The sequence below is a fragment of the Vitis vinifera genome, chromosome 2 (assembly GCF_030704535.1).
Source record: "Vitis vinifera cultivar Pinot Noir 40024 chromosome 2, ASM3070453v1".
In the NCBI taxonomy this organism is placed as follows: domain Eukaryota; kingdom Viridiplantae; phylum Streptophyta; class Magnoliopsida; order Vitales; family Vitaceae; genus Vitis; species Vitis vinifera.
The window spans coordinates 6,768,414-6,840,502 of record NC_081806.1 but is presented as its reverse complement, the minus strand read 5'-3'; the positions used below and the strand labels follow the sequence as shown (position 1 = coordinate 6,840,502).

General features: G+C 34.9%; 6 protein-coding genes across 9 annotated transcripts; all 6 read left to right on the top strand.

Annotated features, from left to right (window-relative positions):
• Positions 1 to 14,665: 14,665 nt before the first annotated feature.
• LOC104882174 (uncharacterized) lies at positions 14,666 to 19,925 on the top strand. 3 transcript variants are annotated; one of them, XM_002275181.5, is made up of 2 exons: positions 14,666 to 15,033; positions 15,168 to 15,369. In XM_002275181.5, the coding sequence occupies exons 1-2, from the start codon at positions 14,712 to 14,714 to the stop codon at positions 15,182 to 15,184; spliced, it is 339 nt and encodes a 112-aa protein (XP_002275217.1). In that variant the 5' UTR covers positions 14,666 to 14,711; the 3' UTR covers positions 15,185 to 15,369. The 3 variants fall into 3 exon arrangements, with proteins under 3 accessions (XP_002275217.1, XP_059590041.1, XP_010662612.1); XM_059734058.1 differs by lacking the exon at positions 15,168 to 15,369 and adding an exon at positions 19,670 to 19,925 and having other exon boundaries at positions 14,667 to 15,033; XM_010664310.3 differs by lacking the exons at positions 14,666 to 15,033; positions 15,168 to 15,369 and adding exons at positions 19,120 to 19,498; positions 19,670 to 19,925.
• An 8,340-nt stretch (positions 19,926 to 28,265) lies between these two features.
• LOC104882175 (uncharacterized) lies at positions 28,266 to 28,995 on the top strand. Its single transcript, XM_010664328.3, has 2 exons — positions 28,266 to 28,607; positions 28,775 to 28,995. Exons 1-2 carry the CDS (start codon positions 28,289 to 28,291, stop codon positions 28,789 to 28,791), a joined length of 336 nt encoding a protein of 111 aa, XP_010662630.1. The 5' UTR covers positions 28,266 to 28,288; the 3' UTR covers positions 28,792 to 28,995.
• A 7,717-nt stretch (positions 28,996 to 36,712) lies between these two features.
• On the top strand, positions 36,713 to 40,643 carry LOC100854739 (uncharacterized). Of its 2 annotated transcripts, XM_003635378.4 has the most exons (5): positions 36,713 to 37,324; positions 38,120 to 38,218; positions 38,909 to 38,953; positions 39,906 to 40,043; positions 40,128 to 40,643. In XM_003635378.4, the coding sequence occupies exons 1-5, from the start codon at positions 36,938 to 36,940 to the stop codon at positions 40,494 to 40,496; spliced, it is 1,038 nt and encodes a 345-aa protein (XP_003635426.2). In that variant the 5' UTR covers positions 36,713 to 36,937; the 3' UTR covers positions 40,497 to 40,643. The 2 variants fall into 2 exon arrangements, with proteins under 2 accessions (XP_003635426.2, XP_019074136.2); XM_019218591.2 differs by lacking the exon at positions 38,909 to 38,953 and having other exon boundaries at positions 36,754 to 37,324.
• Positions 40,644 to 40,940: 297 nt separating this feature from the next.
• LOC100247853 (DNA repair endonuclease UVH1) lies at positions 40,941 to 46,817 on the top strand. Its single transcript, XM_010648930.3, has 9 exons — positions 40,941 to 41,860; positions 42,385 to 42,599; positions 42,726 to 42,814; positions 43,090 to 43,254; positions 43,913 to 44,731; positions 45,296 to 45,406; positions 45,491 to 45,751; positions 45,838 to 46,061; positions 46,291 to 46,817. Exons 1-9 carry the CDS (start codon positions 40,995 to 40,997, stop codon positions 46,499 to 46,501), a joined length of 2,961 nt encoding a protein of 986 aa, XP_010647232.2. The 5' UTR covers positions 40,941 to 40,994; the 3' UTR covers positions 46,502 to 46,817.
• Positions 46,818 to 57,822: 11,005 nt separating this feature from the next.
• Positions 57,823 to 61,423, top strand: LOC100251487 (3-deoxy-D-arabino-heptulosonate-7-phosphate synthase 03). Its single transcript, NM_001281071.1, is given in 5 exon segments — positions 57,823 to 58,275; positions 59,133 to 59,410; positions 59,933 to 60,209; positions 60,805 to 61,050; positions 61,163 to 61,423. Coding segments are annotated over 5 exon segments (1,515 nt in total).
• Positions 61,424 to 61,701: 278 nt separating this feature from the next.
• LOC104878515 (uncharacterized) lies at positions 61,702 to 63,323 on the top strand. The gene has a single exon (XM_010649056.2). It carries the CDS (start codon positions 62,176 to 62,178, stop codon positions 63,133 to 63,135), a length of 960 nt encoding a protein of 319 aa, XP_010647358.2. The 5' UTR covers positions 61,702 to 62,175; the 3' UTR covers positions 63,136 to 63,323.
• The last annotated feature ends 8,766 nt before the right edge of the window (positions 63,324 to 72,089 follow it).

The window sequence follows — 72,089 nt, the reverse complement described above, 5'->3', positions numbered from 1 at the left end:
AGTTGGGTCTGAACTTCCCTCTAGGATCTCTGATCAATCCCCTGATGACTTTCAGAACTAAGTCACCTATCTGTAATGGTCTGGGCTTGACCCGCTTTTTGAAAGCGCGGGCCATCTTCCTCTGATACGCACAAACATGGTCTGCTGCTCTCAATCTCCTCTCATCTAGGAGATTGAGCTGATCAAATCGAGCCTGAGCCCAATCTGCCTCGGGAATCTGCTGCTCTAGTGCTACTCTCAACGAACCCATCTCAATCTCAACGGGTAACATCGCCTCCATGCCATATACCAAGGAGTAGGGTGTGGCGCCTGTAGAGGTGCGAAAAGAAGTCCGATAAGCCCATAATGCAAATGGGAGCTTCTCTGACCATTCCCGAGAAGTCTCGACCATCCTCCGTAATATCCTCTTGATATTCTTATTCGCAGCCTCTACTGCCCCGTTCGTCTGCGGCCTGTACGCAGACGATCTATGATGCCGGATGCCGTATCTCTGTACTAAGGTGTCAACCTCTGCTCTGAAATGTACCCCTCTATCCGAAATCAACTCATGGGGGACTCCATAGCGACAGATAATGTGTGATCTGATAAAACTAGCAACTCCAGCTGATGTCAATCTCGCATATGAGGCGGCCTCCACCCACTTGGTGAAGTAATCGATGGCGACCAGGATAAACTCATGACCACTGGAAGATTTCGGTGAAATCTTCCCGATGATATCAATACCCCAGACGGAAAATGGCCATGGTGAAGTCAGTGCGTGCAACTCGGAGGGCGGCACGTGAATGAGATCTCCGTGTATCTGACACTCGGGACACCTCTGAACAAACTGGCAGCAATCTGTCTCCATGGTCAACCAGAAGTATCCTGTCCTCATGATCTTACGGGCCAACATATGTCCTCCCATATGTGGTCCGCAGACTCCCGCATGAACATCTCTCATCACTCGATCGGCAGAGGTGCGGTCTAAACATAATAGTAGCATCCCATCAGGCGATCGTCTATACAATGTCTCGCCACAGATGACGAATCGGGTTGCCAACTGTCTCAATGCTCTCTTATCCTTGGCCGTGGCAGCCTCAGGATATACGCCAAGTCTCAAAAAGTGATATATGTCGTGATACCATGGCAAACCATCATCTGGCTCTACATCATCGATCAAGCAACAGTAAGCAGGAGCAGATCTCGACTCGATCAACAAAGGTCGAACGGTGGCGCCAACGGGAATATCGATCATGGAAGCTAGAGTAGCTAAAGCATCAGCAAACTGGTTCTGCGCTCTAGGCAGATGGGTATATCTCAAATCATCAAATCTCCCAACCAGTAGCTCCAAATATGCATGATAAGGCTTAAGCTTCACATCTCTAGTCTTCCACTCGCCCTGAATCTGTCTCAATACCAGATTGGAGTCACCAAACACCTCCATCTGTCTAATCCCGAGCTCGAGGGCTGTCTCTAATCCCAAGATACAAGCCTCATACTCAACAATGTTGTTCGTGGCAGGATGTCGATCCGAGAATGCCAACCGAACAGATCTGGGAATGTGATCACCATGAGGGGATATCAACAGGACGCCTATCCCGTATCCGGAATGGTTGGCCGCACCATCAAAGTACATGCGCCACCCCGACAGACTAGTCACAACAGCGACATCCTCGTCTGGAAAATCATCGTCAATAGCTCTGGCGTCAGAAACTGGTAATGAGGCTAGATGATCTGCTACAATGCTCCCTCTGATGGACTTCTGAGTGACATAATGGATGTCAAACTCAGTCAGAAGTACCAACCATCTCATGAGGCGACCGACTAGGGCGGGCCTATCAAACAAATATCTCAAAGGATCTAGATGGGATATCAAGTGCACGGAATACTCGGTCATGTAATGTCTCAATCGGCGAGTGGCCCAAACCAATGCCAAACAATGACGCTCAATCATGACATACCTCGTCTCGTAGTCTAACATCCTCTTACTCAAATAGTAAATGGCTCGATCCTTGCCCGAATCATCGAGCTGAGCTAACATGCAACCCAAAGCCACGTCTGATACGGACAAGTATAAGAGTAGAGGACGGCCTGGTGTAGGAGGCGCCAACACGGGAGGTGACAACAAGTACTCTCTGATCCTCTCGAAGGCACGCTGGCATTGGTCATCCCAAACAGTAGGTCGACTCTTCCTCAAGAGTCGAAATATGGGCTCGCAGATGTCTGTCAATCTGGCTATGAATCTACTGATGTACTGAAGTCTGCCCAGGAAGCCTCTGACCTCTCTCTCTGTCCTCGGCGCAGGCATGTCAAGAATGGCTCTAATCTTGTCCGGATCTACCTCTATGCCTCGCTCACTGACCATGTATCCCAAGAGTTTCCCAGAAGTCACTCCGAAAGTGCACTTCTTGGGATTCAGTCTCAATCTGAACTGTCTGATCCTCTCAAAGAACCTCTCAAGAGCTGCCAAATGATCTGATCTATCTCGGGATTTCACTATCATGTCGTCTACGTAAACCTCGACATCCCGATGCATCATGTCATGGAAGAGTGTGGTCGCTGCTCTCTGATATGTGGCTCCTGCGTTCTTCAATCCGAATGGCATGACTCTATAGCAATAAGTGCCCCACTCGGTAATGAAGGACGTCTTCTCCATGTCCTCTGGAGCCATCAAGATCTGACTGTACCCGGAAAATCCGTCCATAAAGGACAACATCGAGTGACCTGCTGTACTGTCAACTAGCATGTCTATATGCGGAAGAGGAAAATCATCCTTAGGACTGGCCTTGTTGAGATCTCGAAAATCAACACAGACTCTCACTTTGCCGTCCTTTTTGGGAACAGGGACAACATTGGCCAGCCACTCCGGGTACTCGACCACTGATAGAAACCCCACACTGAGTTGCTTTTGAATCTCCTCTTTCACCTGCAAGCTCCAACGAGGGTGCAATCGTCTCAACTTCTGCTTAACCGGTCTGGCATGGGGCAGAAGTGGCAAACGATGCTGGACGATAGATGGATCAAGGCCCGGCATGTCCTCATAGGACCATGCAAAGACGTCCAAATATGCTCTGAGCAACCGGATAAGGCTGTCCCTCTCATCTGTAGATAGATCTGACCCGATCCTCAACTCCCTAGGCTGATCTGCAGTGCCAAAATCAACAATCTCTGTGTCTCCTACGGCCGGTGAAACCCTCTGATCAATGGGATCCGAATCGGAAACAGAAGATGAGTCATCATCTGAGTCATGCTGTGCAATCTCATCATCAATATCAAAAATCTGTGATGTGGGTGAAGATGGTGCAGATAAATCAATATCACAGGAGACAGGCAGATACTCAAAAATGCTCAAATCCATAGATGAAACATCGGAAACAATGTCAGAACGGGAGACGAACCCCGACAGAACGTCAAATGAAAGAGGTGGGTCCACAAAGTCGGACGCTCCCTCAACAATGCCAACATGGCTATCAATCAAATCATCAAAAACTGTAGGGTCCTCAACAGACTCCAAGGCAGGGGCAGTCAGGCTCTCCTCGGCAAGCTCGATGGCGGATACCCCGAAAAGATCGAATGATGAAGCAAGCCCAGGATGAACAGTCTCCTCAATCTGGATCAGGCTCAGGGCGAGCATCTCGTCGATGTACTCGTCGTGTAGGGCGGCTCCGTCCACTATGTCCCCAACCTCAGCAAAGGTCCCATGCTCATCGGTCTCGTCCGGGAAGCAAAGCGTCATAAGGCTAGTGCGATCTGGAGAGGAAGGAGCAATCAACACAGAAGTCGAAGAGCCAGGGGCTCCATCTCTCAATCGTAACTGCTGGACAAGGCGCTGAAGCTCGACCTCCTGAGTGGTGCTAAGTCCTCCGACGATCCTGTCAGATGGGGCGTGCGGCTCCGATGCCCTCACAAAGTAATCTGCTAGGCTCCTGGTGTACGGACGCATAGGATAATAGAAAGGAGTATGAGTCAATCGAGCTCTCACCCTCTCCTTGCGCAATTGCGCCATATAGAGATGATCGGCCTCAGTGGGGATGAACCCGAGTCCGAACGGTACGTCGTGATCAGGGATGGCTATGAACTCGCTCAGTCCATGCTGACGTCGACCCAACCCCATGCCGGGTAGATAGGACATGCTCCGCATAATATCGAGCACCACTGTGCTCCCATGCTGATCAAAGGACATGGCCACAAAATCCCGACAGAAATCCTCTATCTCCACGGTCTGCACCTCATCGAAGGTGAATCCAGTCAGAAAAAGATCGTCATCAGTGTGACTAATCTCGAGCACAGGCTCGGCAGCAATGAACATGTCTCCCACAGACTGCACCACGACGACCTGACCATCGTGAATAAACTTCACCTTCTGATGAAGGGAAGAAGGAATGGCCCCGGCTCTATGGATCCACGGTCGGCCCAGAAGCAGGTTAAAGGATGTAGGAATCCTCAAAACCTGGAATACAGCGACAAAAGTGGCCGGACCGATCAGCAACTCGATCTCCAATGTACCCATGACCTCTCTACGGGTGCTGTCATAAGCTCGGACGGTCTGAGTGGAGGGACCAAAATCAGAAGGAGCGTATCCAAGGGCGATGGCAGTGGCAAGAGGACATACGTTCAGGGCCGAGCCATTGTCCAAAAGGACAGATGGGACTCGACGGCCTGAACAACCAACAGATATGTAGAGCGGACGAGTGTGGTCTGAGCCCTCCGGTGGCAAGTCATCATCGGAAAAGACAATACAAGTGGCTCTGCCAGCCGTCATCATATGAATGAGTCCCTCGGGAGTGGTCGTGGTATCAACTCTGATCTGGCTCAGAGCTCGAGTCAGTGCATCCCGATGAGTACTGGAGGACGCTAAAAGGCTCCAGATAGAAATACGAGCCTGAGTGCTCTGCAACTGCCTCAAAATCTCGTCATCCTCTGCTCTGACCTCCTCCTGGGAAGCAGATGTACCCTCAACTGGCCTAGCTGCCGCGGGAGGTGGCTGTCGCATCACTCTACCCCCTCGGAGGATATACTGGATGTCCGGAGTCTGAGAAATATCAACATGTGGAGCTCGAACCTCCTCAACATCTGGGATCAGAATGTACGGCGCCTGAACGCTATAGCGTGTGAATGTCAAAGGCTCGGAAGTGGTAGTCTGTACAGACGCTGCCTCATGAAATAATCGGAATGGAGCAGGCATCTGTGGCTCTAGAGTCACCCCACTCGTCTCATAAATCCCAGCTGGCATGATAGGCTCTGGGTCTGGATCATCCCAACTCAACATATGGACATGATCATCAGTCTCATCAAAGTCCAAGAAATGAATACCACCAGCTGGTGGAGGAACTGCATGTGTGGTGTGGGTCGGCAACGGGTTTGTGGTCACACTCGGCTGGCCCAAGTGTACCAAACCCTGGTCTATCAGATCCTGAATAGCGTGCCTCAGAGCGGTGCATCGATCGGTCTCATGTCCAGGCCCCTGATGATAAGCACAGTGTAAATCCATCCTGAACTGAGCTGGAATCGGCTGAGGTAGTGGCCGAGGGGTGAGAGCAGTCAATAAACCAGCCTCCGTAAGCTTCCGAAGAGCCTGGCTCAACGGCATGCCTATCTGCGAGAACTGCCTCTGCGTCCTCAAAGCAAACGGAGCAGAAGTCTGCTGGGCTCCAGGTCGGGGATAAGGCGCCGCAGGCCTCGCGGTGAACTGAGCAGCGTAGCATGGCTGCCCTGTGGCTGTGTAGGAGACCGCGGGTCTCTCAATGCCCTGAGTGGCATAAGGTAAAACCAATGTCTGCGACATGTGTGTCTGATCATAAACCGGACGAGGTGTCCGTGGCCTGTACTGATGAGATGCATAGGAAGAAGGAGGCTCAGAAAACTGTGGGATCGGCTGATGGCGTCTGAAAGGCCTCTGACTGGATGAACTGATAGCGCTAACCTCTGTCGGTCTCGGTCCTATGAATGGTTTCTTCCCCTTAACATCGCTAGGGGAAGAATCTGCCCATAAACCTCTCGTGATGCCGTCCTCGACATCATACAAAGCCATAACCAGAGACCCAAAATCTGTGAACGGGGCCCCAACCACATGTCTGGCGATCCTCGGCTGTAGGCTCCTCAAAACCATCTGAATCTGGTCTCTCTCTGATGGTCTATCCACTATCTCAGCTATCTTCCCGCGCCAGCGGGAAATGAAAGAAGAAACGGACTCCTCTGTCCTCTGCCTCAGAGCCTCGAGCTCTCTCCTCGATACGTCTACAACAGTGTTAAACGAAAACTGTCGTAGGAACTCCTGGGCCAAGTCATCCCATGTACGGCGTCTCGAGGACTCCAGAGACGCAAACCAGCGCTGAGCCGCCCCACTCAGAGATAGGGGGAAAAGGGTGATCATCTGAGGCTCGTCTAGTCCATGAGCCCTCATCACGGTGCTATAAAGTCTGAGGTGGAGGCGCGGACAACCAATACCAGTGTACCTCTCAATATCTGGCATCCTGAACTTAGCCGGTAAACTGGCTACCGGCATACCCCCAAAATCATCCCAAACGACGGATCCATCTGACACTCTCATCTGTCTCATACACTGCTCGATGCGGTCCATGCGCGCATGCGTGTCATCAGCGACAACGGCCTGGGCGACTGCGGGTGGAGCGATCTCAGAATGCCCGTGTAATACATATGGTGATGCCTGGTGCACTGAAGGAACGGGTGGGGGTGGTGGAGGTGGGTGTGAGTCATATGGCGTCTCATCCTGAACCGTCGGTGGTCTACCCTGCTGACCATTGATCTCCTGCCTGAGGCTAGCCAAAGCCTCCTGGATAGAAGCCATAGCGGCCGTGAACTGATCGACCGTGACGACCTGCTGATCCATATCTGGTGTATCTGAAACCCGAACTAATCTGCCCTCTACTCTGATCCACGAAACTATACCCAGACTGAGAGTAAAAATCCTGATCCTGAAAGCACTCCTCTTCTGCTCTGATCCACAAAGGTATATCAAGACAAGGAACAAAGGTCCGATCCTACAAAGCACGAAGAACGGAATAAGGATATGGCTCGGGGAATGTATAGAAGAAAAGATAATCTGAACAGGAACAAGCAAAGCATCCAAATGAAGATGAGCGGTCCGACCGTACTCAAACTCGTCCTGATCTCAGTGCACTCTCAACTGGAGACTAAACAGAGGGAAAATCGGATCCAAAACTGCGACTACAGAGGCACGGAAAGCCCTCAGATGCACCCACGTGTAGGGAGGGAATCCTAATCGAAGGATCTACGGCTCAACCTACAAGGTCAAGGTGGCTCTAAATGGATAAGGGTGGACTTTAAAATATCCCTAGCAGAAGCGATCATACCCTCCGGCGGTACGCAACCCTCTGCACGCCTCCGAAGAGACGGGGCGCTTCCATGCAAGGTGGTCATCACCTCCACACATGCACTACCTCGCATCCCAGGGGGTTTCCTATGGTGAAACCTCTCAAACTCTCAACACTCAATAGTCTACTAGCGTGCACAGTGATGGTGTGGGTGCATCCGAAACCCTAAGAAGCTAAAGCAAGATATGAAACACACTGGCCACACAAATATCCATGAAACCTAGCTCCGGGCTATATAGGTCTTCAATGATCGGACTCCAATCGACATCAAAGTGTCGCTCTCCTCCAGAATGCTCCCGTACATCGATATAGCCCGTCGCTAGACCCTACTCCTAATCTCTGGCTCGGTCAGAGTGCAAGCACACACAAGGCCTCACATTTGCAAAAGTGAGAACCGAAATGAAGGAAATGACCGAAACCAAAGGGTGGGAGGTAAGGGGATAAAAGTGAGACCCACATAGACAAGCGGCATGCAATCATGCAAAGGGAGGGCAGTCATGCATCATACAGTCAGGCAGAGCAGGATATATCACTCATGTACACACAAGATAAGCAAGAATGCGACAATCAAAGCTGAGTGATATACAATGGTGAGTGTATGCATGTGAAGTGATCAGAACAATCGTGCCAAAATCAGAATCAATACGCTAAGCAATGCAATAAGATCAATCATCAATAATCCAGCATGTCAAAATCTCAAATGAATACGACATCTAAGCATGCAGCAAGAAATCCTCAATGTACAATCAAAAGATGAGCATCCACTGATCGTCCAATCAAATGTCACGTTTGCTTCACTCTAAGTTCAAGCTTGACCCTCTAAAAAAAATCCCCAGTGGAGTCGCCATTTTGTGGACCCCGCATTTTGGCTCATGCGTTTCCCACTCGATGGTGAGCTCGATCTTTATTTGAAGATTTGATTTTTATTGATTAAGAAAAATGACTTGGAGTCGCCACTTATTTTTGTTTTATTTTTAAAGGGTAAACAAAATAAGAAAGAAAAACCCTAAGTGTAACTCCTTATTTTGGAAAAGGTGGTCTGTGAAAAACCGGATCGGGTCCGGGGGTCAGGTTACTTATCAGGAAGGTACGGTATGAACCGTAGCACCCCTCTAAGTCCCTAAATGGGTCTCTACTAATAAAATGAAGCAATCATGGCAATTAATTAAGAGATCAATGAATACCCGAAACTATCATGCACATATGAGAGTCAGTAAAATGCATATAGACTAACCAGATTGGGAATGAGTGCATACCTGGGCAACGAACCATCATGCGCTATCAAGAGATGAGGGTTAATACACAATTAAAGAATGATCTCATGCATGGCAATTAAATCAATCAATCAGTCAATCAATCATGAAATCTCATATGTGGGGCCCCCACCAAAGCCCATTATATTTTGCATGAATTAGTCTCACAGATTCCATTATTCTGGAATTATGAAAATAGCATTCATGCTTATATAAAATCAAGAGAAATCGAAGATTATTTGAAACCCGAAGAGAATTAAAACTGTTAGAGAGAAAATTGAATTTTTGAAATTTATTTGAAAATTGGAGTATTGAGAATTAATTTAAGAGTTGGAATTTTCGGATGTCAAACTTAAAAGAAATTAGAATTTTAGAAATCGGAAATTAAGTTTGGAAATTGGGATTCAAAAAAAAAAAATGTTTAAGAATGAAATTTTGAAATAAATAAATGGAATAATGATAATAAGGACGAAAATAATGATTAAATAAATGAATGGAAATGCTGGAATTTTTGAAATTAGAAATTAGATTTAGAAGTCAGAAATTTTAAAGAATTGTTTAAAATAGAATTTTAAGATAAATAAACAAACTATTAGTGATTAAATCAATGTGAATATGGGAATTTTCAGGATTAGGAATTTAATTTGTAAATCTGAAGTTTTAAAGAATTGATTTAAAATGGAGATAAAATACTAATGACTAAATAAATTAATGAGAATATAAGAATTTTCGGGATTCGGAATTTAATTCGGAAATCAGAAGTTTTAAAGAATTGGTTTAAATTGGAGTTTTAAAATAAATAAATAAAATACTAATGATTGAATAAATTAATGGGAATACGTGAATTTTCGAGATTAGGAATTTAGAAATTAAAATCGGAAGTCGGAAATTTTAATGAATTGTTTAAAATGGAATTTTAGAATAAATAAATAAGACAATAATAATTAAATAAATTAATGTGAATATTGGAATTTTTGGAATTTAGAATTGAATTTTAAAGATCGGAATTTTGAAATATTATTTGAAGGTTGAATATTTATAAATTAGGCTTTGAAATTGGAAGTTAGAAAGCTTGAATTAATAATAATGATATTAATAATAAGGTTTTGAAAGCTTGAATTAATAATAATAATATTAATAATAAGGTTTTGAAAGTTTTAATCAATGATAATAATAATAATAATAATAATAATAAGATTTTGAAAGTTGAAGTAATAATAACAATAATGATGGGGTTTTTGAAAGCTTGGATTAATGATGATAATAATAATAAATGGATTTTTGAAAGTTGAGTTAATAATAATGATAACAATAATTAATGATAATAATAATAATAATAACAACAATAATGATGATAATGATTAATAATGACAATAATAAATAAAATGATAACAATGATTAATAATAATAGTAACAATCATAATGACCATAATAATAATGATAATAATAATAATGATAGCAATGACAATAATAATTAATGATAATAATAATAATAATTATAATGATAACAATGATTAATAATAATAATAATAAATATAATGATAACAATGATTAATAATAATGGCAACAATTATAATGACAATAATAATAGTAATAATAATGATAGCAATGACAATAATAATTAATGATAATAATAATAATAATTATAATGATAATAATGATTAGTAAATATAATGATAACAATGATTAATAATAATGGCAACAATTATAATGACAATAATGATAGTAATAATAATGATAGCAATGACAATAATAATTAATGATAATAATAATAATAATTATAATGATAATAATGATTAGTAAATATAATGATAACAATGATTAATAATAATGGTAACAATTATAATGACAATAATAATTAAAAATAATAATAATAATAATTATGGTAATAATAGAAATGGGCCCAAGACAAAGGCCCCATCTTCAGCATAGGATTGGGCCTGAGCTCCAAGTTCAAACCCAAGCCCAAAAGCCTAAATCCCTAAGCCTAAGCCCATAAGCCCAAACCCATAAGCTTAAATCTACAAGCCTAGACCCAAGCCTCCAAAACCCATCAGCAAAACTCAAGCCCAAAAGAGCAAGCCCAAATCCATCAGCAAAACTCAAGCCCATACCTAGTCAAGCCCAAATCCAAACCTCCAAGTCCACCAGCAACTTTTAAGCCCAAATCCAAACCTCCAACTTTCAAGTCATCTTCTTCCTCACCTCCGGAGACGGCGACGGAGGAAATGAAGGCAAGGGAGGCAACGCCGGAGGGCCTCGAAATCCGTCCAGGATGCCCGGTTTCCGCGTCGCCACCTCGATTATCGCCATCCGTGCCGCATCCGCCGTCGCGTTCCGGCGTCGGCGTTCATGAGAGGAGCCCGCAGCTGCAGCTTGGTGTCCGCGCACGAGGAGGGAGCCAGCAGCCGCGGCCTTTGCAGGCGCGTGAGGGGCTCCTTCGGTCAAGCCTGGCCGTCTGGGGGAGAAGCTCGCCACGCGCGTCGCCGACAATGCTGCTGCCACCGACCTCCTGTAACGGGCGGGCTGGGTGGTGACTCTAATGGCGGTTTGGATAATGGTGCAGGTGGTGGGTTCGGTGTTGGAAAGAAATAGTGAGAAGTAAAGGTGGAGAGGGAGGTGGCCATGCACGTAAAGCTCCAGTTGCATGCAGGTGAGAAGTGAAGGTGATGGTCTAGAGAAGAAAAACTGGTGTTGGTGGTGGGTAGAAGTTGGAGATGATGATGAAGACGGAGGGGGGTTGCTGGAACGGCGCTGCCACGGAGGATGAGGGGGGTCCGCGGGGTAATACCCCATAGACTCATTCCCCTTTACGGCTTCATATTCGGAAAAAAACTAAGCAAGAAAGAAAACAGAGAGAATAACAGCAAAAACAGAGCAAGTGAAGCCAGCTTAGGCTCAACAAAGTCCAATCCTCAACAATAGACATCCAAGACCAGCAATGGCAAAGAAGGAATAATAAAAGTGAAAACAAAATGAAAATAAAAGAAATCAGGAAGCAAAAACATCCAATATGGCCATACCTGAGTTCCTCAGAGAAGCTCCGTCTCGCCTTCTCCCTCTCTGGCACGCCCCTCCCCAGCTGAAGGATGCCCTCTTTCTTCTTTTCTTTCCTTTTCTTCTGTTCGTCTCTTCCTCAGCAAGCTAGCCGTTGCTTCCTGCCATCCGCCGCACTCCTCTGCCCGAGCCCATCTCCCATCAGCCGCCTGAAAAAAAAAGAAAAAAGAAAAAAACAAAGAAACTCCCCCCTGCTTCGCAGCCTCAGGGGGGGTCTACAATAGGATAACTATCGACTTCTTAGTTAAGTCTTCCACTAGGGGCCTCTTACAAATCAAAAGTGGTTTGAGATAGGATTGAAGAGTGGTTTCATGAAAGACATTCATTATGAAAGAGGCAATATATCTCAAAAGAGGGAAGACTTATGTTAATTCATAATACTTTATCCGATTTGTCAATTTATTTCATATCTTTGTTCACCATATCGAGAATTGTGAGATTGAGGTTAGAGAAGATTCAAAAGAATTTTTTTAGGGAAGAAGAGCTATGTGAATCCTGTTTCATGAAGTGGTCAACTATCTATAAGGTAAGGGTGAAAAGAGGATTAGGTGTTCATTCTCTCTCTTTACTAAATAAAACTCTTTTTTGCAAATGGTATTGATGTTATTGGAGTGAAGGGGAAACACTTTAGGAAAAGGTTATAAGGAGGAAATATAAGGAGGACAAAATGGGGTGGCAATCATGTGAGGTAAAAAACTTTTTTGGATTTGGAATATGGAAAGCTATTAGTAAGAGTATGATTTCTTTAATACAAGAGTTTCTCACGCAATGGGTGATGGGAGTAGAGAAATTTTGGAAAGATAGATAGTGTGGTGATAAACTTTAAGTATGATATTCTTACCCTTGTTTGCCTTGATTGAATTGAAAGAAGCGGGAGTAGTAAATTTATGGGAGCAAAAGAATAAATGACTAGGAATTGGATATTGTATTAGAGAATTTCTTATTTAAATTCCTAAGATAGTCGGTGAATGAGAAGGAGGAGGATGAAGGATTTTAGAAAGACGATAGTAAAAGAAAGTTCTTTGTAAAAGCCCTTTACTTTCTTTTGGAATTAGATTGTGTCTTCTCTTTTACTTAATAAATTATTTGAAACTTCTAGATTCCTAATAAAGAGAGCTTTTTAACTTGCGAGGTTTGTTGGAGTAAGGTGTTGACTTTAAATCAACTCTAAAGATGAGATTGGTTGTTAGTCAACATGTGTGCCCTATACAAAAAGGAGACGAAATCCATTGATTACATTCTTCTTCATTGTGCTAAGGTTAGAATCTTATGACGATTAATGTTCTCTTTATTTGGTATTCCTAAGATTATTTTTGTCTCAATAAGGGACACTCTCTTAGGATGATATGGTTCTTTTGTAGGTAGAAGGTGAAAGAAGATTTAAAAAGTTCGTTCGTTCCCTTATGTATTTTTTGGACTATTACAAAAAAAAAAAAAATAGAAGAGAAAAGTGTTTAAAAATGTAGAGACATCATATTAAAGATTAAAAATTTCTTTCCTTAACAATTTATCTATGTGGATTCATGTGTGTGTGTATATATATATATATATATATATATATATATATATATATATAGAGAGAGAGAGAGAGAGTGTGTGTGTTTTTTTTTTTTTACCTCTTAACAGTCATTGTGTATGTCTTTTGTACCATAATGCATCAGTTGCACTTTTAATACATTCTCTTATATATATAAAAAAGATATTATCGAAGAATTTTGAACGGTGAAATATTCGCTATTGATAGTAGTTCGACGTTCGTGGCCCAGCAGATCACATTTCAGATGCCGTCTTAAAGAGATTTGTACAAAAGAGTGTGGGTTGGGTCCAACAAACTAACTAAACTTCCATCATTTCTTTCCACTTTACTGATGAGTGATTCGGAGAGAGAGTCCAAAGAGATTGTAGAAAGAAGTGTGGGCTGGGTCGAACCGTCCAACAAACTATCCATCACCATTGGTTCAACAAACTAATTAAACTTCCATCATTTCTTTCCACTTTGTTGATGAGTGATTCGGAGAGAGAGTCCAAAGAGATTGTAGAAAGAAGTGTGGGTTGGGTCAAACCGTCCAACAAACTATCCACCACCATTAGTTCAACAAACTAATTAAACTTCCATCATTTCTTTCCACTTTGCTAATGAGTGATTCGGAGAGAGAGTCCAAAGAGATTGTAGAAAGAAAGAAGTGTGGGCTGCGTCCAATCCTCCAACAAAATATCCACCACCATTGCTCTCCACCTATCTACAATGGTTTAATTTTTCCACCATTTATTTTGATTTTTGTCCCACCAAAGTCATTAGCAGAAATGGAACACACCAACTTTGACCCTAATGTACCAAAAAGAAAAGTTATATGATTTTACTTGGGATAAATTATAACATCCTTTTTCTATCTTCACAATTTAGCTCTTAATTTTTTTTATAGGTATATGAACTTTATCATATGAAATAAAACTCATCTCTATATCATATGTAATGTTGACGCGTTGTCACATGTATTTTTGTAACCAACAAATATAAATTTTGTATCTTTAGTACACCTCCTATGATCTTCAAAACCAAGCACCAGGATTCCAAGTCAAATGAGAAATCTATGGAAGGAGGCAGGGGACAAAATCCCCTAAAATGGATGTCCACTTACCTCCCACTTCAAAGTCATTGTGTTCAAATTCAAGCATCCAATCCATGAAATTTTCTTTGTGGAATCTCACAAACAAGACACCCAACCAAAATTCCCTCTTCCCTAAAGTCTCTCCCACTTGCCCTTTTCTTATGCAGCCCGGTCCCCATCAATCAATCAATTAAGCATATTACTATTAGATTAAAGATTCCAGACCATCCTCTAAACTAAGATATTTAAATCTTGTGTGGCTTTAGGGCTTGAAAAAGGGTCAAAATGCCAAAATGCTCACTAGTCACTAGTGAAAAAAAGAAAAGCAGGAAAGCATGTACTAGAACCATTGGACTAGGAGTGCCGTCCAAGCATTATATATATGGGGATAAGATGATGGTGGTGAAGTGCTCATTGTGGGTTGTAGGAAAGGGGAGAGATTATAGATAGCTGGTGAGATGAAGGGGGGGAAGTCATGTGGTGTGATGGTAGTGTTGGTGGTGGTGTTGGTGGTGGGTATGTGGGAGGTGAAGACGAGCAGTGCAGCACCGAGTGCAGCAGAGTGTAAGGAGGAGACGAGACTTGCGATTAAGGCATGCAAGCCAGTGGTGTATGGGATGGATCCCTCACCCGCTTGTTGCGAGAGGGCAAGGGTCACCCATGTTGAGTGTGTGTGCCCTCTGATTACTCCTAAGTTGGCTGCCCTTATAGACGTCAACAAGGCTGTACGCGTCATCGAAGGTTGTGGAAGGAAGGTCCCTCGTCACTACAAGTGCGGGAGTATGTCCACTCTCTCAATTATATTTATTGCATATATTCCCACCTCTTATGTAAAAATGCGACTCCATGGATGGCTTCTTGAAACAGAAATGCGTTAAGCTGCTAATTGACCATTGCTAATTTCTTAATTGCAGGCATCACCACTCCTTGAAAGATGAGCCTACTGGGTTTCTGCATTGCTCGGTACTAATGGAGAAAAGTAATGTTAGAAATTAAATAACTGGTATCCTTTATGGGTTTCCAAGGGCATGCATGGCAATCTGAGTGTGTTTAATAGCCCTTTATTGTGAAGCAGCAAGCGTCATAATCAAAGTGTCTGCTTTTTCACTTTTTTTATTGGCTGTTCATTCAATCAATTGAGGGATGTCAGACTCGCTACCAATTTATTAGATCAGCAATATGGTTCAGAAATGCAGCAGGATGGGCAAATAACAAGTCGTCCATGGGAGTCGGGACAATTAATCTTATCATACTCACACAACAAGTGTTGTCTTAAAAATCGGATGCTTAATAAAAGGAAATTCTTAAAAAGTGGCAAGCTAGAAATCCCATGCTTGGTTAATGAATTGTAAGGTAAATATCAAAGTTGATTACAGGCTCCCTATATTTTTTTTTCTTTCTTTTCGGCTTAGTTTGTTTTTTCCTCACTTGAACGACCTAATTTCTGAGCCTTGCTCCACCTTTTCCTTTTTTCTTTATTCTTTTTTAGCTCCCCACTCCCAGCCGCCCCGTTCCCATGTTCTCACCAAATTAAATTAAGTTTTTTTTTTAAATTATTATTACAATTAAATAAATTAAGTTATGTTTTGTTTTTTTTTAATATTTTGACTTTAATTAAATTTATAAAATAATTTTTATTTTTTCCCATTTTTAAAAATCTACTTAATTAAAAAGCAAACTTTATTTTTTAAAATTAAAATTCATTTATTCATTATTATTTTTTTCATTTTCTTTATTAAATTTTTATTTTAAAATCATGTGTAATTAATGCATTAAAATAAATTATTTTTTAATATAAAAATATAGCCACCTATAACAATTAATAATTTAATAAATAAATAAATACTAATATTTTAAATAATATTGATTTCATATATATATATATATATATATATATATATATATATATATATATATATAGATAATATTTTGTTTTGTTTCCTATTCATAATATTTATAATTTCTATATTATAGATCCCATTTTTTATATTTTTATTTAATTTTTTTATGGAATATTAAACCGAAATTTTTTAAAAACTAAAAATAAAAAAACACTATCCACATTTATTGAAACTATTTTTTTTTTGTCTTATTCAAAATAAAAATAGAAAAATAACATAAAAAAATATTAACTTATCTTTTATTTCATTTAACAAAAAATTGGTAATGATCATTCTTAACTTTAAAAGCAATATTTGAAGATAAGTAAAATTTAAAATTTAAAATATTTACGTTAAATTTTTTTAATATAAGTACACAATTCCCATCATAATATATTGATATTTTTTTTTTTAAAAAAAGAAAAAAATTAATGCTTTTTTATTAAATATGTAAAAAAAAAGAGTAAATTTTTGTTTAATTAAAAATTTAATCCATTAAATTTATTTTTATTTTTAATAAATAATGTTTTTAAAAAACACATTATGTATATTTTTTGGCATATTATTTAATAATCGCTATCAAACTTATAGTAATAACAATAAAAAAATTAAATATGCTAATACATTTTTCTATTTATAGTAATATTTTTAGTTACTAACATTGTTATTAGATCACATGTTGAATATAGTGGTTAAAGTGGTGATAAATGATAAATAGGTTAATAGATTGTTTTTTTACTTAATTCTAAATAGAGCCTTAATACTTATTAGTATTAAATATTAGGTTGTTTGCTTTTGTAGTATTTTATTTCTATTAAGTATTAAAAAATAAAAAAATATCATTGTGTTATTTTTTCTATTTAGAAAAAGCCACATATTTTGGCTTTTTCTATTTAGTAAAAAATTTATAATAAGTCATGAAAAAGTAAAAAAACAAACAACCTAAATTCTAAAATTAAATGGTTTTAAACAAAAAGCCAAAAAAACAAACACCACCTAACATTATTGCTTTTAGGTAAAAACCCTATTAATATTTCAATTGACATGTTTGATGTAAAAGTGATGATATGTGATATGATAGTTGTTTACGTGGGTCTAATTAAGTGTACGTATCAATTTGCCTTCTATAGGTGACAACCCACCTTCAACTGATCGGAGAGACGCCTCAAAAGATGCACAAAATTAACTATTTTAGCGTATAAAATAAGAATTATTTTTTTTATAACGTCCTCCACATGAAAGTGATTTTTTTTGGGTTATGAATTCATCTATGTACATTTTTACATAATTTCCCCAATTTAATTTTGTAGATGATTTTTCATTTGGTGTTGGCTGTTTCAGCTTCCAACAAACTAATTAAACCACCATTGTTGCTTTCCACTTTGCTGATGAGTGGTTCGGAAAAACACTCCACAGAGATTGTACAAAGAAATGTGGGTTGTGTCCACCAGGCTAACTACCACCATTGCTCCCCACTTTGCAGCCATGGTTAGATTTTTCTACTATTTATTTTGATTTTTTGATCTTGTCCCACAAAAGTCATAACGGAATTGGAAAACACCAAGTTTACAGGACCCTAATATTCCAAGAAGAAAAGTTATGTTAGTTTAATTAGGGTAAATTATAACATCATTCTTCTTCCTTCATGAATTTTATCATATAAAATGAAAAATCATGTCTATATCACATGTCATGTTGACATGTACTTGTCACATGAATTTTATCATTTATTTTTAATATATATATTTAGTAAATTAGATTGTTTGATATTTTAGTTCATCGATGGATTTAGTTAGTGCTCGAATGGGCACATGCCCTCTGAAAAATCCCATGATCTCAATTTCAAAAAGAAATAAATCAATCATCGAGCCAAATATTAATTTTTGGCTCACATTTGTTTTCCTTGAAACTAATCTCTTTTATATTACCCCTAAATCGTATTTCTAACTCTGTCCTGTTTTAGCTTAATTAAATATTTACATTCTTTAAAAAAAATGTTTAAGATCAAGAGTGATTAATTTATATAATTTATCCTTGTTATTAATTTAAATGTCATGCATTTTTATTTTTGTTATTTTTAAAACAAAAAATACCTATATATTTTTTTAACAATTATTCTTTCAATTTATATAAACATGATTAAAAAAAATGTCTGAATTTTATTTCTTGTTTTTCAAAACTAAAAAATAAAAATATTTTTAATAATTCTATGATTGATATACCTTTTCACCTCCTATGATCTTCAAAATCAAGCACCAGGCCGGATTCCAAGTTGAAGGGAAAAATCCATGGAAGGAGACGGCCGACAAAATCCCCTAGAGTCCTTACCCACCTACCTCCTACTCGAAAGTCATTGTATTCAAATGTAATGATCCAACCCATGAAATTTTATATATGGAATCTCACAAACAAGACAATAGACCAAAATTTCCGCCTCCTACCACTTCCAAGACGCGTCTCTCCCTCTTCCCTAAAGTCCCTCCCACTTGCCCTTTTTTTATGCAGTCTGGTTTCCATCAATCACTCAATAAAGCATAGTAATATTAGACCGGAATTCCAGGCCATGCATGCTCTAAACTAAGATTTTAAGTTTTGTTTACCTATAAACCAGTTACTAATCTTTGATCCTACCCATCATCTAAGGCAAACGATGTGTAGCTATTTTCGTATTTGGGATTGGTTGGATGGTTACACTTCTTGTGATTTTGGGCTCATATATTGGGGTCCACTTCAATGGCTAATGGACATTCTAGATATGTATGTACTACATAGATTAAGGACCCCAAGGACTGATACAGAAAGTCAAATACTATGACTGGAATGCAAACCCAAATCACACTCCAAATAAAAAAGAACGGGAGGCTACGTGATGCCAAAATGCTCACCAGTCACTAGTCAAAAAAGGGAGGAAAGCATGTACGGGAAGAATTGGACTAGGAGTGCCCTCCAAGCATTATGTCTCTATATATGTGGGGATAGGATGATGGTGGTGAAGTGCTCATTGTGGGGTTGTAGGAAAGGAGAGAGATCATAGATAGCTGGTAAGATGAAAGGGGGGAAGTCATGGGGTGTGATGGTGGTCTTGGTGGTGCTGCTGCTGGGTATGTGGGAGGTGAAGACGGGCAGTGCAGCACCGAGTGCAGCAGAGTGTAAGGAGGAGAGGAGGCTTGCGATTAATGCATGCAAGCCAGTGGTGTATGGGAAGGATCCCTCACCCGCTTGTTGCGAGAGGGCAAGGGTCACCCATATTGAGTGTGTGTGCCCTGTGATTACTCCTAAGTTGGCTGCCCTTATAGACGTCAACAGGGCTGTACGCCTCATCGAAGGTTGTGGAAGGAAGGTCCCTCGTCACTACAAGTGCGGGAGTATGTCCACATTTCTTTCCCCATCTCTCAATTATATATATTGCATATATCCCCATCTCCTATGTAAATTTAAATACAAAAATGCTTTATCATACGAAGCAACTCCATGGATGGCTTCTTGAAACAGAAATGCGTTAAGCTGCTAATTGACCATTGCTAATTTCTTTGCAGGCATCACCACTCCTTGAAAGATGAACCTGCTGGGGTTTCTGCCTTGCTCTGCAGAAGGAAAGAGAGATGGTGACTTTTTCTCTGGCGTAGTAAACAGTATTGGAGAAGTAATAGAAGATAATAAATGACTCTGAAAATCCAAGTTTGATCTTGGATCTCCTTTATGGTTTCCCTGCATCTGAGTGTGTTTTATAGCCCTTTATTGTGTGATATGGAGTTCTATAATAAAAAGTGTCCGCTTTTTAACTTTTTTTTATTGGCTGTTCATTCAACAAATTTAAGGATGTCAGACCCACTACCAATTTATCAAATCAGCAGTATGGTTCAGAAATGCAGCAGGATGGCGAGAAATAAACAAGTGGTCCATCGGGCTTTTAATTTTATCACGGTCACGAGTAGCAATTTTGACACAAACAATGTGTTTCGAAAATCATAATTTAATTTAACCTATTAATGGATCACATCGTGTCATCCATGTAATAAAAATAAGGCATCTTATCATACTATATAATCAGTCATATTTGAGCAGAGTAAATTTTTCGCCCAACATAAATACTTGAACAATAACCCTTAAAAGAGATATAGATATACCTTAAATTAAAGAGATTTCTGTTACTTGTATGAAAAGAATTAAAGGGAAGATGCTATCAATTAATATTATTGTTAGCAATATACTCTTTTTTTTTTTGAGACGATGATATAATAAAGAATATTAATGATGAAGATTTCAAATTATGAATTATGTAAGAATGATTAAATAGAAATAATTAATCAAAGTGGAACGAAGTTATTGAGATAAAACTAACTTGTCTATAGAAGTATTATGACCTCAAGTTTGATTAGATACAAATAGGGATAGTGATGACAATAGAGTGGATTTTTTTTGGATATCAGTCTCACCTTGTTTTTAACGGGATAAATTTGAAATTTAAATAAATGAGTTATGAATGAGTTAGAGATTTTTTTTCAAGGGGTTTGGGTATTGCTTTGTTCCACCCCCACCCTGTCTCAATTATATATAAAATTAATCTTTAAAACTAAATTAAATTAATTTTATTTTTAATATATAATAATAATAAATTTCAATAATTAAGTTATAAAAATTATAATATTTTAATTATTTATAAAATATATAATTAATTTTGTTTAAATAAAAAAAATTTAAATGAATCGAGGTGATCGAGTCGGGTATGAGAAATTCACATACCTATCCCACCTCGCCACACCTAGTTTAATTTTTTTAATAGAACGAGAATGAAAATTATTTTGAATAAATTGGTGAGGTGAGGGGATTGGGATGAAGACAATTCGTCCCAAACCCGCCCCATTACTATCCCCACTAATTTATATAAATGACTTGAAATTTGACACTTGAAGATGCAAAAACTGCTGGATTTAAATTTGTTATTATATGAAAGTATAATCGAGATAAAACAAACAATATAATCTCAAGTTTCCTGTAGATGATACCTTGTATCAATCCTTGTAATTGCTCAATTCTATAATTGATGATGTTGGATTCCTAGAAAAACGAATCCAATTATTTAGCTAGGGTATTATAAAGATAGAAAATATAATTCCTATTACCTTCCCAAGGACTTGAATGCTCCTTGAATGCATTTACTTACACATTCCTCAATTTAATTCATTAGAAAAAAATATTTATATAAAATTTTTAGGATAATGCTTGAGTTTTGATATATGCAAGATAATGTTTTGTTTATATAAGATTTATAAGATAATGTTTTGAGTCTAGATATAATATATTCATATTTCTTTTATATGTAGAATATTTATGTTTCTTTTATATTTTTGGATAAGATTTTGTTGCCTGATTTCTACTTTTTAGAAAATATAACTTTCATTTAAAAAAAATTAAAATATCAAATTGGTGTTTTTACTTTTCTTTTCTTTATTGGCTATGAGAAAATGAAAATGGAAACAATGCCCTCCAAATATATTTTTAAACCTAATTTATATTTTCTTTATATAAAAAAAAAGTCTAAATAAATAGAACTTAAGTTTTTCCTCCTTTAATGTGAATAATAATACATATATCAGATTATAAGAAAAAGAAGAAGAAGAAGAAGAAGAAAAATAAATCAATAAAGGGGGCTTATAAGACTCCTTGAACAATTCTATTATTGCACAAGATTTGTTTGAATATTTCTAAAATATATAAAAATAATTTCCTAAATGTCTATAAATGAAATTTTATTTATACTTATTTGGAATAACTTTTGAGAGTAAAAAACTTTTTTTTTTTTTTTAAAGGCAACATTTTAATAGTGCTGGAGAAGTTTAGATTATAATACTAATGGTTTTTAAAAGAGCTTAACATAAAAGCAAGGATAAGATAACTTCCTCCAAGTACATTTTTTGATTTATTGGGCACTATAAACTTCAATAAAAATTTTATAATATTAACAATTATGATTTAAAGCTAATTAAGATAGATAATAGATCTAATGTCCAAATATTTAGTATAATTAAGATAGATAATGGATCTAATGTCCAAATATTTAGTATAATTGATGCTAAGGGCATGAAATATAAAAGACAAAACCACATTTGAAGGAAATAAAAAAAAATGAATGTGGTTATAGGTGTCATCATTTTGATTATTTGATTTTTATATAATTTTTTTTCTTTTTTTTACTCTTTACTCTCCCCTTTAAATTTCCAAGTGTCATATTTATTTCACATTTTTAATTTCTTTTATAAAATATTTTGACATTTTTTTTATTTCTTCTTTTATTAAAAATTTTGAAAAAGGACAACACAATAGACATATTAATAAATTTTTAGTTATATCTTTTAAATTTTTCTAGTTTAATTTAATTTTTATATTTCATAATTGAATAAGTTAAATTTTAAGTAAAAACAAATATTTTTTATAATTTAAATTTTTTTTTTAGTTTTATTTTCCTATTTTATTATATTATTAATAATACAATATTTTAGTAAAGTTGTTAAAAGTAATTAATAAAACTTTCATTAAAAATTAATATTAATAATGATATTTTTAAAACATAATTTTCGTATATTTAAAAGAGAGCAATAATTATTTTTTATAGATTTTTTTATGTATATTTTAGAATTTTTATTAAAAAAATTAATATTTTCAGATAACATATTTTAGTTGTTTTCAATTGTTTTCTAAGAATTGTTCTAAGAAATAATTATATAAACATATAAAATAATTAAAAATAAAACTCTACATATAAAATTTTTTTAAAACATATTTAAAATATTCAAAATAGGTTAAAACTATTTTAGGTTTTCAAATAGACTTTTATTTTACAAAAATCAGAGAACAATTTTAAAAAACTGTTCTAAAAAGTTATTTTTTAGAATTGTTTTAAAAAATAGTTACCATAGAAGCTTATAATCAAATAAACTAAATTTAACCAAAGCATGCATATGACCAAAAGAGATCCGATTAATGCTAGTTAAGAAGATATGAGTGAAAATGAATATGATCATCAATCACACACACATATATATATATATATATATATATTATATATATATATATTATATACACGTGATTCCATTTTTTCTAGGATCAAATTAAGCATGTATTTCATCTGGTATACATCATATGCATACATCATATTAAGACAAAAGTGCTGGGAGCTCCCATCTTTAGGAGTCTAATTAAGCAAGAAAAATCTGTTGGCTTCGAAAGAAAATGAATTGAGGGCCCCAAAAGTCCAGGCTTACCTAGCGTGCCATATGTGCAAGTCAGAGTCAACGCATACTACCAAATGCTTTTTTAACAAGGATGTCCACAAAGAATAGGGCAGGCCGAAAGTTCCTGCCTCCTACCTCACTCGAGACATTTGTCTTACTCCTCTTATGCAGCTAAATTAAGTGAAAATTCAACGTCTATTATGTATGAAATTCGTCTTTGTCAATAAATTAAGCAGGTATAGACTCTAGACTACGCATGCTGGAAATAAAATTTTCTTTGTAGGCTTGCTTTGATGCGGTGAACTTTCTAAATTATATGAGACTTTTAATGAGCTAGGCAACTTTGTTGACTTGTGTAAGATTTGTAGCTAAGGTCCTGGTTAGATTAATCACTGAAAATGTGAGAGAAGATGAGAAAAAGGAAGGAGAAGATTTGAAAGTCTATTAATTGTAAGTAATTTTGATCAGTTGACGTTTCTTTCATGTGATTGCTAATGAATGGAACATTTAGAACAGTAAATGTTTGCGTACTGATTGAGCAAAACTACGAGTGAGAAAAGCTTTCGTCACTTGAAAATAAAGATCAACAAAGAGGCAATAGTGGAAGAAAAATGATGGGAATTGACTGAGTCAAAGAAATCTGCTACCAGCACTTGAGAGGATTCGAAAAAGGAGTAGCCTCCGAGGCTCATCTCTGCATATATGTATATGGGTAGGTGCTTGATTGGTGGGAGAGGAGAGATGGCAGGTGTGATGAAGGGAAAAGCATGGGGCCTGGGGATATTGATGGTGGTACCGTGGTAGTGTTGGGTGTGTGGGAGGGGAGGATGGCAAGTGCAACAGTGAGTGTTGCACAGTGTAAGGAGGAGAGGAGACTTGGGATTAATGTTGTTTTAAGGGTATAAGGAAAATAGTGGAATTACCTAGTCCAAAAACGCAATCAAAGAACAGAAAGAAGAAATAGAAACTTATGGTTGGCTGAGGCGTGACGCAATGCATTGTCCTTAAAGTAGATCCACCCTTCTCCAGAAGGAGCTCAATACATTAGTAAATTAGTGGTCTACCTTTAAGATTTAGATCTCACCTTAGAAGCACCCTACAGACGAGAATTGTACAACTCGAACTTTGAATTAAACCTCCAAATAGGTGTAGGATCGCAACAACCATAATGAATAACACGGTTGCTGTAGTGGTGATTGAAGCAGGTGCTGGGGGGGGACCCATTGCGCAGGATGGATCCTGGCCTGAACAGCCCGTAACCTTTCCACAAGCCCATTAGGAAGGCTCCCCTACACCTCTCCATAAGCCCATTAGGATAAAGAAAGTGGGTTAGCTAATATACCCACTAAAAGTGTTCCTCTTTCCTACTTGGGACAAACAAAAAAAACACTCAATACGCTCTCTTTACTATACACTGTTCCTACAATTAATGCATGCAAAGAAGTTGTTTAGGGCAAGAGTCCGACGCCGGCGTGTTGCCAGAGTGTGAGGGTCACACATCTGGAGTGCGTGTGCCCGGTGATTACACCTAAGTTGGCTGCCCTTGTGGATGTCAACCGAATGATAAAGCTTGTTGATGGTTGTGGAAGGAGGCTCCCTCGGCACGACAAGTGTGGGACTATGCTCTTTTTTTATCTCTCTCTTTCTCTCACAGACTCACACACTCTCTACAGCTAGGGAAAGGGATAGGGATGGTTTATTTATTTATTTATTTTAACAGAATTTTCTTCAATTATTTGCAGGTATCACCATTAATCCATAACAATGAATCAACTTATTTGAATTTTCCACAACGAGGAGATTGACTTGATATTTGGACTTATGAGTATTATGAAGTCTACTAATCGAAGGCATTGTTCCAGCAAAGTGAGTCACTGCCCTTTCAGGGTTACTGATCATACTAAATCCTATTATGCAACAAAAAATGATTAATCTTGTAATCATGACTCATATATGGAAATTCTGCTTCCTCACTGTTACCCCTCCAAATCATTCTATCTCTTGTTGTCATACACTAGGTCCATCCCGTCAATCACCCACCAATAGGAAGAGTCTAATCCATCTTTTGTAGTCATACACCAATTTGAACCTGAGCCTACTACATGCATCTAGTGCATTTGCTATAGCTATACATCTACTTCATCCAAAGCTTGCTGCATTCTACTACATCTGTTCATTTTGAGTCTGTTGCCTTATTTCCTTTTCTGGACAACTTCAAATTCTCGAGTTGTAATATACCTTGTCAACCGAGTTCACCTGAGGTAAGGTTCTTAGTTGTTGGATCTCGGAGGTAGGGCATCAGTTCCTTCTACACTGAGGTTGATCTTTAAGGAGGGTGGATCTACTTTAACGACAATGCACTGTCACACCTCAGCCAAATAATTGGATAAGTGCCCTATTTCTATTTAGCTTTGTTTTCTGTTTATTTGCTTTTGGACTTAATTTTGATTAAGGTTAAATTCAGATCTTTTGACAAACATTTAGAAAGGTTTTTTCTCACATCATGTCACTTAACTATTCTTGAATTATTATTATCTTGAAAGAATTATGAACCTCATGTGCTTGATAGTTGTTGTTCAACTCTCGTGTGCCTCAGTTCACACTTCAGATGGAGAGTTATAGAGATTGTATAAAGGAAGATGAGGGTTAATGAGATTGTATAAAGATGTGTGGGTTGGGTCCAACAAACTACCGTAATTGCTTTCCACTTTGCTGATGAGTGGTTCGGAAAAGAGAGCTGTAAAAAGAAGTGTGGCCTGGATCCAACTAACTATACCATCATTGCTCTCCAATTTGCTAACATAGTTTGATTTTCCTACTATTTATTTTGATTTCCCACCAAAGTCATAATAGAATTAATGGAAAACGTCAACTTTACAGGACACTAATGTTCCAAGAAGAAAAGTTAATTAGGATAAATTATGACATCATTCTTCTACCTTCACAGTTCAGCTCTTAAATTTTCTTTGTTAATTCCAATCTTTAATTATGCTTTACTTCTAAATAGAATTCCTTTATAGGTAGTTTTCTTTCTTTTTTTCTTTTTCACAAATTTAGGTTCATGAACTTCATCAATATAAAGTAAAACTCATGTCTATATCACATGTAATGTTGATGTGTTTATCATGTGAATTTTATATGTCGTTTACCTATACCAAAAAAACTTCTAATAAACTAGGTCATATGATATTCTAACTTAATTTAGGATTGACATTTTAAAAAAAAAAAAATATTGAATTGATACTCCGACGAGTCAAGATAATTTATATAATTTATCTTTGGAATTTATAAGTGGGCCTTAAAGTTTAGCTCATCTCTCATCTACTAAGTAGTTTAAAAATAAAAATAAAAAGTGAAAGCAAGATGCTTAGGGTTTGTTTGGTAACTAGTTTTTAAAATAGTTCTGAAAAATAGTTTTTAAAAATTGTTCTTTAATGTGTTGTAAAACAAAAGTCTGTTTGAAAACCTAAAATGATTTTAACCTAGTTTTAATATTTTTAAAAATAATTTTTATTTCTAGTATTTTATTTTTAATAATTTTATATGTTTGTATAATTATTTTTTAAAATAAATCTTAAAAAAATATAATGTAAACAATATAAAACGATTAAAAGATGTTATATGAAAACACTATATTTTTTTATTTTTAAGAATATAAAATAAAAAACAATTTTTTATTGTCAAACATATTTTTCTATTTTTTTTTAATGAAAAATAGAAAATTGTTTTCGAAAACAATTATCAAACAAACCCTTAATCATTTTATTCTTGTCAATTTATATCAAATTCTGAAAAGGGGTTGCTTTGTGACTTAATAATGTAGTTGAAGTGTTGGATTCTTTATTTACATTATGTTGATATAATTTCCAATAAATACAAATTTTGTATCTATATTAATACACCTCCTATGATCTTCAAAACCAACGATCAGGATTCCAAGTTAAAAGTGAAATATCCATGGAAGGAGACCTAAACTCCATGCCCACCCACCTTCTACTTCAAAGTCATTGTGTTCAAATGTAACCATCCAATCCATGAAATTTTCCGTATGAAATCTCACAAAAAAGAAACCAAACCAAATTTTCCAGGCCACGACCACTTTCAAGACCCGTCTTCCCTTTTCCTAAAGTCCCTCCCACTTGCCCTTTTCTTATGCAGCCTGGTTTCCATCAATCAATCAATTAATCGTAGTAGTATATTAGATTGAAGATTCCAGACCATGCTCTCTTAACTAAGATTTTTAAATTTTGTTTGGATTTAGGGCAGCATGCTCTAAACTAAGCTTGGAAATAGGATCAACTCTGTGGGCTAATTATATATAGACCAACCATTAATCCTGATCCTACCCACCATATAAGGAAAATGCCATGATCATATTTGTGATTGGTTGGATGGTTAAGACATGTTTTATAATTGCATTTTACAACAGTTTTCTATTACACGAAAACACAGAAGACATGGAATTTCATACAATATTTTTTTTAATTATTTTCACTTATTTTTTTATTTTTTTATGATCTAAAAAGGGGTTTTTGTTTTCAAAAATACTTTCCAACCAGCCTACACTTCTTGTGAGGGGTCATACGTACATTGGGCTCCAGTCCAATGGCTAATGGACATTCTGGATAAGTATGTACCAGATTAAGGATCCCTAGTACTGAATACTGGTACAAAAAATCAAATCCTATGAACTGGAATGCAAAAGACTCGCTAAAAAAGGACAGGAGGCTACATGATGTCAAAAGACTCGTTAGTCACTAGTCTCTAGTCAACCGTCAAAAAGGCAGGAAGGTATGTGCTAGAAGCATTGGACTGGGAGTGCCCTCCAAGCCTTGTATCTCTATATATATGGGGATAGGGTAATGGTGGTGAAGTGCTCATCGTGGGTTGTAGGAAAGGAGATAGATATAGATAGCTGGTAAGATGAAAGGGGGGAAGTCATGGGGTGTGATGGTGGTCATGGTGGTGGTGCTGCTGGGTATGTGGGAGGTGAAGACGGGCAGTGCAGCAATGAGTGCAGCAGAGTGTAAGGAGGAGAGGAGGCTAGGGATTAAAGTATGCACGCCAGTGGTGTATGGGAATGATCCCACACCTGCTTGTTGCGAGAGGGTAAGGGTCACCCATGTTGAGTGTGTGTGCCCTATGATTACTCCTAAGTTGGCTCCCCTTATAGACGTCGACCGGCTTGTGCGCCTCATTAAAGGTTGTGGAAGGAAGGTCCCTCGTCACTTCAAGTGTGGGGGTATGTCCTCATCTCCTTTCCCTTCTTTCAATTACATATACCGTATTTCTACCTCTAATGTAAATTTATATGCAAAAATGCTTTATAATATGAAGTAACTCCATGGATGGCTTCTTCAAACAGAAATGCGTTAAGCTACTAATTGACCATTGCTAATTTCTTTTCAGGTATCACCACTCCTTGAAAGATGAACCCGCTGGAGTTTCTGCCGTCCTCTGGAGAAGGAAAGAGAGATGGTGACTTTTTATCAAGGGGTAGTAAATAGTAATGGAGGAGTGATAGTAGATAATAAATGACTCTGGAAATCCAAGCTTGATCTCCTTTATGGGTTTCCCTGCATCTGAGTGTGTTAATAGCCGCTTATTGTGTACTAGTGAGTGTTATAATAAAAAAGTGTCCGCTTTTTCAGTTTATTAAATCAGCAGTATGGTTCAGAAATGCTGAAGGACGGGAAAATCACCGAGTTGGATCAAGTAGCTTTGAAAGTGTTCTCGATGGAAGTGTTTTATGGAGAATTCTCATTCAAATGTTTTTTTTTTTAAATATTATTATTGATTTTTTAATACTACCGATGATTTTTCAAATTTTAAAAAACGATTCCTAAATTTTGTAAAACACCTACTTATTTTTTTCAAAAAACACTTTTTAGAATGTGTTCATAAGAGTGCATTTCCCAGTATTTTATAAAGTATTTTTAGTATTTCTTTTACTTGAAAAACAATCATTTTAAGAAGTGTTTATAATATTTCTAAATACTTGAACGATAAAAATTTTTAAGTGTTATTAAGGTTAAAAATATTTTTTAAAATCAATGTTAAATAAACTCTTAAAGTGTATTTGAGAGTGATTTTAAAAAGCAATTTTAGTACTTCTAATATTTGAATAATAAAAATTGTCAAGTATTATAAATATTAAAAACGCTTCTTACAATCACTACCAAACGGGCTCTTAAAAATGCGTTTTTGACAGTAATTTTATAAAATATTTTTGATATTTCTAATACTTGAAAGATAAAAATTTTCAATATTAGAATATATTTGACAATGTTTTTACTTAAAATATTTTTAATTAGAATACTTTATTTAGAAGTGTTTTTATGAGAATGACTTATCAAATGTTTTCTCAAAAAACAGTACAAGTGATTTTTCATCTTTTTAAAGATGTTTCCAAAAATTTGGTGTCAAACACACTTTTTTTTTTAAACGTTTTTATACTAAAAGTGATTTTTAGAATTACTATCAAATGAACTTTTCATTAATATAAAAAATAATACAATGATTTAAATATGTAAAATCGATGCTATTATGATGTCATATTGGTATATGACCATTTTTACGAGATTATAAAGTGGGTTATATTCAAATTGAATAAACTTTCACTATTTCAGATGTTAATATCATAAAAAAATGTCAATGAAATTCTACTAAAATGTGATCTACTTGAGATTTTAAGTGGAGAATTTTTCAGCCTCATCAGGTACGGTCTACCAAGCAAATGTTAATAATCACTCAAGCATCTTTTTGTTTCCTACATAACTAGATTTCAAGATTAAGCATGACTTTCACTTTTAAACTACTGAATTAAAATTAATTTGGCTATGAATCTAGAATTTAAATTGTTATAGTCTTTTTTTTTTTTTTTTTGGATTTAGCAAGCAATTTATTGTTTTAATTACAAACGAGATCTAAATAAATTTCTAAAATAATCAATCAAATTTTCAATTCAATGGACAAAAGGGGACAATAGTTATTACCGAATCATTTTGCCCCAAAGGCCGTTTATAAGGAGAAAAACACGCCTAAAACATTTATTCATGTCATCTTAAAAGACATATTTCCTTAAAGTAGAAAGAGAGCAAAGAAATGTATGTACATGCATACAAAGATTGACATTAATTCTCGAAGAAGTTATTATTATATAGAAAATGGTAAGAATGACTTATTAGTCTAGATTGAATAACAATTGAAGAGGCACGAGTTGTCCCTAACTAATGCACAAATTGAACAAATACTCCCTAAAGAGGAATGATTTGAATAATAACCCTTTATGAGGAATAAATATTCTTGAAAGTAAAATGATCTCTATTAGTTATATGAAAATAATCAGGGGAAGATATATTAAATATTATTGTCATTGAAATATACCTCTGCACATAAATTTCATAAAGTCTTGCAAAATACGCAAAACTAAAAACCAAATATGTGAATAAAACTTTGTATCAAAGTATTACGGGGTGCAATCTTTGTGATAATATTCTTTATAAAAGAAAATTTTTCTTTTAATTCATTCACTTTGATCACAATTTGAAGGACAGAGATGAAAGTGATTTTTTGAATTTGAAGATCAATCGAGGGCCTAGAATGACTTTTATTCCTAAATGACTTCGTTGAGTAGTGAAAAACGTGTGTATAGTGCTTCTACAATTTCTTAGACTTACAGTTGTATTTTTTGAAATCTTTTCTTTTTACAAAGCCTTTAAAAAGTTTTTTTTTCAATCTTCTTTATTAAAGGAAGTCACCATTACTTATATATGAAATTAGAGAATTAAATTTGGAGTCCCAAAAATTTGATTACTTAATTCTAAGAATTTGACTTCTTGATTTTAGCAACTTTTCTCATTTGTTAAGGAAATTTTTCAACAAAAGAGTATTTATTTTTAATTCTCTTTTGAGTTCAATTAGAATATTTACTTTCTTTAGAAATTTGCTAATAAAATAATATTTATTTCTAATTCTCTTTTGATTTTAATTGTTTTCTTTGATTTTATTTGCAAGACTCGTTTTTGTAATCTTTTAAATTTTGTCGTATGTCATATTTTGAATTGCATATCACACGTTCAAGTGTAGAAACCATCACTTGTTGAGCTCAAATGTTGTTGAGCTAAGAAACAACAATTTTGATTATCAATTTAGTGATAATTTAATCCACTAATTTTTTTTATGTCTACACTATCGTCTTTCTAGACAACTCTTCATTTCATAAAGAATAATGAAGATTTCAAATCATAAATTATGCAAAAATGCCAACGTAGAAATAATGAGCCAAAATGGAAAATGTGATTAAAACAAAACAAAACAAAACTTATCTATACAAGTATTAGGACCTACAATCCAATGTTTAAAAAAAAAAAAAAGTTTGACTAGATATAAATGAACTTAAAGTTTAGTATCTGTAAATGTAAAACCTAATGGATTTTAATTTGTTATTGTATGAAAGTGTAATTCAGATAAAGCAAAATTTATTGTCTCATGTTTCCTATAGATATCTTATATCAACCTATGTAATAGCTTTATCATATAATTGATAATGATAGACTCCCAAAAAATAAATCCAATCCTCGAATCTCTAAAAGGGTATATACATCTATATCTCCTAGGTGCAATGGAAACTAATAAGTCTTTTAAACACATTCTAAGGTGAGAAACAAGGAGATCACATAGCCTCGATTAACATGTTCTCTAATCCTTTTTCTAGTTGATGAAGGGTGATATCAAACACCTAGAGATATTTCGTCAGATAACTCTTCCTTGGATCTTAACAATGGAGAAGGGTGAACTTCTCTCTACAAGGACGACACTAGAGTTATTTCACCCTAGAAGACAATAGTGAATTAGAATGTCTAACCCTAAACCCTAAAAGGGTTTATAGATAGACCTCTTTGTGGGTTTAAGTGACTTGAACTTATCTTAAGCTTAGGTCACTTAATGTAACCAGTTGGATCCTAATTAAGTTATTAGCTCTAATGGACTATAATTAATTAATAGACCAATCTAAAAACACAATTTATAAGCTCTTGTGTAGTTCTATATTTTTACCAAAATATTGTTATGCACACATGTGAATGAAATGCTAAATACCTCTCAAAATGTAACCAAAGAATGTGATCATTTCGAGAAGGGACCACTAAGACCCATAAGAAAATATTGACTTGCTTAAAATTCAATTCTAAAATTGATGCAACATCCCACCATAGAGAGTCAAATGCACTCTAATATTATATATCAAGAAGTAAATTAATTAAATCCAATTTAATATATTTCTTGGGTTTGTAACCTTCTAACCATTGCATACAATCTTCCCATAAATTGGTATTCATAATCTAAAGAGGTTGAAGTTATCATCCTCTAAAAATTACCTCTACCATGTTTGAGTCTCAAATTTTATTATTATGTGACTAATTGGCATACTCTAACTCACTAAAAGTATATGTCAAATTCCACTAAAAGAATTACTACGATACCACAAATTTCATGATCACAAGTCCTTATGATCATTCAATGATACACATTATCACAATCCTATGAGATATCATAGTGTATATCTCGAAAATACTTATTATTTTCTACCTTAATCAATAATGACCTAATCCATAGGGAATATATGATCACCTTAGGGTCACATCCATATATCAAAACCACTAAAGACCTCAACACTCTTTTAGAGTGCATGCAATCTATTCTAGGGTTCTTTAGATCTAATGTAATGGAAAAATATGACAATAAAAACCATTTAAAACATATATAGAGAATTTAGATATCAAACCTATGATTTAGATGTTCCTAAATCAAATTCAAGCTAATGAAAAAACTTTATAAGCATGTTATAAACTTGATAATCTTTTGCTTGATCACTCTTTCCAAGGATCTTGACATAAGAGAAGAATCATATTCTATTTAAAGAGGAAGGTTAGAGTTTTCTCTCTAAAATCTTTAAAAAGAGAATGGAAGACTAAAACCCTAAACTCTTAAGAGGGTTTATATAGGCTTTCTTATGAGTTTAAGTGACTTGAACTCAACTTAAGTTTGAGTTACTGAATCTAGCCTACTTACGTTTTGATTAATTAATTAACCTTATTAGACTCTAATTAATTAATTAGTTTTATTGGACTTTAATTAATTAATTATTATAATATAGAAAGACCATTCATACGAGTCAATGCAACCTTGCATTTTTATCAAAACGCTGTTATGCACACATACGAATTAGAAACGTAAAAATACCTTTAAAATCCTACCACCATGAATCTGAAGCTTGAACGGGGACCATTGGAACCCATAGAAAAATACTTACTCTCTTATAATCCAATTTTGAAGTTGACTCAACATCTCACTATAGAGAGTCAACCATACTTTAGTGTCATATGTATATTACAATGAGATAAAACTTAGGCCTATGACTTACTATCCGATACATGTAAACTCCTCATAAACTGATGTCCGTAATTTAAAGAGGTATATATTATCAACCTCTCAAGATCCCTTTTCTAATCTTTAAGTTATAGATCATCTTATTTTGTGATCAATTGACATACTCTAACTCACAAGAACACATATCAAATTCCACTTAAAGAATTATTGTTGTTATAAATTTCATGATCAAATTTCCTTAAGATCATATAAGACAACACATTATTTTAATCCCATGAGATATCATAGTGCACCTCTAATACCTGTTGTCATCAACTTCCATCAATAGTGACCTATTTCGTAGGGAATATGTCTCATTCATGGTCAAAGCCTCTTGATGATTTTAGCATAAACTAAATATCCTTTCAAGGTTAAGAGTTCATACAGTATAGTAGCTTAATGAATCATAACTATTTGATCATTGATGTCATAATTCATTATAGGTCATGTCCAATTTGTAACCATACACACTAATGTAGTTATCATGGGAATCTCATCCTAATCATTAAGACCAATCATCTTTCTTACTACAACCTCATATGGATTGCCTAAATCCATGAACCAGTTGTAAACAACTTATCTACTTACAAGGAAACCATGACTTGGATCTTCTATGTAACTTCTAATGCACCCAAATCATGTATAATACAAGAAATGTTATACCAGAATGCTCAACATATATAATGCATAAATAAGATAATGAAAAGAGAACCAAAATGATCCATTTATTGCTATGTATGTCATGCTTTTAAGTGTTTTATCCCAGCAAGATCAACATTCTTTCAAGATTGAGAGTTTATACAACATAGTAATTTGGTGAAATCATAACTCCTCATACAATGTCGTGATTCATCATAAGTTTTGCCCAATGTGTAATCATACATATGACTTTTGTATTCATTATGGGAAACCTATCTTAATGACAAAGACAAGTCATCCATTTAATTAGGAAATAGTATACTACACTACACCTCATATGGATTACTTAAGTCTATGCACAAACTATGAACTTATAAAGAATCTATTACTTAAATCTTTTGTGCAACTTCTAATGTACCTAAATCATATACAATGCAAGTGGCATAGGTTGGAATGATCAAACAAACCATAATGCAAAAGAAAGAAAGATAAGTGAAACAAAAATCATAATGTAAATATTAATGAAATCTTATATTGTTGCATCATGTTATGCTTTTAAGAGCTCTATCCTAATAGTAACCCAAAAAAAGATTTGATATATACTTATGATATAGATGTAATATATGTATTTAGATCCATAGATAGGTTTAAATCCTTGAAGGATTCACAAAATAAGTCCCTAAATGATTAAAATATCTAAAAAAAAATGATTTGAAATCTAGTATCACATTCTAGATTGAAACATGATAACAAATTAATATATACTTAATTAAAATTATGCCCTTGTATGGATTAAAGTGATGGTTTGTCTTACCTTGCAAATTGAGTATAGTCTACCTAGTGTATTGGTCTATCAATTTACATACATAAAAAGTCTTAAAGTGCTTTCATATTATTAAATCATACCCACTTAGTTCCCCTATGGTTATTCGTTCATTTGAATTGAATAAAGATTCATTTCATCTTAAAGCAAAAAAATAATAATAATAAAGAATTGGCCTAAGAGTACTTTATCTTAATGCTATTGGGTACTGATAATGCGATTGAGGCTCATCAATTAGCCAACAAATGCAACTGATTTCTTTTACTTTCCTATTTAAAATCAATGAAAGTCTAATTGATCTTAAGAATAAAAATAAAGGGGAATCATGTCAAGGTGTACTATTTGGAAAATATGGATGAATTAAGAACCTACAAAAGTGGATTTTGTGGAAAGTATGTTTTAAAGAAAATAATCCCCAAATCATGCACTAGAGTAGTAATTTGTGCATGCTTCTAAGATTACCCTCCAACCAGCTGAAGGTGGACTGCCACCTATACAAGACTAGCTAACATACACACTTGATTGGAGCTCACATATGTAATTGTTACATTATTCATCACCACTTCAACTTTTGTACCAAACATGTCATTAGAGATAGTAACATTGTTTTTATTTAAAAATAACAATGTTAGTAACTAAAAGTACTACTATGGATAGTAGGATGTACAAGCCTATTTAAATTTATCATCACTTCAACCTCTACATCAAAAATGTTATTGTTGATAGTAACATTATTTTTACTTAAAAGTAATAATGCTAGTAACTAAATGTACCACGATAGATAATACATGATGTGCTAGCCTCTTTAATTTTTTATTGTCATTACTATAACTTTGACAATGATTATTAAATAATATATAAAAAAACACATAATGTACTTTTTAAAACCATTATTTAATAAAAATAAAACAATTTTAATGGTTTAAATTTTTAATTAAACAAAATGTACTCTTTTACATATTTGATAAAAAAAAACATTAGTTTTTTTTTCTTTTTAAATATCAATGTATTATGATGGGAATTGTAAATTTATAATAAAAAATTTAATGTAAATACTTTTAAAATTAAATATGCTTAAAAGAATGATTATTATTAATTTTTTGTTGAATGAAATTAAACGTAAGTTAAAATTTTCTCTTATATTATTTTTCTGTTTTTATTTTGAAGAAAAAAATAATATTATTTTTTTTTGTTTTTTTAAATTTTGAAGAAAACAAAAAACACATGTGGATATTGTTTTTTTTTTAATTTAGGTTTAATATTCTATAAAAAATAAAAAAATATGAAAATAAGATCCAATAATGTGAAAGTTATAAATATAAAAATATTATTAATATGAAACAAAATAAAATATTATCTATCTATCTATATAAATGAAATCAATATTTGTTAAAATAAAAGTTTAATAAAGAAAATAAAAAATAATAATTAAATGAATTGTACATTTCGTGCATGATGATTCAATTTCAACCTTACACCCTGTTCCTCACTTTAATATTATTTCCATCAATGACTTCGTCTGAGAGACTCTGCAGCATCAATAAAACACCCAGAATAAAAAAACCCTTCATTTTCCAGCCTAGACTCCTCTGCCTCACCGGTCAACGCTCCCCAATTCTCCACAACCAATTCATAGTATCCATATCCCTTTCTGTGTTTTTCTCTACTACCCCAAATCCCAAATGGCTCGGAAGCAAATCGACTCCGAACCCAGCCGATATGCTTCTCTGATCCTTCTTTTGATGGGTGTCGCCTCATGCACTCTGGTTTATGCGTTCCTTTCTGTGGTGCTCAGACCCTGGGCCGAGTCTCCAGTTTCAGAGCTTGATGCTTCAGCATTGGATGGGAGTAGTAGGGCGGAGGTTGGGAGCGAAGGGTGTTGTAGAGGGATTGAGAATTTGGAACTTTGGGGGCCTGCGGTGAAGTGGGGTTCTGACTTTAAGTTCAATTCTTCTAAGGAGTGTTGCATGGCTTGTAAAGGGATGTGTAGTGGGAATGATGGGCCGTGCTTGTGTGATACTTGGGTGTTTTGTGGGAATAGAGAGGCTTGCGGGCCAAAATTCGGTGAGGTGAGTGTGAATTTGATGCTTGTTATTCGTTTTCTTTTGTGGTTCTGGTGGAATTGGATTAGTAGTTTGTTTGGCAATTAGGATGAATTGGGTTTATTGTTTTTCTTATAGTTGTTTGAAGTGTGCGCTAATCTTTTGATTGATTTCATTACCTATTTTTATGGCTCTTTGAAGAATTTGATGCAATTGATTTATTGGGTTTGTATGACTTTTCTGGTTTATAGTTTGGTTATTGTTTAGAGCTGGGGTTTGATGTTCCATGGTTGTGGAAATGGTCCAATGGTTTAATTAAAAATTGATGAATTGGGTTTAGGTGAGTTCATTTGTCGGTATTTAATCTATATTGGAGATCATGCAGTTACTAGAATTTGAGTTTGGGATAATCACTTCCATTTTGATTATGTTGTGATTTCATCCTTGCAAAATTTGATAGATCACAGATTGTAATTCCTTTCAGAGCCATGATCTGTGAGATGCTTATTCTACCAATGAATTCAGTCAATCATCTTTGTTTTGTATTGTACTTGAGAAGCTAAGTAACAAAAGAATGGAAGGCTTGTCTTTCTATAAACTAAATTCAGAACTCCAATGGTATTCTTAGTTATTGAGGATTTTTATCTTTGGAAGTGCTTGTAAATTAAGTTTCTTCACAAGTTTGGAACTGGAATGGGATACCTACATTTTTCAAGATAAAATTTTCATTATCAATAGTTACATGTAGGGGCATTTCTGAATGATACGATACACTGACGATTGGGTGATTTCTAATTTCATTCCTTCACTTTGTGGCTTTAGTGTTGGTTGAAGAAACAGAAGGATATATTAGCTCCTGATCGGCAAGAATCAGGGCACAAAGTTAGTTGGACTTCTGGGATTATCTTTGGAAAAGGAGAGGTATTGCATTTCATTTCATTCTCCAGTTATATGAGGTTGCATTTTGCCTTCTGACATTTTTCTTTTCAATTTTACCTCCTGATATCCAAATTCTTCTCTCTTGTCCAGACTTCTTACTAAAAGTAATTCAAAGCCTTACTCATTGTTATGGAAAAAGCATTTAGTTGGACTAAAATTTCCATTTTTAAGGATGAGGAAAACAACATTTTCTGAGGAAAAAGATGACACAAGTATAAACCCTAGAAGAGCTATCTTATGATATTCTAATCTTGACCAAGGGATTCTTGATCAGTCATGGAATCACTGTTTCCCACTTCACTATCATGGGAAAAGATTAGTAGTCCTCTCATGTTAGCATAAAACCAATGGGTAGCATCACTGGATCTCTGAGTGAGGCTGCATACTTTCCATGAAAGTTCATTCGGTACACCTCCATAAAACTTCTTAGAAAATAATTGCCATTGAATTGTGATGATCCGATAATGCATTTTCTGTGACTATTTTCTCTTGCAAAGTTTACCAAATTCTTATGAATGTTGTAATTCAAAATATCTTGGTTGTTTGTGATGTATTTGGTTGTCTGTCCTTTTTTATTGGCTTTTCAGTAAGTTATCATGCGAGCGACTTATCTTTTACATTGCTTATTTGTTCTATGTTTTTTTTCTTTTTTTCTTTTTTTATTACTTCTAGGGCATTGTTGGATTGGAAACAGAGTATGGTACTCTTCATATAAAAGTAAGTGCTCTGCTTATTGTGTGGCCAATTGTTTTAACATTTCATGATGGTAATACTAACAGCATATGTCTAATAGTTAACCAGTTCGGAGTATGTGTATGTGTAATCAAATTAATTATTTAATTTTCTTAAAAGCGAACAACAAACAATTGTGAGTGGATTTCCAGGCGGGGTTAGGTGCTATCCGGATTTTTTAGAACTTGGTGGAAAGAGTAAGGGAGCATTAGAGAGAGTGCGGGAAAGTTCTCGAGGGAGATGATGGATTTTTATGAAAATGTGAAATAGATGGAGCATTAAAGAGGTAGTCAAAAGTGATTTCATTGTTATTTTGATTAATGTGCGGGGAAGTTCCAAGGAAGAGGATCAATTTCTATGACAATGTGGAATGGATGGTTGAAACTAAAAAAATGCATCTACTGTGTTCAGGAATTGATGTTGACTTGTAACAAAGCATATTGTAAACTGGTGCCATGATCACCCACAAAATTTCACAAAAAAGTCTGTTGGCCCATTCTCCTCCATACATTTTTTTAAACACACCGTTACGTTTCATTCCACAATGAACTTAGTCACATGATAAATGAGTAAAACAGAAATGATCCTTGAGTAGACTGTCAACAACTTAATAAAGCCTTACCCTACAAAGCTTGAATTTAATATGGGTGGTATAAGAGTAAAGCTTGAGAAGTATCAACATTAGAGACAAATACATATCACTCTCGAGCAATGTTGAAACAGACTGGTTGGCCAAGTCCTTCCTGTATGTGATGACCCTGCTGACATTGGTTACTGTTCTAGGATGACAAAAAAGTTGAATTATGCTTTCCTCTCGTCTGTCTAACGAGTAAATGTCAGAATTTTTCTTTCTCCATTCACATAGGTTATATATTTTTTGGCTTTTGTTTATGCAAATGGCATAATATACAACTTTTTTATACCTGGTTTGGTGCAGCTCTTACCTGACTGTGCTCCACACTCTGTGGCTTATATTCTTGAGCTGTTGGCATTGCGCCATTGTGCGGGCTGCCAATTTTATCGAGCAGAAAGCAGGGGAATGTATTGGGATTCACAAGGAAACCACATAAAAGATGTAAGCGAGGATCAGTCATTCTTAATTTTGTATTCCTGAGTGCTCACAGCTTACTAACCAAAGCTTCTTTGGTGAACTTTTCAGGCTCCTCTTGGCCCTCCATTTGCTTTGATTCAAGGAACACTGGAAGCCCTAGGAACCACATTCAAGAAGATCCCCACAGAAGATTGTCCAACAATACGAAGGGGTTCAGTTGCATGGGTTGGTTCGGGCCCTGAATTCTTCATAAGCCTGGCGAACCACCAAGAGTGGAAGAAAGTATACACTGTGTTTGGTTCTGTTCTCCCCGAAGACATGGAAATTGCAGAGAAAATTGCTCAGCTCCCCACCAAATTGGATGTTTGGAACAAAATCAACGTGTCTGTTCTTGAAAACCCAATACCCTTACGGCTCCGGAGAATGAAGAAGAGTGAGGGTGATCTTAACGTTGCTACAAATGTGGAATCAGAGTGAAGAAATGGTTCTCATCTGCTCTTATCTATACTGCAATTTTTGGTTCTGCGCAATTTGGCTGCTCTTTGGTGTGCCCTTTCCTGTAACCTGGGATTTGTATACTAAATTTCTTCTGCCTTTCTCAGAGTAACAAAGAATTTTTCCTGAGATGGAATGCCCTTCAACTACTGTCTTCTTTTCTCTGTTTCTACTAGGAACATGATTTAAGCGTCATTCTATGGTACCGAAAAGTGCTTGGAGGTACCATACCTCCACTTTTTGACCAATCAAAATATGACACATGTAAAGTTTACATGAATAAAAAATTGAAAATTGAAAATTTGGTAAATCAGGTATTTTAAAAGGAAGAAATTATAATTCAACTAATTAATACATAAGTCAGCCACCTTGAACACTGACCATGACGTGGCACGATCCGAACCGCCCGCAGCCAGCTATAAAGCCCATCCCACACAATTCCCCCCGTCAGATTTTCAACGGCACCTTCCCGCCACAAGAATGGTGCAGTTCCACGAACACATCATCACAGAGCTTCTCGAAGACTCCAATGGCGGACTGGTGGTGCTCTCCTCAGGCCTCTGCCTCCCCAAGCTAATCTCCTCTCTCCTCCTCCTCCACCATCCTTCCCAAGGCTCGCTTCTCCTCCTCTCCTCTTCCCCTTCTCAAAAGCAACTCATCCTTTACCACCTCGACGCTAACCCTAACCCTAACCCTAATCTTCCCTCCGAGATTACTGCCGATCTTCCGGCGCACCACCGCCACTCTCTCTACACGTCTGGCTCTGTTTTTTTCATCACTTCTCGGATTCTTATCGTTGATCTTCTAACTTCTAGGGTTCCGACTTCGGGCATTGCCGGCCTCATTATTCTCAATGCTCACTCTCTATCCGAGACATGTACAGAGGCCTTTATTGTGCGAATTATCCGATCTCTCAATCCGGCAGCGTACGTTCGGGCGTTTTCGGATAAGCCGCACGCGATGGTGTCGGGGTTCGCGAAGGCGGAGAGGATAATGAAGTGTTTGTTCTTGAGGAGGTTGCATCTGTGGCCGAGGTTTCAGGTGCATGTGTCGCAGGAGTTGGAGAGGTGTCCGCCGGTGGTGGTCGACATTAGGGTTCCGATGACGGCGCACATGCAGGGGATTCAGAAGGCAATTGTTGAGGTTTTGGATGCGTGTCTGAAGGAGATGAGGAAGACGAATAAGGTGGATGTGGATGATCTGACGGTGGAGAATGGGCTGTTTAAGTCGTTTGATGAGATTGTGAGGCGGCAATTGGATCCCATTTGGCATACGCTTGGGAAGAAGACCAAGCAGCTGGTTTCGGATTTGAAAACTCTGAGGAAATTGTTGGATTATCTTGTTAGGTATTTATTTCTTGTTTCTATTATTTTGGGGCTAAAATTTGGTTTTGCTTTGGAAAATAAATATTTCAAGAAATTGTTGAATTTCCATGTTGGGTGAAGAATTTTTTGTTTTTAGCTTAGTTTAATGGTATATTGTATGATTGCTTTAGAAAATTATCGTACAGCCTTGTCATTTCTATTTTGGGTTAGTTATGCTATGTCATAAATTCCATTTGAAAATTAGTGGAAATTTTTTAATTCTCAGGCCTGCGTGTATATATATATATCTTGTTTTCATTTATATTAGTTAATTATGATTTTGTTCATGGATTCATCTAAACAATCTGAGGATATTGTTGGATTATACATGAAAGTTGAAGAACTTTTGATTTTATGTGTTTTGGATCAGTTGCCAATGTTAATGATAGCTTGAATTTGAAAACTTTGAGGAATTTGTTGGATCATCTTGCAATGTGAACCATCACTGTTTCTAATTTTTGTTTAATTGTGATTTTGATAATGGATTTGATCTGCGGCTTGCATAGGTACGATGCAGTTTCTTATTTGAAGTATTTGGATTCACTAAGAGCATCAGAGAATATTAGGTCTGTTTGGATATTTGCAGAGTCGAGCTATAAGATTTTTGAGTATGCAAAAAAACGGGTCTATCATTTTGTGAGGTCAGATGGTGGGAAATTGGGTGGGCAGAATAAGAGTGTGACAAACAAAAAGAGAAAGTTGAACAACAATAAGAATGAAGGTGAGCATTTTATATTCTGTGTATTCTTAAAATTGGATAAATTCCAAAAGGAACAGTAAGAAAAATCCATCAGGATTATTCTTAAGAGTTATTTTAACAATTTTCTTTGTGTACATGCATATGTAGCAAATGGTGATTCGGTGCTGGTAGGCACAAACGGTGGAGTAGTTCTGGAGGAAGTGCTAGAGGAATCACCAAAGTGGAAGGTGTTACGTGTGAGTGAGTGAGTGAGTTTCATTTTTCTTTGGTATCTTTATAGTATATTTTGTTTATAGTTGTGAGATATCATTGAAGATTAACCCTACACAACAGTTGTCTACATGTTAGTCCCTGATGTTATATCTCATGAAAAAAGGATTTCCCTTGGTAGATTACTACATTACCTTTCATTCTTATTATTAGTTGCTACTGTTATTTCAAATGTGATGGATATAAAAAAAAATGTTTTGAGGTAGTTCATTTAGAAACTTTTGCCTGAATTTTACTACAGGAGGTTCTTAAAGAGATAGAAGACGAAAGAGAAAAGCAAGCTTCTTCAAGAGAAGATGCTTCAGCCGAAGGTGATGAGGATGATAGTGGCATTGTTTTAGTGGCTTGCAAAGATGAACGCTCATGCATGCAACTTGAAGATTTCATCAAGAGTGATCCACAGAAGGTTTTCTCAATTTACTATAATTCTTTTCACTTTGTCTTGCCATGCCACGTGCTTTTGACTCTTATTTTGTGTACCTACTCCTATACTAGCTTATCAGTTAGTTCCTTAAACACCACACTTTGAGTCTACCATGCCCAAACCAAATCCCTTGCAACTTTTAGAACTAAACTGTGCTCTGCTTTTCCTGGTTTTTGAATCTAATACATGTTGCATGATCTTTGATAACATTTGGCACAGAACTAGAAGGCAGGCATCTCATAGTCTTAGCTTAACAGAATTATCCATGATATTTTTTAATAATATAGGTCCTTTCGAGGTTTCTTATTTTCATGGATAAGAACCTATTTCTGATTGTAAGTTAACATTCTTTACAAAATTTTCCAAATGTGAATTATGAAATGGTCTTTTGTAATTTCTAATGTCTAATTCTGATGTTATTATGATCTTGTATTCAAATCTTATGACCATAAGAACCAAAGAGAATATGACATACAAAAAAAAGTAAGAATTTTTATATTGTTTTTCTCTTGTTATGGAAGCAAGCTGCATATAGCAGCCTCGGGTATGTTCTTTGCAGCACCATATTTTTTACTTAACAATGGATGATAAATGAGCTTGTCTAACAACTGATTGTTATTTGTGTATTTTTCTTCTGAAGGTCATGCGTGAAGAGTGGGAAAAGTATTTGCTAAGCAAAGTGGAGTTGCAGGGGTTACAAACACGTAAGAAAAATAAAGCAAAAGAACCTAAAGGGTTTGGGATACTTAATGGAGAGGTTCCTTCTACATCTGGACAGAATACAGAACCTACCAGCATAAGCAAGCTGGAACATGATGCGCTGATGGCTGCAGCATCAGTAATAAGTTTAGCCAAAAAGGATACTGCTGTTAGTGATAATTCACAACCTCATATTGGCAGTGGGGGGCGGGGAAAAGGAAGGGGTAAAGGAAGAAATATAAAAATCACAGGAAAAGCTCAGGTTTCTGGGCACAAAGTTAACAATAGTAATAGTGAGCAAGGAAGAAATGACAAATCTGAAGTATTTGGTTCAGAAAATGATAGCCAGGGAAAAGAAATTGATCCAGTGGGTTCTGGTGATTTCAATGAAAACAAAGATAAAGGTGCATCTGTGGATAAAGGAGTTCTTCAGAAGCATTGTCAAGAGACTGATGCTCCATCATTCAGCAATGCTAAGCAACTACCACTGGTGCACTTTTATGCCCTAGAAAGTGAAAAGAGCAATATACTTGATGTTTTGAAGCCTTCTATAGTTATTGTTTACCATCCAGACATGACTTTTGTCAGGGAAATTGAAATATATAAAACTGAAAATCCCTCAAAAAAATTGAAAGTTTATTTTCTGTTTTATGAAGATTCCACTGAGGTGCAAAAGTTTGAGGCAAGCATACGCAGGGAAAATGGAGCATTTGAATCTTTGATTAGGCAGAAATCATTGATGATGATCCCTGTTGATCAGGTTTGTTCATCTGTTCCACCATTTCTTTACAGAGTTTCCATGCAGATATTTTTACTATTGAATTTTTTATTTTATTTTTTTCTTATTTGAATCACCAATCAGTTAGATTTGGACATGCTGTTGATGTGCATAATACCAGATGGATTCTACTTGGTGCTGCCTTGAATAATCTTAGACAAAAATTATAAAACATCTGGTGTATCCCAATTCACTGTGTTCAGTCATTTTCATTTGTCTTTCCCATACCGTGGACATTAGAGAACAATATTGTTAGCAGATTATTTAGCCCATACTAGTAATCTAAACTCATGTTCTTGCTAGTTCTGAATTAGAATTTTTTGTTTGTAGGGTAGCTTTGTGAATTACTTTCCTGTGTGAAGCCAAAGAATCCAATTCCACTCAGATATTACCTGAGGCCTTCACAGAACATGTAGCATTATTTATTGTACTTCCTATGGCATATAATAATTGGAGACCAACTTCATCTGCATCTTTTTCCATATGATCATTGTTAGTACTCATATAGTTCTGGTTTTTTGTTGCTGTCACCTGCTCTTCAATCAGGATGTGCGTGGCCTGGGATTGAATTCTTCCATTGAACCACAAGCTATAACTTCCCAAAACTCAATAACCAGAAAGGCTGGTGGAAGAAAGGAAGTGGAGAAAGAAATCCAGGTAGATGATGTTCTGCATTCTATGAATGACAATTCTTTTACTGTTTTGAAGATACAATTCCTTCAACAAAATCACATTTTTTAGGTCATAGTTGATATGAGGGAGTTCATGAGCAGCCTTCCAAATGTTCTTCACCAGAAGGGCATGCGCATTATACCAGTTACCTTGGAAGTTGGGGATTATATCCTCTCTCCTCTAATTTGCGTAGAGAGGAAGAGTATCCAAGATCTTTTTGGAAGCTTTGCATCAGGCCGCCTATACCATCAAGTTGAAACCATGGTACGGTATTATAGAATACCAGTGCTTCTGATTGAATTTTCACAAGACAAAAGCTTTTCGTTTCAGGTAATTTGATATTAATTCTTAATAAGATGTCCTTTAGGGCAGGCTTAAAGCTTTACAAGTTTTGATCCATTGGTTTGTGTTTGTAGTCTGCAAGTGAAATTGGTGATGACGTCACACCAAATAGTATTATTTCCAAGCTGTCATTGCTTGTTCTACATTTCCCCCGCCTGCGCATTGTCTGGTCTCGCAGTTTGCATGCAACCGCAGAGATATTTGCTTCACTCAAGGCCAATCAGGATGAGCCTGATGAAGCAAAGGCAATCAGGGTGGGTGTCCCCTCCGAAGAGGGTATCGTGGAGAATGATGTGAGGTATGAAACTTAATTGTCAGGTCTTCTTCACATCCTAAAGTTTTCAGATTGTGTTTTTAGATGGTGCAAGATTCCAACAAGAGTCTTGTGAGTGGCATTTTCAAAAGCAACAAGTTTTGCTGGGGAAACTGACTCAGTTCAGCAATTTATGTTGGAAGTTGTCTAATGGGTTCATGTGTTTGTAGTTTGGTATATGAATTTTGTGGTTGATTACTTTGTTCATTTACAGAGCTGAAAATTACAACACTAGTGCGGTGGAGTTGTTGAGACGGCTGCCGGGTGTAACAGACTCTAACTATAGGGCTATAATGGATGGGTGTAAAAGCTTGGCAGAACTTGCCCTTCTTCCTGTAGAGAAGCTAGCTGAATTAATGGGAGGTCATAAAGCTGCAAGGACCCTGAGGGAGTTTCTGGATGCCAAGTATCCAACCTTGCTATAGGTAGTGATATAGCGCAAATAGATTTAAATTTAGGTCCTACAGAAACAGTGAGCTGTAGCATATTTTAAGCATTGTTGTATTAGTATCGAGGATTTTATCTGGACCTTGTTGGGGTTACCATGGAGTCATGGACTAACCCCTTTCCAATTTTTTTGGTAATATTTAGTTACTTCATTGTTTAGTCCAAGCTAACATTGAGCTTGGGGCGCATTGTGGGGCCAATGAGTGGTGTAATCTTTTGTCCCCTAGTAGATTATTTTTATTTATATTTGTGTATATTTTAACACACTCTGATAGAGCCGTGTGCGTTTGAATCGACTCTGGAATGACTGGACTGGACGTAAATCTTTATATGTTATCCCTGTCTCAGCAATGTTTTCAGAATCAATGAACCGGAAAAGTTTGTTCATCATTTGGTCGGACCACCGTCAAAGTGGTAACATCATAAATAATAATTTATATATTATATAAAATTTTAAATAATTATAAGAAATTAAAGTTATCTATAATTAAAAAATTTAATAATATTTTTTTTATATTTGATATATCAAATTAAATAATGAAGAGAAATATAAATATATTAATATTTAAAATTTTATTAAATATAAAATTTACAATCTTTAAATATAAAGGTATATTTAAAATGAAAAAAAAATTATAATATTTAATTTTATTTGTTTGTTTTTTGTATTTTATTATTTTGAAATTATTATATTAATTAATTTATATATTTTTTTAATTACATTATATAATTATTATAAAAATAAATGTGAAAGTGTTTATACTTTTATTCAATAAAAATTGGAAAAAAATATTAATTTTGTTATATATTTTTATTTGCAAATATAATATAATGAAGAAGTTTACTAGCTTAATAGTTAAACTTTAATTTTTACACCTGAAGGTTCCAAGCTTGCAAAAAATATTTCTTCTCACTAACTAATCTCACATCAAAAATGGATAAAATATATATATAGGGATTGTGGGGTATATGTAAGAATTATTAACTTGTAAGACAAAGCTTATTGGGCTTGATGACAAATGGGTCGGAAGGGTTCCTCGTAGAGTGATCTAGTTCTCTTATGAAACGTTGTCATTTTGGTGCAAAATGTATCAAAATATTTTTTTTTTGGCTTAAAAAAAAAAAAGTTGAACTGGTTGATTCGTTTAGTCCGACCATCAGTTCGTCCGATCCGATCGCTAGCTCAACCGATTTGATTTCGGTTCAATCCTTGGCCGGCTCAAGTTGTCAAACCAAATCGGAATCATGACCGGTCAGACTGATTGGTCCAATCCGATTTTTAAAACCATGTAGCGTAGCTATTTTAGAAGATGCAACAGTTTGAACTGTGAAGGCCTTGAATGTTCTTTTCTGGGTGGGTTAGCCTGACTTAATTTAATCAATCCTAAATTTGACACATAAGCTTGATTAGTTTGATCAATTAATTTAATCAATTTGAGATTGAACCTTTGCTTTTAAAAATCAAGTTGGATTGAGCATCTCATGTTAGAGATTGGGTTCAGTTCAGTTAAGGATTAATTAGTTCGGGTTTGGTTTGGTTAGTTACATGTGACTTAACCTGCTAACAGTTGCAACTCCCTTTGAAATTAATTAAAAATGTTATATACATGTTTTATTCTAAAGTTAAATTTGTTTTGAATTGGGTGGTAAGAGACTAAAAAGGTACAAATTTAAAAACTACGATGCAATGGGTTTTTTTTAAATAAAAAAAATCAAATCAATATGACATATTGGTGATCTAAAATAAAGGGTTGACATTGTCTTGTAATATTTGAAATAAATTGTCAAATAAAAACAAGACATCCTTTGAGGCTTTTGAGTCCTTGTAAATTCCTTAACTATGGCATGTCTTGATAGTCGCAATCTTGGATTGGTCCACTTCAATGCTACAATGTTGAATAATGAACCCTAAAAACTTATCAAAAGTGACACCAAAGGTAAATTTGAGTGGGTTCATCTTGAGCCGATACTTTCTTAATTTGTCAAACACCATACAAAGATCTTGTAGGTGGTCTCTTCTTTCCTAGACTATACCACTAGATCATCAACATAGCACTCCACATTCTCATGAAGCATGTCATCAGAGATTCTCTGCATGGCATGTTGGTATGTTGCACCTATATTCTATAGTTTAAAAGGCATCACTTTGTAATGGTAAATACTCTTAGGAATACAAAATGTAGTAAGCTCTTTATCCTTTGGTGCCATCCCTGTTTGATTGTACCTCGATGATCCCTCCACAGAGGATAAGGCTTCTTGACCAATAGTTGCATTGACCATGAGCTCAATGGTTTGCAAAGAAAAGTCATCTTTTGGACAAGCATGGTTTAGACCTTTGAAATCTACAAATGTGGATTTGTCCATTCTTTTTCTTGATTATGACGATATTCACATTCCATGTCAAGTATTTTTCCCTCCTTAAAAAACCATCCTCAATCAGTTTGTCAATTTCTATTTCTATATATGAAACAAGTACTAATCGAAATCGCCTAGGCTTGCTTAATCAACTGAATTCCATGTTTCACCATGAGTTGATTCACTATGACTTTTGGATTAAGGCCTAACATTTCTTTATATGTCCAAGTAAAGACATCCTTAATTTGAGCAACAACTTAAGATAACTTTTCTCTTCAAAAAGACTTTAAAGCACACTAATAAAGGCTGACCTTGGATCGTCATTTTTACCCAAGTTGAGCTTTTTTAACTCGTCTACAATCGCTTATCTCCTATCCTCAAATGCTTAAGAAGCTTTCTCTAGTTCATTTTTTGAAGATTTCAAATTAGACTCAACTTTTATCATAACATGGTACCTAGAGTGTGTCATTCATTCTTCAATATCTTTGGAGCATCCCTCTTTTGACAGCCCGGTGACTACAAAGGTATGTCGTTTTAATTCTAACAAACCATTAGTACAAAATTTCTAAGTTGAGTGACATTTCATCTGTGATGGGATTGAACTCCTTGTCTCTACATCCTTCTTTTGTTTGATACATTGTTTCTTCTTAGAATTTCATTTCCATGACTTTTGGGGTAGAATCCCAATTATTTATTGTGTTAATCTTCGTGGAATTTGTGTTCAATTATTTTTCACTTAGCTAAAATGACCCAATCTAGTGAGCAGTGAAACTCATGTAGTTAAAGTGTCAATTTGACCAAACATTGAAGTTCAAGGAGTAGAGTTTGACTCACTACTCTCTTTGATGTCTTCCAAGTGATATGTTGTATATTTGTCTTGGTCCTTCTAGCTTTAACTAAAATCTTGATGAGCTTAGTGGGTACAAAACTTAAACCTGCCTTAGCAAGTTTGATTGTGTACCCCTATTGTTTTAACTTCTTTTTTAGTTTCATTAAGACCATATATCTTTTCATTTGTGGTCTTAAGACTAAATTCTCCTGGTTGTGATAATGAAGTGAAATCATACCCTTCCTTGAAGATCCCCATTTTCCAACCTTTGAATTTGTACTTCGCTTTCGTCTTCTATGAAAAGCGGTTAACCCTCATTTTGTCAAGATCTTGAGACATACCTAAAAACTAGAGGAGTAGTATTTATCAGGTTTGATGTTGATCTTTCTAAGGATTTCTCTTTATCTTCTATTAGAGTCATTCCTGGTTGGGAAATTTCCCCTTAGTGTTGGCTCAAACTGCTCAACTTCTTTCTTAAATTTAGTTTTTTTAGTGGAATGAATAATTGCAAGGAAGACTTCCCGTATCACATCATTTTTCATGTAAAATTTTACATCAATAAAGTAAGACTCGACTTCCATAAACAGCTTAGCATCAACCTCTACTTTCTTTACCCCTTCTTTATAGAACTTGAAGCACTGGTGAAGTGTCGAAGGTATTACCCTATTCTCATGAAGTCATGGTCATCTAAGTAACACATTGTAAGATTTTTTTGCATCGATGATATGAAATAATGTGTTTTAACTTAACTTGGCGGTAATAAATACTAGACGAATCATGTCCATGGCTCGTTGTCCCCCTTGATTAAAGCCTTGGGTCATTAGGCGACTCTATATTAACTCATTTGTGGCAATCTCAAGTCATTTTATTGTCACCTTAGGCATGATATTTACTACAGATCCTCTATGAATTAAGATGTGAATGACTTTTTTTCCCATGTATTCGATAACGAATAGGGGTCAATTATGTGGCTTTGACTCTAACTAAAAGTCTTCGTTGATGAAAGTGATGGTTGCACAACATGTCACACAATTGTCGCTTTCGTTTTTAAGTCTTTTTGCCTCTTTTATTTTGGTGGCATAAAGTGTCAGATTTTAAAGTGTTTGAATCAATTCACTTCGCATCTCATCATGAAGTTATAGCATTTCATGGCTATTGAAAAACAAAGGTAAGCACAATAGGCTTACTACTACCTCATTTTCTTCCTAGTTTTGTTTGACTCTATAACAAAAATCTCTTCTTCATCTTCAGTTAACCCATATTCTTCCGAAGTCTCATAACAAGTGATCATATGAATTGATGTCATCGCCCTTTTACCAAAGAACCTCAAAGAGAAGTATTCTCCTAAGGTGATAAGGGTGATGAGTTTCTATACCAACAAGTCATCTGTTTGTGCTACCACTTGTTTTCTTTTAGACCATTCTTTTCCTTTCTTCCTTGGATGTTGATAGATGCTTCACTTATGTCATTCACTCCTAAGAAGGTTGGTGGTGGATGAGACACTTTCTTTTTGTGAGGTTTTCTTCGAGCCGCTAATGTCCAACCTTCCTTGCTATCTAACATTGATTCATTATCAGAGCAAATGTGAAGAAATGCGCCTTGGTATGACACTTATGTTTGCTTTGGCTTAGGTGATTCACATTGAACAGTACCAATGCATGCCCCCAATGTCTTAGGTAGAGCATGTAATAGAATATGATCAAATGACCCAAATGTTATAATAGCTTGATTAAACTACCACTTTATCAAGATCCAAATGGATCATTCTTTACTTTACAAGGTTCATTATATGCTTCTTTAGGATGAAACATTTCTCCACTAGGTGACTCATGATTTAGTGGTAATGGCCGTACTTTGGATTATCGACATGACTTATTTCTTCTTAGTGTTTATACTCGAGTAATTTGATAACTTTTTTCTAGAGCATGTCTTCCAACATGCTAGGCACGTCAAAGTTAGGAAAATGATATTTATTTTCCTGTATTTCCTTTAAGGTGTATTGATGTCTTTCTTTTTCTTGGGTTGGTCCAACCTATCTTTCTTCCTTCTTTTTACTTCGTGCTTAGATTTTGATAAGAGTCACATTCACTGTCATTGACTTATAGATGGGTTCTTCGAGGTCTTATCGCCCCTCTTCCCATCATTTATCTCTTTTCATTAGTTAATGATAAGGTTTTTCTTTGCACCATGACTAGTTATATTGAGTTCCATGTCATGTGCTCAAGTATGCTCTTTGAAGGTGCAAGGTTGTATCCCTTGGAGAATATATAGATGACCCCAATGCATTCCCTATATACACATCTCCACAATCAATATTTCAAATTATCTATTTTTATAATCAAGGCTTAAGGGGAGCCAATGATTGATGTAGTCAAATGACTGACTCACCTTTCCATTACTTGGCATTGGTAAGCTTGATCATGCTTACATTTCGTCAGGTACCATAGAAGCGGTTAAGAAATTTGTGTTCCATTTGGTCCTAACTATCAATGCACTCAAATGTAAGGTCTATGTACCAATCAAAAGCATTCTCTCAAAGCGAACAAATAAATTATTTTACTAAGAAGTCAACCTATATACCTACATTGTTGTAGGTTTCGAGAAAATGGGCAACATGTTGCTTTTAGATTTCCTTTTCCATCAAATAATTGAAACTTTAGAGGTTGATAGCCCACAACATATGTAGGTTATCTATCTTCTTAGTATAAGGCTTAGAATACATGAGTGTACTCTATGATGGTTCGACATACTGCGCTTTGATGGTATTAGTTATCATGTCTTAAGGTTGTTGGAAAAATAATGAGTCCATCAAGGCAAATTCAACAATTTATCTCTCGACTTGCACCAACTTAAACACATGCGATGCATCACCTCAAGATGCAATGCTTGGGGGATGAGTGATCTCTTAACTTGACTCAATTGTATTTTATGCTTGTGTTTCAACCTTGTTCATGAAGGAGACTATTTTTAGGTCTTTCTCATCAAATATCTTGGTGAGTTTAGTGATGACCCAAGCCATCTTGGCTAATTGTTTTTCTATGAATGTAGTGCTCATTGTCATTACCAACATAGTCATTGAGAAAGAATAAGTAAAAGAGTTTGAATGGTTGGAAAAGTTGTCCTCCTTTAAAATCTCAGTTGGTGGTCTACAGCGTGAGTTGGTATTGGAGTTGGCATCAACAACAGAGTAAAAGGACTTATTCCTAAAGTTTTTTATTACTGAAGGGTGTTTTTCCTAACCATGAGGGCTATGCCTTTTTGCCCCCAAAGAAGCTAAGGTGATGAGCAATTCACAACTACGACTATCCTCGCAAACTTTAACAAATGAGTATGCTTGCTTACTAACTTTGTTAAAGGTACAATAGTTGATTTTGCTTTTTTACGAGTCATGGGGCATGTAGTAGTGTTATGTGTCGATTGAGCAATGACAGTCTTGTCATTGCCTAGGTTAACATGCACAATTTGAATCTTTTTAGATGTCATCATCTTAGTAGTGATCAATTTTGTTAGTGAAAGATATGAGAGGCAAAAATATCCTTGTAACATCAAAATTTTTCTAACGAATTAAATTATCACTAATTTGGTCTCAAAATTGTGACTTCCCAATTCAACAAAATTTGGGCTCGACAAGTGATAGGTCACACACATTTAACACATGACATATATTCTAAAGGTGATACATGGTGAATTTTGGAAGGTTACAAAATTTAGTCTTGCAAATAAAATAAAATCTTCCAATTGAAATCAAAAGAAAATTAAAGAATAAATATTCTCTCTTGGTCAATTTCTTAATATATATATATATATATATATATATATATATATATATATATATATATATATATATATCTTCCAATTGAAGTCAAAAGAAAATAAATATTCTCTTGTAAACAAATTTTCTTAATAAATGAGACAAATTATTAAAATCGATTAATCAAATTTTTTGAATTAAACAACTAAATCTTGGAGATTTCAAATTTAATTATCTAATTTCACCTATAAATAATAGTAACATCTCTCAATGAATGAGACTTTATCAATTGGTAAAATGACTCTACATGGGAAAAGAGGCTTCACAAATAAGAGAAAACTTCAAAAAATCTCCCCACAAGTCCAAGAAATCACAAAAGAACTATACACATGTTTTTCACCTTTCAATAAAGTCATTCAGGAATAAGCTGTTTTAGGCCCTCAATTGATTACATGTATTATTTCCTTTTTTACAAAGTCATTTGGGAATAAGTTGACAAAGTCATTCAAAAATAAGTCACTTTAGGCCATCAATTGACTACATATGTATTTCATCTTTCGACAAAGTTATTTGGGAATAAGCTACTCTAAGCCCTCGATTAACTACATGTGTTCTTTGTCTTTCAACAAAGTCATTTAGAAATAAGCTACTTTAGGCTCTCGATTGACTACACATGTTTTTCGCCTTTTAACAAAGTCATTCAAGAATAAGTCATTCTAGGCCCTTAATTGACTTTTAAAATCAAGAAAACATTTTTGTTGTCTACTTTCAGATTATGATTAAAGTGAAAGAATTAAAGGGAAAATTTTCTTTTTAAAAAGAATATTAGCATAAGGATTGTATCACCACAATCAATTAATTACTTTAATATAAATTTTTGTTTCGCATATTTTTCCTATTGTTTTGCTTATTTTCATAGAACTTTCACAAAATTTGTGCGTACAATCCCACCAAGCATGCTAGAAATTCGTACGCAAAAATTTTGTGAATTCCTCAAAAAAAAAAAAAAATAGCAAATCTATAGGAAAAATAATACGAACAAAAAATTGTATTAAAGTAATTAATTTTAGGGTACAATCTCTATGGTGATATTCTTTACAAAAGAATATTTCTTCTTATTCAATCACTTTGATCATGATTTGAAGGATGACAACGGAAGTATTTTCTTGGAGTTAGAGATCAATTGAAAGCCTAAATTGGTTTTTTTCCAAATGAACTTATTGAATAGCGAAGAACACATGTGTAGTACTTCTACCATTTCTCGAACTTGTGCGGTAATTTTGTGAAGCCTTTTTTTCCGGTGAAGTCATTTTCTTTTATCCCCTTATTGAATGAAGTCATCATTAATTATAGGTAAAATTAGAGAATTAAATTTGGAGTCTCTAAGATTTAGTTGTTTATTCAAAGAATTTAGTTCCTTAATTTTAGTAACTTATCTCATTCTAAGGAAATTTACCAACAAGGGAATATTAATTTTTAGTTTTCTTTTGACTTCAAATGAAAATTTTGTTTATTTTAGAAATTTGTCAACAAAAGAATATTTATTTCTAATTCGTTTTTTACTTTGATTGTTTGATTTGATTTATTTTGCAATACTTAATTCTATAGCCTTCCAAAATTTGCTACGTGTCATTTTTGTATGCATGCCACGTGCCTAATGTATTTAACCTATCACTTGTCAAACTCAAATTTTATTAAACTAAGAAGTCATAATTTTGAAAACCAACTTATTGGCAATTTAATGCACTAATTTTTTTTTATGTCTACAACCCTACTGCAACCATTTGTATTTGTCGAGTTCTACAACCATGCCCTTGTCAAGTCTACTAGAGCCATTAGCATTTAGAGTCTACTATAACCATACACCGACCCTACTACAACCATATATTACCCTTGATGTAGCCATATACAAATCCTATTACAGCCATACACCTGTTGTATCTAAGCCTATTACGGTAGCATTACTCCTTGTAAGTCTATTGCGGTCTTCCCTTCTTCTAGAGGATCTTTAAAATCTCATAAGCTTTTGAGCTATACTGTACCTCGTCAATGGAGTGCACCTAAGCAAGGTTCTTGGTTGTTGGATCTTGAAGGTAAGATGTATTTTCCCTTTTGCACCAAGGTTGATCTTTGAGGAAAGCAAATTTACTTTAAACTGCTCTATCATGCCTCACCCATATAATTTGATAAGTACTCTATTGCAATTTTGAGTTTCCTGTTTGTTTTGTTTTGGGATTATTGTCTTGTTTTAGGATTTCTTAGTTCAATTTAAGTTTCATTTCTTAGATTATTTTGAATATGTTGGAATTGGGTTTGGGTGCCCAAGTGAGCTAATCCAACTCGATCCAACAAAATGAAAAATAGGGGAACAATTTTTGCGAGTTAAAACTGCCTAGAAATTGTCACTAGATGTCTTTGCAAGAAAGACCTTTATCTTGAATTTCTTTGAAAACGAAAGTCAAGACATTTAGACCATGGAAATAAAGTGATCCTCAATTTTAATAGTTTTATTCGTAACTTGGGGTAAAGAATTTGGTAGTGAAACACTCAATGTAGATTTTAGGCATTTCATAATGTAATCTAAAGCCTTCTTTCCATCAGAACCAATAATCTGTTGGTAATTTGATTAAAGAAAAACAATTTTAAGTCAAATGAACCATCTTTATCATAACGTTAATGTTATGTTCTTTTAGATCAAGCCATGCTTACTAGCAATAGGTTAATACTTTAGGAATAGTTATTTGTATGATTTTGATTCTACAATAATTCAGTTTACAATAATCACAAGAAATATGGCTTTGTCGAGATTTTTTAAATGTTTTGAAGATTGTTTCTTTATGTATTGAATAAAAGTGCATATCATAGGTATTGATATGGAGTGCTAAATTGAAGTAACATAAGTTCTTATCAAATCCTGAACTCTAAAACCTAAATCTTGAACCTTGAATCAAAAATCCTAAATTATAAACTTTAAAACCTTGAGATTTAAAGCTTGATATTTAAAAATTGAACTATAAATCTTAAATCTTAAACCATAAACCCTAAATCCTATATACTAAATTTTGAACCCTAAACCTTAAATATTATGTACTAAATCCTAAGGTCATGTTTAGTTGATTAGACATGTCATGAGATAGGATAAGAGATGGATATTGTATCATATCTTATATTTAGTTAGTGATAAGATATGATCAATTATTTTACCACCACTTGAAAAATAGTTTTCTATTTCCTATATTCTAAAAAATATTTTTTTTTTTAAAGTTGTTGTTACTGTTGTTCTTATTTTCATTTTTTTTTTCCTTTTTCAAATCCCTTAGGAGTTTTGAATCAAAATAATGCATTTAAAAAAAATCAAATATAAACTTCTCTATAAAATAATTCCTTAATTAAAACTTCTCATCTTGTTGCTTTTAACATGATCTAAGAATATTTTTTTTCGTATGATAAAATCTTAATCATCAACTACAATTTTGACTTAAAAGTTATTTTTTAAAATAAAATTTTATTGTTTTATTTTAAAATATCTTAATTTATTTTATTAAAATAAATTGAGAATTCAAAATTTATTATATTGATTTTATATTTTATATTTATTAATATATAAGTGTTACTAAATTTATGAGATTGTTTTTAAAATTTTTAATATGTTAAAAATTAATTTGTTTTGCATGTATAATATATTATATAATGTTTTTTTAACTCTAATCTTTTAATTTGTTAATTTTTTTATAAGGTCTTTCTTTTAATATGTTAAAAAATAATTCTAATGTAATAATTAAATAAATATATAATAACTAAATATATACTTCTAATATATTAACTAAATATATTAATAACAGTTAACAGTTACATATTGTTTTAAGCCTCAATTTCATTGGAGTTAATGATTAAAAGATTTTGTTTATTTAAAAAAAATTGAAAATCATAATTACATTTTTTTTTTTTTGTTACATTTAAAAAAATTCATGCCAATGGATGACCACAGAAGAAATACTAGTTTGAAAATAATTTTGTCGGGAAATATATTTGGTGAGTTTTTTTTTAATGCATTATTTTGGTTCAAAGCTTCCCTGGATGGAGTGGCGGACTGTGAAGGACAAAGACCCGGTCGGAGACTGTTTGTTTTTTTTAAGGATAATTGAAAGGTCGGCTTTGACTGGTGATCGTTAAAACTTAAAAATAGTAAACGATAAATCGCCAAATATCAGAAGAAATCCACGCATCATCATTCATCAATCAATCCCTTCCCAAATAGGAAACTCCGGGAACGACGTCGTTAAACCCCTCTCTAACTCTCCTCTGTGGTCTGCCCCGAGCAAAATATCTCCACCCTACTCCTCTCCACTCCCCGCATCACTGCTATGGCGGTCACAGGCACTGCCAATCTCGCTGCCCCTACGCCACCCTCTCTATGCCGCCTCTTCCCCAACCCCCGATACCTTCCCACTCACCCCCTAAAACCCAGGCCCATTTCGGCCTCCCTCTCCTCCATCGATATCCGGTCTCCCAATTGGACCCCCGGCTCCTGGAAATCAAAGAAAGCACAACAGCTCCCGGAGTACCCGGACCCAGTCGAGCTGGAATCGGTGCTGAAGACCCTCGAGTCATTCCCCCCGATGGTGTTCGCCGGCGAGGCTCGGAACCTGGAGGAGCGGCTGGCCGACGCCGCCGTGGGCAAGGCCTTTCTGCTTCAGGGTGGGGACTGTGCGGAGAGTTTCAAAGAGTTCGGTGGGACTAATATTAGGGACACTTTTAGGGTTTTGTTGCAGATGGGTATTGTTCTCACTTTCGGTGCTCAATTGCCTGTCATCAAGGTTCGATCTTTCTCTCTCACTCTCTCATTTGTATGTAGAGATTACCTTTCTTTTTCATTCATTGTATGTGATGTTGGTAACTGGTGTTTTTCCATGTGGAAGTTTGACACTCTGGAATTTTGTGAATTAATTAAGGGTGTGTTTGAATCTTGCAAAAATGGGGAAAGAGAAATAGGGGGAGTATTAGTATTTCTTGTTTGATTGCTGCATCTTGACAATCGATGTATTCATAGGAGGAGAAATAAAGAAAAACTGGCTGTTGTAATCACTCACGTCCTGTATATATTATACCAAATAAATAAAATTTGATTTGGATGTTTAGAGAGCAGTAGTGAAGTATTGGTGTCTACGACATGTCTCACCTTTCTATTATAGATGACTGGATGCACAAATTTATTTCCTTAATCTTCCAATTGTTAAAATACATTTCTTAGAAAAGTAATAATTAGAATTCACTTCTGTGATAAATTGTGCTCCTTGCCATTCAACAATTTTGGACTATGGGTACTTAAGATGTTCACATATATCCAAACACTCATTCCACGGAGCAAAGCCTGTCTCCTGCCTTTTCCACTTTGAAATGCACAGGAAATGTTTTTGAAAATTTTATGGAGGCCCTCTTTTGAGGCAAATAAAACAATGTTTACTGTAACTGTGAAGCGATACTTGAGCTATTTTGCTTTTCAAGGGTTTAGCTTGGTTGTCATCTTCAGATTGTGCCACATTTCTAGTTCATCCCTGCCTGACTAGGCTTTTAGCATATCTTCCCATATGTGTGTTTAATTATCATGAATTTGGAGTCTTGTGTATAATCAGTCTTTCTCAAAATTTTCTTTGTTTGTACAATTATATGACAGGTTGGACGGATGGCAGGCCAATTTGCCAAACCTAGATCGGATCCTTTTGAGGTTAAAGATGGGGTAAAGCTCCCAAGTTATCGGGGAGACAATATCAATAGTGATGATTTTGATGAGAAATCTAGAACACCAGATCCTCAAAGGTTGATCAGAGCCTACCTCCAATCTGTTGGCACATTAAATCTCCTACGAGCTTTTGCTACTGGTGGATATGCTGCCATGCAGAGAGTGTCACAGTGGAATCTTGACTTTGTACAGCATAGTGAGCAAGGAGACAGGTATATCATCTGAAGTTTGTCATGATTTCATGCAGTTCTCCTGGATTGTGGATTTGGTATGATTTCAGATATTCAACCTTGACCAGCAATGGCAGATATGTGTCCTGCATCTGAGACACACTACTAAAATATGGGCTTTCTATAAGCACAGTAACTGGCAATGCTCTTTTAGCCACATTTAATACAGTGACTTAGGAAGAAAATCATCACAATTTTTTCGCTGATGAGACCTAATTTGCAAACTTGCTGCTCTTGCATTTTCAACCCAATTAAATGAACTTCAATTGTCTAAATCAATAGGGCAGAGCCAGTTTGTCCAAATTCATCAAATTACCTTTTTTTTTCTCTTCTCCCTTAAGGCCTGCTATGCAAAGTGCATGCAACTTGTTAGTAGCCTGTTTCCAATATTTTCTAACTGCAAACAAGATATATAAGAACTCTGTGTGAATAGGTGATTTAAAAGTCAAGCTTAGTATATTCTCTCAGTGGGTATTCTGTTGTAATCTTGCCTGGTTGAGACAGATACACGGAACTTGCACAGAGGGTAGATGAGGCTCTGGGTTTCATGGCTGCTGCTGGGCTTACAACCGATCATCCTATCATGAACACAATTGAGTTCTGGACATCTCACGAGTGCCTTCATTTACTATATGAGCAAGCTTTGACTAGACAGGATTCAACAACTGGCCTCTACTATGACTGCTCTGCTCATATGCTTTGGGTAGGTGAGAGAACTCGGCAGTTGGATGGAGCACATGTTGAATTTCTCCGTGGCATATCTAATCCTCTTGGTATAAAGGTAAATGTCCATTTCCATCTTGAAAAAGTCTATCTGCTCCACCTTAAGTGGCGTGATGTTTTTCTTGTCTTACTGGTGGACTTTGTTGAGCTCACAAAAAAGTAGTATTTGATGGATACAGATGCTGCATTTGGCTGCTAAGAAAATTGGGCATTCCATTATGCTAGTGTTCCATAAGGTTCATGGTTGTCTTTTGCATCATTTTTTTGGCATTTGAATGACATAGAGAGGAAGCAGGTGGTTTGCATAATAATTTCATTTTTTACTGTTTGGTCAAAATAAGAATTTACACATTGGATAATTTAAACGTCAAATTTTTACAAAACTAATAACATGCCTAAGTCACTTTTTATTAATAAGTTGATGTGAATGAATCCTGTAACCTCAAACCCTTTTCTATAATGAACATGTGTGGTTGCACTTTAATGTGTTTCTACCTAGAGAATAGAACATGTTTAATAGGAGGCTCTAACGTATTGTTAATCATAATCACAGAGTCCACACATGGCCAAAATACCAAAATGGTAGTTTTGGCTGTTGATGATAACTTGTATTTTGTCCTTTAGTTTTTCAATTTCTGAACTTTAACATGCAGGTGAGTGACAAGATGGATCCAAAGGAGCTTGTAAAACTATGTGAGATTCTAAACCCTCGCAACAAACCTGGAAGATTGACAATAATCACCCGAATGGGAGCTGATAACATGCGCATAAAGCTTCCTCATTTGATAAGAGCTGTGCGGCAGGCTGGGCTTATTGTCACATGGGTCAGTGATCCTATGCATGGGAACACAATCAAGGCCCCATGTGGTCTGAAGACACGATCTTTTGATTCTATAAGGGTAAGAACTTTACCAATGAAGCCAAGATTTTCAAACTTCCAGGATCTTGTCAATCCATAGATTGGTTATTTTACACTTTGGGGATTCATTGAGGTGCTTTTCTCTCTTTCAGTCAGAATTGCGAGCTTTCTTTGATGTTCATGATCAAGAAGGGAGCCACCCAGGAGGAGTTCATCTGGAAATGACTGGGCAGAATGTAACAGAGTGCATTGGAGGGTCAAAGACAGTGACTTTTGATGACTTGAACTCCCGCTATCACACACACTGTGATCCGAGGCTCAATGCATCACAATCACTAGAGTTGGCATTTGCCATAGCAGAGAGGTTGAGGAGGAAAAGAATGAGATCTGTTGGTGCTCTCCACAAAGGGTGAACAGATGGTTCTCTGATAAAAGAATATTGAGTTTTGATATAGCAGTATTGGAATTTATTGTTTAGCTCCATTTTGTTTTTCTTCATGTCCAAGTAAGATGAGATTTTGTGCTGTAATATGGAATTTTGTTCTAAACTATGCACTTGGCTTGGTAATAAAATTTGTAATTTTAGAGATGTTAATCCTGGCTTATTGTCCTTTATACCCCTTTTACCACCATTGCCTTGTAGCTTATCTATGTTGCTTGACAGACTCTTCCCGTGAAGAGAAGATCCAGGGTCTATATGCAGATAAAGGAGCTTAAGCCAGGAAGAAGATCCAAGCTTTCACCAGGGAGGATAAGGAAGCTAACCGATGAGCTAGGTAAATGGGTTCTCTTGGCCATGGAGTTTGGACTCCACTGGTCCTTGAAAGGTTTTACGACCAAGTCTCCCCAGCATCTACATATTTCATGCTGATATATATATGCTGTTGTCTTCTCCAAGGGAACAGATCGAGAGATGTGGGTCAGAACCGTTTGATATGCCATGATGTAATCAAGACGTAAAGAGTAGAACTATCAAAGGTTATGGTCGAACAAACCAATGGACAGATTTCTCTCCTCATTATGGTCTTCATAGCCATGAGGATAGGGGGACCAAAACCGGTCAACTGTTACAAAAAGTCTACCGTCACCACAATACACAAAAAAGGGCGTTCTCTCAGATGAGGTTATAGACTGAAATTCAAAAGAAGACTTGGAGAACACCCAGATGATGATGAAAGAGATGCGGTTTTTCTTTGGGATGCTCAAGGAAGCCCTGAAAATCCCCTTCAGAAACCCCAACTTCGTTGTCTTTTCCTTCCTCACATCCCTCCCTTTGTTCACTTTCATGCTCATAAATGATTTCATCATTCAGCAGACCCTCATTCAAACAGCAAAAATCTTGACACAAACTCTTCATCCCAAAAAGTTCTTTGATTTTTATGAGACGCCGCTGGGGCTAATAGAAAGAGCAATCGAGGAGGTTTCTCACAAACTCCTCCTGGGTTTCATTTATCTTGGGGTCGTCCATTTCTTAGACTTCCTCAACACAGTGGCAATTGTGGATTCAGCATCAATCATCCACAAGGGAGAGACACCCATGAATCTTATGGATATGTTATGCAGACCCATGAAAGAAATAAGGTTTAAAGGGCCTCTGATCACATCCATCTACACTTTTATACTGGCTTCTTTCGTTTTCCTTGGTCTGATTTCTCTGGCAACGCATGTATTTATTTTCTCAAACGAGGTGTACTTTTTTATATTATTTGCGGTACTCTTTATAGCTTTATTAATAAAATCAGTGGAATGGAGTGCTATATGGAACATGAGCATTGTGATCTCAGTGTTGGAAGAGAAACATGGGGATGTAGCACTAGTGTTGTCGTCGTATCATAGCAGAGGTAGCAGGCAATTTGGTTCTCTCTTCATGCTCGTTTTCTTTGTTTGGAGCTTTGCGCTAAGAGGATCATGCCTCTATATGGGGTGGAGTGGAGGAGGAAATGGGATTAGAATCACATCTGCATATGTTGGCTTGGTCTGTTTGGGGAATACAATGAAATGGCTGGTTTTTGTGGTTTACTTACACAACTGCAAGAACCAGAGACTGGAGAGGGTTGACCCGGAAGTGGGAAGAGCAGCTGAAGCTGTTAAAGAAGGATATGATCAAGGCAGCAGCACTATTTAACTACCGAGGAGAAATAAAGTGAAGTTCAGAATCAATCTTAAGCAATGAATGTAATTTTCCAACTGGGGTGTGTACTATTGGATCGTGTCACTCTCCCTCCTCCTCCCCACCCCTCTCTCCCTCTCCCTCTCTCTCATTGTGAAGAATAACTTATTTTGATAATAAAACATGTTTCCAAATTAGAAAAATGTTTCTCATTTTAAGAATGAGTATCAAACAGATCCTTACATTCTGAGACTAGTAGTTGCCGTCTTAGTGGGTTTTGGTGGAGTCCTTGTAATAACCCATTTGGATATATTATGGCCAGGGATAAAACAAGTGGAAAGTCGGTTAAAGGGCAAGGCCAAGCAACACTCAAAAGCATCTTTGCGTGCCCCTTTCTACACAGTTCAGCCCAATCCTCCGTGTATTCTCTTTCTGTGCTTGGATTGTCCCCCTCCTTTCACCAATGATCTTTCAATTAAAAACACGCGCGCAATCTGACCCTATCCCTAAACAAAGCAAGCATATGGCTGGGTAATGGGCGGGTTCGTGGATGGGTAACCTTCACCCCACCCTGTCCCATATATTTATATCCATCCCTATCCCCATTCCCACTTTTTTTTTTTTTTTTTGGTAGTTTTAAAATTTTAAGTTATTGAAAATAAATAGAATTTATAAATAAATAAATATCTAGAATTTATGTTATGAAACTAATATTTTATATATGTTAAAAAAAAAAAATCAATTAAAGTTAATCTATTATTTAATATTATATATAATTGGGACAAGACATGATGAGATAAAGTTATATTCAAACCTGTCTTGAATTTTTAAAAAAATTTTAAATCCGTCCTAAGTTTATTTATATTTATCTTTAACTTGTCTTATTAGAGATATGAACCCAAAAAACCTTATTATATTGTATCCTTAAAACACACTAAATTCAATATAAAGATTCCTATGAAAAACAATCTATTTCCCACATTGAATGCTAATGATTGCAATGACATTTGCAAACATATTACCTTCTCCGTACACATGATTAATAAAACAAATTCAATCTTTTCAAAGATTTGTCAAAACAATGCCTTTATTACTTACTATGGTTCTAAAATTAAATATACCTAAATCATCATGAAGTCGGTTAGAGTCGTGAAACTATCAAGAAGGTGTGAATGACTAGTACAATTGTTTTAATATTTGATTTAAAATCTATTTTAACTTATTTTGTATTCCAATTAATTTAAGATCCAATTAATCAAATCAAGAATAATTAAGAATATTAAGTAAATTAATCCACAATAAGTGACATAGAATAAACATAGGAAAAAAACCAACATAGATCGAGAAAAAGTTTTACAGATGTAAAAACCATAAATCAAATTATCACAGATAAAATTTATTAAAAATGAATCAAACATACACAATTTTACCTTTTCCAAAGCAAATACACCTTTACACTCTTCTTCCACGTCCTCAATGTAGCACATAGTGATCTTAGTAGAAGTACCGATTACAAGCTCATTCGGTAGCTCCCTAACAAAACGATTCAATTATTGAAATACATCTTGAACTAACATACTATCAATAGCAAGAGTACGAGCAACAATAAGAGCACTAGGAACACAAGATTTGAATGAAGAAGTGCAACCAAATCCTCCTCTAAATTGGCTACAAAAAGGTTTATCTTTATTAGATCCTTATTCCAAATCACAGATCTTAGAATCCTCTACCTCCTCAGCCTAGGGACTTGTAGAGGCTGGGATATATGGTTGGCATGTTTGAATTTAGAGGTCCTATCAATTAGAGCAAACCATTGAAAGATATGAAGCTTATGTTGAAACTTCTATCCCACCTCCAAATAATAAGCAAAATAATAATTAGAAAAAAGAAGATCTTTAAAGTGGAATAAGATGTATAGACATCCATGATGTTCAAAATGGATCACCCCATATCGATGTCTTTACTAGTCAAAATGTAATGAACAAAATGGATTGTCAATCGGCAAATTTGAGTGCAATGAGAGATAAGGTAGAACACACTAGTACCAAATGTACTAAGAAGCTAAGATGGCTTAGACACAGCAATAAAAGAAATATAAACGAGTAGAGGTCATACCTCGCCATGAAGTGTTTTTATGATATCCTTGCGCTGCGAAGATGATAAGGCAAGAACATTAGGGTCATGGGTGGAGCAATGCCTTAATAGGGACAAAATCAAAATAAGTCTTGGAATGGTCATGATAGAGAGACCATGCATCAAAACTCATAGTTGAATGCTAAAAACTTAATCATGGATGTTTGCATAACATATTTGGGTACGGTTATTGTAAGTAACCCCTCAAATTGAAGCAATCAACTTTTAATTATGATCTTGAAAAATGTAGGGAATCAGATGTTAGCCTAAGGATTGGATAATAAAAATTTTAATGAAAACAAAGCAAAAGAGGACACTATTATTTTTATTGTCCAAGTATATAAGCTTAAAAAGATCACATCATTCTATATGCCAAAGTTCGAGTGATCCTCACATCTCTAAAGAAGCAAGAAAAACACAATTTATAATGGAGATGATTTTTAGAAAGAAGACTCAAAATGAATATCTAAGTTAGGGTATTTATGAGTTTTTTTTTCATGTAAGTTAAGTGAAAGTGCTCTACAAAAATATCTTATCTAACTTAGGAGGTGTTTGGTAAAACTTAATACTTATTACTTAATAACTTAAGTTGACTTTAAGTTAAATTATATTTAAGTTATTAACTTAAAACTTATTTCTTAATTCTTATTAACTTAACTTAAAATTTATTTTAAATCATCAAATTGACATACTTATCCTCATAAATTATAATTATGGCAAAAGAGGTAAAAGTATCAATGGAGGCTATGAAGTAACAAAAGAAATTGTGAAGGTAACTAAAGCAAATGATAGTAAAAAAAAGTATAATGAAAATATGGACTTAAAAATAAGTTAATTGTTTTTACTTATTACTTAAAGTTGTTTTTTTATTGAGTTCTTTTACCATACATACTTTATAAATTAATGATTTAAATTAAGTTATTTAATTAGTTTACCAAACACCCACTTAAGTGTCCACCTTGAACATTAATTTTTATATAAATGTTATGATATTAGTGTGTAGGGAATACCCAATCACTTTGTTCCCTAACCCTAGATCAAGTAGGTGTATGTAATCTTCTTAAAGCTTTCTTGATCCTAGCTAGCAATAGAAGCATGCAAGCAATAAAAACTTTACAGGATCTAGAGATTAATGTTTTGTAAATGCTTACCTAGATCTAGATGTTTCCATATCAATTTCTGTCAGTGTAAAAAAATGTCAAATTCATACAAGATCTCATAAACATAGTCTTTCACTCGATGTCTCTTCCTTAAATCCAAACACACAAATAGTGGAGATCTTATAAAGGCTAAAGGTTAGGGTTCTCTCTCTCTCTCTCTCTCTCTCTCTCTCTCTCTCTCTCTCTCTATCTATCTATCTCTCTTTCTGTTTCTATTTAAGTGGATAGAAAGTAAAAAGTCTAAAGTCTTAACCCCTAAGGGGAAATTTAGAGGCTTCCCATAGGCTTAAGTGACTTGAGCTCAATTTGGGCTTAGGTCACTTAATCTAACCCAAAAAAAAGGTTTTAATTGATTAATCAACCTAATTAGGCTCAATTAATCAATTATCTCAATCCAAAAAGATCATTCACGAGCTCCTATCCAACCTTGCATTTTATCGAAACACTCTTATGCACACAAGTGAATTAAGAATACAACCATCATAAACTGCATTATTACATAATATAAGCTCGAGTGAGGTCCACCTATAAAGAAATGTCGACTCCCTCGTAATCCAATTTTAAAATTGACTTGCATCCCATTATAAAGAATCGGCTGCACTTTAATACCTTACGTATATTACAATGAGACATAAGTGTTTGGGTTTATAACCTACCATCCACTATATATAGTTATCTCATGTACTGGTGTTGTAATTTAACAAAGTGAATATTATCAACCTCTCAAAATTACCTTTACCATCTTTGAGTTACAAATCTTTCTATTGTGTAATCAACCGATATACCTTAACACATAAAAAGTATATGTCAAGTTCCCATAAAGGAATTACCACACCCATAGATTTCTTAAACACACTTCCTTATAATCACTCAAGATGACACAATGTCTCAAATTCCATAAGATAATCACGGTTCTCAACATTCAAAGAATCAATATAAGATTTCTCTTTTGAAAAATTTCTCCTAAGTTCAACATTCTCACTTTTGATGTTGAAGCTTTCCTCGTATTAAACATTATAAGTATCTTGTTAGTCATCAAATTCTTCTTCATCCCTATCATTAAAAATTTTATTCTTTTGACGTAAACTCTACTGCCTCTGTAGAAACTACAAAACTAATACAGTTTGAACAATCTCAACAATCATGGACTTCTTTTTTTTTTTCTTTTTTCTAAGACAACATGTTTATCAAGAAGAGATTTTTTTCTTCATTCAAATTATCAATCACATTTGTTGCTTCTTTGATTTAACAATCCAAGATTCATGTTATGTTCTTGTTTTTTGAGTTTCTTTTATTTTCTCAATTCTTCTCAATCAAGATAAAAAATTTCAAAGGTCAAATGTAAGTTGATTATCCTTCTTTAAACCTCCATTTTATCAAAGAACAAAAGCAAATATTGAAAAAAAAATTGGAAATCCATAAGAAATATATGACCATTTTAGAGTCTCAATCATAAATCCAAACCGCTACAAACTTTGACACAAGCTCAGTATTATCTCGAAATTGAAAGACCATATAGTCTAACAACTTGGTGAAGTCATGATCCAATAAATACTTCATACACACTAGTGTACTCACCATGGAAAACTCATTCCCATGACTAAAATTAGTCATTCCTCAAATTAGGAGATAGTGCACTACAACCTCAAATAGATTATTTAAGCCTATGAATTAGTTATGAACAAGTCATTTGCTTTCAAGGAACCCATGACTTTGGTGTTTTGTGTAACTCCTAATGTACCCCAAATTATGTACAATGCAAAAGATGTCAAGTTAGAATGTTTATAGATATAAGGCATGGAACAAGATAGATAGAAATGGGACAGTAGAATCTTATTACATCATATCATGTTTTTAAGGGTTCTATCCTAACAATGAGATAATTCAAAAGAACCTTTACTCAATTATCACAATCAAAACACAAGTTGAAAATGTGCAAAACATTAAAAAAAAAAAAACGTTGTTTCATAAATCACAAGCATCATCAACATAATAATATATATGATAAAAAAATAAATAACTAATTAAATTTTATATATTTCATTAGAAAGATTAAAAATATTTTATAATTAAAGCATTAAATAAAGTAATAAATAAATATAAAATTTTAATTTTAATTTGTTATCTATATTATAAAAATATTATAATTAAATTAATTAAGATTAAAAAATAACACAAGTTAAAGAAACTAACAAATATTTTAAAATAATATATTTATAAATTTAATATTTAAAATAGGTTAAATGGGTAATAATAGTATGAACGAGTTATAATCGTATTAACGGGTTTACCAGGTGTAGACCCCGCATTTTCGCTTGATACATTCCCACTCTATGACGCAAGTCACTTTTTATTATTTCAGTGAAAACATTGATTTTTAGAAAAAGACTCGAAGTCGCCATTTTGTGGACCCCACATTTTCGCTCAATGTGTTCCCACTTGATGGCGCAACTCGTTTTTTTATTATTTTGGTGAAAACATTGATTTTTAGAAAAAAACTTGGAGTCGCCACTTATTTTTATTTTATTTTTAAAGGAAAAAATAAAATAAGAAAGAAAAACCCTAAGTGTGACTCATGAAGGAAAAACAGGTCTGTGAAAAACCAAAATCGAGTCCGGGGGTCAGGTTACCTATTGGGAAAGTACAATGGTGAGTCGTAGCACCCCTCTAAGCCTTACAAAAAGATCTTTACTAAATAAAGTGAAGCAAGTGTGACAATTGATAAGAAAAGCAATGGATACCAATGAAAATGATCAAATATTAAAATTGATCATGCATAAAAATAAGCAAAGTGAAAGTGAGATCGTACCTAGGCAGTAGGCAATAAAGCGCTATCAAGAAACAAGGTTAGTGCATAATAATGAATACAAAATATATCACATGCATATCAAAGAGCAAGACAAATATCGGACAATATTCATTAAGCATAACAATCGACTATCAAAAGAGAAAACTCATATGTAAGGCCCTCACCAAAGCCTAAATAATTTTGCATGAATTGGTATCATAAATTTCATTGTTTTAGAATTATGAGAAAATAAACATTTTTGCTTATGTAAAATCAAGAGAAACAAAAGATTATTTGAAAACCATATTTGAATTAAAACTGTTCAAGAGAAAACTGGATTTTTGAAATTTATTTGAAAATCGGAGTCTCGAAGATTACTTGAAAATTAGAGTCTTGGAAATTAAATTTAAGAATTGGAATTTTGGAAAATAAATTTGAAAGAAATTAGGATTTTGAAAATTGTTTGAGAAGTAGAAACTATGAACATTAAAGTATAAACATTGGAATCTTGAAAATTATTCGAATGCGGAATTATTTAAAAATAAATAAATAAAATGATAATAATAATAATAAATAAATGTGAAAATTGGAATTTTGGAATTGGGAAATTAAGTTCGAAAATTGGAAATTTGGAATTTCAAAAATTGAGAACTAAATTTGGAAATCGGAATTTTGAAGAATTATTTAAAGAATTTTAAAAATAAACAAATAAATAAAGTAATAATAATAACAAAAATAATAATGATTAAATAAATAAATGTGAAAATTTGGAATTTTGGAATTTGGAAATTAAATTTGGAAATCGCAATTTAAAAAAAAAAATCGTTTAAGGATGGAATTTTAAAAATAAATAAATAAATAGAATAATAATAATAACGAAAATAATAATGATTAAATAAATAAATGTGAAGATTGGAATTGTGGAAATTGGAAATTAAATTTGAAAATCGGAATTTAAAAAAAAATGTTTAAGGATAGAATTTTAAAAATAAATAAATAAATAGAATAATAATAATAATAACGAAAATAAAAATGATTAAATAAATAAATGTGAAAATTGAAATTTTGGAAATTGAGAACTAAATTTGGAAATCGGAATTTGGAAGAGTTAATTAAAGATGAATTTTTTAAAATAAATTTGAAAATAATTAAAGTATGGGAAGTCAAGGTTTTGAAAATTAAAATTTTAAAAATGGGAGTTTCGAAAAATTAAATTAAAATTGGAGCTTTGAAAAATTAAATTAAAATCAGAGTTTTTGGTATATTATCTTAAGGTTAAAATTTTGAAAATGAAATTTTGGGCATCAAAAGTTGAAGAAAACTAAGAAAATAATAATAATCATAATAATAATAATAATAATAAAAGAAATGACCTTAGCATCATAACGTGTACAGGCACAATATGAGGAATAAACAAATGGAAAAAAAAAAAGCACCACAAACCCATTTTTTAAAGTCTCCTTCCTAGAATGTCTACTTACACTCATCAACCACCATTTCTCTTCCATTCAAAACCAAAACACATCATTAAAAACTTGCCCCACTCGTTAACATATACTGCCCAAAATAAAGTCGTGCAGTCTAGAATGCAAGCTCTCCAAACTCCCACCTCTTGAGTCCCGCTTCCACATTACTCACATACATCTTCCTCTGTGTATGCTTCGACACCGACTCAGCTGCCGATACAGACATGGCAGCTTGCCTCACTACCGAAGAAGACACCGGACCAAACGAAGCAAGCTGGCACATTGTCATTCGGTTCCCAATCCTTTTCTGCAGCTGCTTCAACGCCTTTCGAGCCCCACTCCGAGTCTTGAACGTAACTTATGGCACGCCGGCGAAGCAAACCCAAGTATTACCAAGAAAGTTACCAATAACAGGGGAAGACCGAAAATGGGAAGGAGACCATGGAGATGAAGCATAGAAATGAGCAAGGAAAACATCAGATGAAACTCACTTTCATGGGTCATTAGCTAGTTTGCTAACTGGTAGGAGAGGCCAAAATAGACTTTAAATATAAATAAATAAATAACAAGATTGAAGGCGTCTTACAAAGAAACCAAAACAAAACAAGGTCGGAGCATAATTTCAAATTATATAAAAACAAAGAAACCCAAAAATGTTTGCAGATGTTCTCATATATGCATGTTTCCTAACGTCCATACTCAATCATCATAAATAAACCCAAGTATCAGCAAGAAATAAAGCAAAATGGTGCAAAAATGGGAAAACAACGCATGTAATGATTGCACCTGAATAACTCCAACTCGAACAAGGATTGCTCGGTTTCAAGCATTTGATTATGTAGCTTCCCCAAACTTAGCAAAAGCCTTTTTCCTTTGTTTTGCTCTATTTTTCTTCTTTTCCAACTGCCACCTCCTCAGTTCAGCTGCTCATAAAACCCACTCTCTAGATTTTTTTTTCTCGGTTTTTCTTCTCTCATAAGTCTTCACTTGCTCCCCCACTCCTAGTTCAACCTCTGTCATCCGCTCAGAATATCCCATCTTCAACCACCACCTTGACAAGATGGTGATGCTTGCCACACGTCCCAGCATGCAACTCTCAGCACTTGAAGAAGTCGGCCTCCACTCATTCCAACAACACGCTGCCAACTCCTCCCAGGTTTGAGAAAAAAAAACATTGGTCCAAGAGGGGTCTACAAATATTCAATTTTTGTGAGAGAGGTGAGCGACCTTTCTTTAGGATCTCTGGATCCTTGTCCTATTCTCCATTACATCCATTTTCATGTGACTTATCTCCATGCTTTGATACAGGTTGACCATCACTCATTTTCCTATCTTTTTGTCTTTTCCTATCTTTATCTTATTCCTCTATTTTACTCTACCTCATCCGATTTCTTTCTTTTATCGTCCTGATTGATGTTTGAC

What these genes read in the sequence shown, in the direction of transcription:
- LOC104882174 (XM_059734058.1), top strand. Translation starts at nt 14,712, where the DNA reads ATGAAGGGGGGGAAGTCATGTGGTGTGATGGTAGTGTTGGTGGTGGTG.
- LOC104882175 (XM_010664328.3), top strand. Translation starts at nt 28,289, where the DNA reads ATGAAAGGGGGGAAGTCATGGGGTGTGATGGTGGTCATGGTGGTGGTG.
- LOC100854739 (XM_003635378.4), top strand. Translation starts at nt 36,938, where the DNA reads ATGGCTCGGAAGCAAATCGACTCCGAACCCAGCCGATATGCTTCTCTG. An exon ending in GCGGGCCAAAATTCGGTGAG is followed by an intron (nt 37,325 to 38,119) that starts GTGAGTGTGAAT and finishes TTGTGGCTTTAG; the next exon opens with TGTTGGTTGAAGAAACAGAA. An exon ending in AAGGAAACCACATAAAAGAT is followed by an intron (nt 40,044 to 40,127) that starts GTAAGCGAGGAT and finishes TGAACTTTTCAG; the next exon opens with GCTCCTCTTGGCCCTCCATT.
- LOC100247853 (XM_010648930.3), top strand. Translation starts at nt 40,995, where the DNA reads ATGGTGCAGTTCCACGAACACATCATCACAGAGCTTCTCGAAGACTCC. An exon ending in TTGTTGGATTATCTTGTTAG is followed by an intron (nt 41,861 to 42,384) that starts GTATTTATTTCT and finishes CGGCTTGCATAG; the next exon opens with GTACGATGCAGTTTCTTATT. An exon ending in ATCGTGGAGAATGATGTGAG is followed by an intron (nt 46,062 to 46,290) that starts GTATGAAACTTA and finishes GTTCATTTACAG; the next exon opens with AGCTGAAAATTACAACACTA.
- LOC104878515 (XM_010649056.2), top strand. Translation starts at nt 62,176, where the DNA reads ATGATGATGAAAGAGATGCGGTTTTTCTTTGGGATGCTCAAGGAAGCC.